This window comes from Notamacropus eugenii, chromosome 1, assembly GCF_028372415.1.
Source record: "Notamacropus eugenii isolate mMacEug1 chromosome 1, mMacEug1.pri_v2, whole genome shotgun sequence".
NCBI lineage: Eukaryota > Metazoa > Chordata > Mammalia > Diprotodontia > Macropodidae > Notamacropus > Notamacropus eugenii.
In genome coordinates, this window is record NC_092872.1 from 19,238,102 (window position 1) to 19,310,190 (window position 72,089).

At 36.7% G+C, this 72,089-nt stretch overlaps 1 protein-coding gene across 4 annotated transcripts; it reads right to left on the bottom strand.

The window, feature by feature from the left end:
• Positions 1–36,921: 36,921 nt before the first annotated feature.
• Positions 36,922–40,405, bottom strand: LOC140534280 (E3 ubiquitin-protein ligase Topors-like). Of its 4 annotated transcripts, none has more exons than XM_072655131.1 (2): positions 40,337–40,405; positions 36,922–39,435 (listed from the first exon to the last, which is right to left on the bottom strand). In XM_072655131.1, exon 2 carries the CDS (start codon positions 39,353–39,355, stop codon positions 37,013–37,015), a length of 2,343 nt encoding a protein of 780 aa, XP_072511232.1. In that variant the 5' UTR covers positions 39,356–39,435; positions 40,337–40,405; the 3' UTR covers positions 36,922–37,012. The 4 variants fall into 4 exon arrangements, with proteins under 4 accessions (XP_072511232.1, XP_072511222.1, XP_072511243.1 ...); XM_072655121.1 differs by having other exon boundaries at positions 40,299–40,396; XM_072655142.1 differs by having other exon boundaries at positions 36,922–39,438; positions 40,299–40,390.
• Between the last annotated feature and the right edge of the window lie 31,684 nt (positions 40,406–72,089).

Genomic DNA, 72,089 nt, shown 5'->3' on the forward strand with positions numbered 1-72,089 from the left:
GGAATCAGAAAGACTTGTCTTCTTGTGTTCAAATCTTGCCTCCAATACTTACTAACTGTGCAACCCTGGGCAAATCACTTAGCCCTGTTTGCCTCAGTTTCCTCATTTGTAAAATGAGCTGGAGAACAAAATGGAAAAACCACTCCAGAATCTTTGACAAGAAAACTCTAAATGAGATCATGAAAAATCATATACAATTGACAAAACAACTTAACAAAAACAGCAAAATACCTATGTCTATTTTCAGAACAATGGCTTTCTATCTATGCCTTCCACATCTTAGAGTTGTGGAATTTTACAGTTATCTCTACTGAGTTCCATCTTATTGAGGTCAACTCAGTATTCTAACCTCTCATCTGGCATGTTAGCTATCTCTTACAGCTTTTTGTCATTCACAAATTTGATCCACATACAATATATTCCTTTATGTGAGATTGTTAAAAATTGTTAAATCACATCTACACAAGTTGTCTTTGGGAGCAACACTAGAAACCTTCTGTGCCAACAATATTCAACAAGTAATTGCTACTCTTTGAGTCTGGTCAATAACCTAGTTATTGATCTATCTGAATCCATATTTCCTCACTTTGTCCATAAGAATGACCTAAGATTTTTAAAACTAAAAATCTTAGTTAAAAGCTAGCTAAACTATATCCACAGAATTCCCCTGCCATACTAGCTTAGTAATTCTGTCAAAAAAATGAAAGAAAATTAGTATAGAATGACCTGTTCTTGATGAAGCCATTCTGGTTCTTAGTAATTACCATTTCCTTTTCTAGATGTTTACCAACTATCTGTTCAGAAATTTATTATAGTATTTCAAGGAATCCATGTCAGACTCAGTAGCCTATAGTTTTCAGAACATTTTTTCTTTCTTTTTTCTTTTTTTTTATTTAGGCATTTACTCTTTCTCCAGCCTTATGTTACCTCTCTTATTTTCCTTGATTTTGATGTACACATTTTTTTGTACTTAAAAAAATCTTCACACTCCATTGCCTTTATGATCTGCCTCTTTGGTGCTGTTGTTCAATTTTAGTCATGTCCCCTCTTTGTGAATCCATGTGGTATTTTCTTGACAAAGATACCAGAATGGTTTATCCATTTACTTCTCCAGCTCATTTTACAGATGAAGTACTGGGACAAACAGGTTAAGTAACTTTCCCAGGTCACAACAGCTAGTGAGTGTCTGAGGCCAGATTTGAACTCAGGAAGATGAGTCTTCCTGACTGCAGATCTGGCACTCTAACCACTGTGTCACTTAGCTGCCCCCAACCTGCCCTTTACCTGCTTAAGTTCTACCAAATGGAGCAGAAGAAATAAATTGATGAAGGGTGAATTATGATCCCTCCTGTGTCAAAAGTTGGGATAAAAGTTATATCAATGTTACTGAAAACAGGAAGTTTTAAAAGACAAATTAAAGCCAAAGTCAGAATTTTAATATATTTGACATATTGTGCCTTTTAAACAAGGTAGTGATGAGGTCTGGAAAGGGGATATGAGACCCCCACAAAGATGAGGGTGCCAAGGACAAGTCATCTGGAGAAGAATTCACAACCTCAAGCATTGGTGAAGTCAAGGTAAAGATTTATTACGTTTTCACCAGACAAGAGTTCTTTGGGAACTTGTAACCTTACAGGGGTACAGGGAAATTTTATATAGTATATTCTATAGTATTACTTGTACCAAATATACTAAGTAGGTGTTTTGGGGTGGGATTGGGGAGTGGTTAAGAAGTGGTTAGTTCTTAAAGGAACATGTACTCTGCTGCACAGGTATTTTGCCCAAAATTCATCAGGAAATAGCCCAAGGGGGGCTACCTGGAAGTGTGGTTTTAGGCCTGAAACATCACTAAGTCAACCAATTGTCAGGGTTGACCAGGAAAAATCAGGCTTCTCTCATCAATGTCTTGCTAGACAAGATTAATGTAAGAGAGTATAGGTATGTCCAAGTCTAGGATACAGTTATTGGTCAGTGAGTGGTAAATGTCATTATGACCCAGTGCACAGCCAGTTCAGTACACAGCTGCCTCAAGCTAATGAGTTCTATAGGTGAGGCTGGCTACTATAGCAGGAAGGGAGATAACAGTTGTTGCTAGGGCAGGTTGTGTCCTTGCACTGGGGAAAACTGCCTGAGACAGTATTTTGAGGTTAGGGAGAAATGTGATTTTTAAAGAGAAATGTGATTTTAGAAGTGGGGCCGAAGTGTATGCAACCAAGCACCCCATCAGTAGCATGACATTGCAATTCTCTCTGTTTCTATCTTGTTTTCCTTACTCTTTACATCTGAGTTATGTTACTCTCAAGGGTATTCAGGGAGGACTAGCACCTCTAACGTGAAAGCTGCCAAATCCTTTTCAGGACTACCCATCTACCTTTGGTATCTACCTGTCAACCAACTCTTACATGTGACTCCAAGAAGATGTAGCATGTGTAGCGACCACACCCCAGTAAAACTGTCTTAGCAGAAAGGTTACACCAATTGCAGAACAACCAACAGGCTTTAAATCCTACAGGGAATTAGTGGGTTGTCCACCCCAAACATTTGAAGACTTCTCCACACAGAATGGGAGGATGAGAGCCATTTATTTCAGCATCCATGAAATTAGCTGAAGCAGACACTGTGGAGCACTCAAAGTTTAGTCAGACATGGAAGATGCCAAGATCATCCAATGAATACCTGGCAATCACCAGGCATCTTAACTTTTATCTTGCCACTTGACTTTGATGATTCTGGAGGAGAGAGTGAGACTGACAACTCTGCAACTCTGCCTCACTTAAATCCAATTCACATGTAAGTCAAGACATCACTTCAATAAGACATTGATTGTATTCAAAAATGAAATATGGACAATGAGCTGAGTGCAGTCAGGTGGTCATCGTAGTAGCAACATTGTATGATGATCAAATTTGATAGACTGAGCTCTTCTCAGAAATACAACAATCTATGACGATTCCAAAAGACTCATGATGGAAAATGCCATCCACATCCAGAGAAAGAACTATGGAGTCTGAATGGAGATCAAAGCATACTATTTTCTCTTTACTGTTTGCTTTTTTCTTTCTCATGATTTTTCCCTTTTGTTCTGATACTTTTTTCACAACCTAACTAAAGTAGAGATATGTTTAACAGTATTGCACATGTATACTATAGTCTGTATTGGATTGTTTTCCATCTTGGGGAGAAGGTGGGGGAGAAGAGAGAAAAGGAGAAAATAACTGGAACTCAAAATTGTATAAGAGTGAATTTTGAAAACTATCTTTAATACAATTAGAAAAAAATACCATTTTGTGGAAAAAACTGAATAAAGCTATCCCTCTCTGTCTTCTACCGGTTCTACTGATAATAATTTCTTCCCTTTTTATCATATTTTAGTTGATCCTCTTTGCAGCACCTAAGGCTTTCAGGTTCTGAGTGTGAACATCCCCCACTCCAAATTCCCCTTTGTTTCCACATGGGCTGACATGGCACAAAGAGCCTAACCTCACCTAATATAAAGAAAAGGAGAAATAATTTAGCTTCTATTCCTCATCCAATTTCTCCCTGACTAGAATATTAGAAAGATTAATGAGATCAAGGGTTTAAAAACCTTTTAAGTTCTCTGCATTCCACAGGCCCTCATAGATCCTTTTATCTAACTCTGAACTAATCTTAAGGTTTCCTTCTGGGAAGAATATTCTGTCCTAGACTATTTTCAATTCCCTGTCCTCACAACTTTTGCACATCTCCTTATGAAGCAGCAGAGAATGCTGGAGAGATTGTGGAACAAATGGGCACAAAACAGGAGATTTGTCTAAAAGCAGCAAATGGCAACAGATGAAAAGGAAAAAAGCTTAAAAGCTTTGAGGAAATAAAGCAATTTAAAAGGCAGGCACAAAGAACACCATCCTCCTCCACCACCATTCTGAGATCAGATCTTGATGTGACCTTTAAAAAGTTGCTCAGTCCCTGTCTTCTGCAATTCCCTACTTATTTTATAAATGAGATGATTCTCTAGAAGCAGCTGGGGTAGTTAGGTGTCTCAGTATATAGAGTCAAGAAGACTTGAATTCAAATCTGTCCTCAGACATTCACAAGCTGTATGACCCTGAACAAGCCATCTAACCTGTGTTTGCCTACATCCACTGGAAAAAAGGAATTTTCAAACCAATCCAATATCTTTGCCAAGAAAATCTCATACTGGCTCACAAAGAGTCAGACACAAATGAACAACAAGCTGGGGGCAGAGAGAGGGCAGATAAAGGAGATGAAAATTAATTGAAGCTTTTGGAAGATATTGGCACCTATAATTCCCAAACGCAGGCAGCATGAGTCTTCCTTCCACAAAGAGTTTACACCTTGTAGAGGAAATTGTGTCTATAGCAAAAAATGGTGGGTATCAGAGAGACAACTCCTCCAGGGTTTGTGCTCGAATCTCTGTTGCCTTGTTTAAACATTCCCTTCATTATCTAGGTTTGTGCCAAGATAGGACCAAGGATTTACTGGTCCTGGTGCCAGGGCATGATTAGAGACAGACAAGGTCTTTTCTGGGGTTAATGAAAGGAGTTCATTAGGGCTCTAGGGCTCAAATTACAATCAGTTCAACAAGTAGGTTATACACTTAAGTGGAAGAGAGATGTTAGGAACACAAAGATAAACATCTCTCCATCCATTCATCCATCCATCCATCTGTCTGTCTATATGTTTATCAATCTTCTCTTTTTCATCTGTCTGTCTCTCAGTTTCTCTATCCATTGATTGATTCCCTGCCCTTGAGAACTTTACGGTAGGTTTTGCAAAGTCTACAGAAATAAATAAAATGTATTTGAGTAATATGTACACACATATATGTATATATACATTAACGTAAGTTATTTTAATTTAATAATTTGTTAATTTAATTATTTGAAAACTTATTAATCATTTATACTTTTGATTAGTTATATAATGCTGATAATCTATGACCCTTATATTATTATATTTTTAAATTATATAAAGCATACATATTACTTATATAATGTTTATATATTACATAAATTATGAATTGTTTAAGTTATGTTTATATAGCACTCTAAGGTTTGCAAAATACTTTACAAATATCATCTACTTTTATACTCCGGGTAAGTCTCCGAGGTCAGTACTGTTATAATTTCCATTTTAAAGATGAGGATACAGAGACAGAGGTTAAATGACTTGCCCAGTTAGCAAGTATCAGAGACTAGATTTGAACTTATTTCTCTTGACTCTAGGTCTAGTGTTTTCAAGAGGGAAGGAGTGCTAATAAATCAAAGGAAGAGGAGAGGTCTGCATGAGATGGCACTTGAACTGTGCTTTAGTGAAATGCAGAAATTCAATAAGGTGGGTGTGAAGAGATGTATGTTTGGGATATGAAGAATTTCTTATTCAAAGGGTGGAGTTGAAAGGTCTAATGGCATGGATGGGAAAACTAGCAGGGTAGGCTGGCAGAGTTGGGAGTACAGAAATAGAAATGGTGTGAACTGGGAAAGATTCCTGAGAACTAGATTGGTTCTAGTTCTGGTGTCAGCCTGAGTTTATATATTTTTGAGAGAATAAGGAGCCAGTCAATATTTTGAAGGAGGGGTGCTAATCAGTTCTGCTTTAGGCATATGAATTGGGCAGCTGTGAGGAAGATCATTTGGAGAGAGGAAATTCTGAAAGGAAGTCGACCAATCAGTAGCATATTCTAAGTGTGAGGTGATGAAAATCTGGAATGAATCCAAGATATGTTCAGGCTCATATGGCATCACAGTAAGAAGGGGGCCCAGAACCCACCTAAATATGTTCATCTCATTTGATCTTCACAACACCCCTGTGAGGGAGATGCTATTATCATCCCCATTTTACAGTTGAGAAAACAGGCTGACAAAGATTAAGTAATTTTCCAAGAGACATATATCTAGTGTCTGAATCTGAATTTGAACTCAGGTCTTCCTGACCCTATCTATCTGCTCTATCTATCCCATCTATCCACTGCTTCATCCTGCTGCTCCAGAAAGAAAGCCAGGAAATATAGTGTCAATAGGCATCAAAACTAAAAGTTATCACTGTCCTTTGACCTGTTCTCTATACTTTTCTGCTGTTGGTTTCCTCTCTGGTACAAGATTTAGTGTAAGCCCTTGACTAATGTGTAATGCTATGTTGTCCTTTGTGAGCCTGAAACTTGAGTCCCTACTAACAGAGAAGCATAGAGAATTGACTTTTTGGGTGCCCTCAGGTTAGTTATCATGATGTAGTTACAGGGAAAGACATATTTTGAGATATTTTGCCATTGGCTCTCCTTATTGAGGGGTACAGATTGGACTTTGAGATAAAAGGCATCTCTCAACCTGACATTTGCAGAAGTAGTTCAGTACCAACCCTCTCTCTCATGCTCCAGCTTGCCAGAGGGGATGGACCTTGAGTGAGTTCCTTGCATAGTACAGAGCCTAAGAAAGAGTGAACTGCGTTTTCAGTAGTTCTATGAAGTGGTTCATGTTTTAATGCTGTAAGCATAGGTATGAAAAGAGAGTTTTAAAAGATGATGGGTTACTGAAGTATGCTTTAAATATTTGTTAAAACATATTTATCAGTCTTCTGAATGTAGAGATAGAGTTTGAAATGGAGACAGAGATATTTAAGTAATTCTATTGTAGTGGAGGAAATAAGTAACTTCCATATATTAGATCTACATTGTACATTGAGTAGATTCCTAAAATAGATCCTAATTATCCCTATTGAGGAGTCACTCAACATGAGTCAGTCCAGAACTTGCAAGTTTGTTTTTTTCCCCCGAGAAAGCTCTGAGTGGTGGCATAATAAGCCAGAGTATGAGAAGAATTTGATCTCCTTACTTTATGATTAGGCTCTCACAGGACAGAACCCAGTCTCTGTGAGCCTAGAACTGATGCCTCACAGTAGGAGATGGTGCATCTACACCCTGTGCATAGGATGTTACATAAAATGTTTAATAGTCAACAATACATATTCCATGTGTTTCCTTCTCTAGTGAAGAGACTTGAGATGGAAGGTGAGCCTCCCCGATGTGGAGAAGACATGCAGCCCCTAGACCTGCTCCTTCATAACCTTACACTCTACATCTCTGAAGCACTTCCTTGCCTTTGCCCCTTCTCCTTTTCTGAGTTCCCAGAGTTATAGGTAACTTCATGGGGGATCCTGTTAGAAAGTTTATTAAATTAACTGGACATCTACTTATAAGAACATGCTCCCCCCTGCGATGTAGTAGAGTAGCCCCACAAACCCTGATCTCTCTCACTGCAGAGAAAAGTCCTTCAGGAACCTTTTCTTGTGCTGCTAGAATGGAAAACTATAACTCAGAGAGAAAACTGTTATAAAATATTGATATGGTTGGAGTCAAATGACATAAATGGGAACATCATAAATGGAAAACTACTTGTAACTGTCATTCACACTCCTTGCATGGTGATGCATGACAGTGGATTTGAGAAGCACATGACAAGGTACTAAGCATATGCCAAGCAATGCAGCTAAATAGCCTGCTAAATTTCCTCTGCAAAATAGCAACTGTTTTGCAGCTTAATTACAGTGGGGAAAAAGACATAGGCTTTATATGCTTGTTGTGCTTCTCCAGTAAACAATGCTTTTGGCTAGAGAACCTCAAAAGGAGCTCTTATCGAATGGTGAACTTTATAGCATTTTATATGACGATAGGCTAAAAAAACAAACAAACAAAAATTATGTTACTACCCCCAAAACAGATTCAATAATTCTGGCCTTTTGCTGTAACCAAGTATTTTACAGTTTACAGTTCTTTTCCATTTCTTGCAATGATTTAATTATTGAATACTTAGCTATTTTTGATTTATGCCCTGTTTCCTAAGAGAAATTGACTGAATAAAACTTCCAAATACAACATGAGTAGATCATTAGAGGCACCAGCAGTGGAGAGGTGAATGAAAGGAAATTTGTTTTTCCCAACCTGGTGCTAGAAAGCAGATATTCTAGACTACTAGTCTTCTTTGCCTTTCTTCTTAAAAGAACATCTTCTAGATTCTTTCTTTTTCCAGCTATAAAACAACCTTACCCTAGCTATGCCACTCCTTAAAACATCCAAGACAAATTTTAGCCCTTTAATTGACTCAAAAAGAGCTATATTTCCTTGTTTGGGGAGTTTCCTCCTGCCATGAAGATTGTGACGCAGAAATCCTGCCCACTCAGTGAGATGCTTGCCCACATTCATGAAAAAGTTCTCTTCATGGGGACCCCTGAATATACTAATAATGGCTTTCCCCACTTTCATTCAACATCACAAGTGTACCAGTGGATAACAAGAAGCTGTCCACCTATCATCTCTCTTTCTTGTCACATAATCAGTCCACCATCTTTTTTTTTGCTAACATATATTTCCTTGATGAGATTCATTTTCCAATATGCTGAACATCTCCCTTCTTTTCTCCTGCCATCATGAGAGCATCAGAAGAAATCTCTAGGTGTCCAAAATTATGTCTTACTCTTTCAAGATTGCCAACCTATCTTCTTTTTCTATAAAACAATTCCAAGATGTTTTTCTTTATTCTTATTATTCTTTGGAGTTCCTCAATGGTCAAATATTGCAGCTGGGTCAAACTCCCTACATATTTCTCCCTTGCCCTCTGTCATGTTCATCTTTCAGTTTTTTGGAGCAGTAGTTTTCTTTTCCAAATGGTAACACCAGTAAGATGTTAGTCTTGGAAAGGAGGACCTTGGCTTTCATGGGAAATATGAAAGCTTCAATGTTAATAAAAGAGCTCTGAAATTTCTTAAACGCCATCCAACCCCATGTTGTTGAAATTCATTCCCAGCTCACTGTAGATCAAGACTGTCCTATTTTAGATACCAACTTTTGCAGGCAACTTCATCAGTGTTGCAAGTCGGGGGTTTGTGGAGGGGGACAGCAACCCTGCTTCCAATGCAGATGGAGTGTTAATAAAGTCATCCTTTGAGGTTGAAAAGAGGGAGCAAGGGAATGGTTGTGAAATGCACAGTCTGTGACCAAGTATTGTGGAGGATGGAGATCAGGAATGTGACTTCAGCTATGGAGTGCTGCAATTGCTTTCATGCTATATATAGCATGAAACATGCAGGCAAAATAAAGAGAGCAAGAAAGAAAAGGGAAAAACAATTTTTATCTTTTACTTTAATACTAGTGTTTTGTCACTTTTCATTTTTCTTAAACTCATGGAACCAAAAAAAGCATTCTATAACATAATTTAATAAAAAAAAAAAAAAGATGGTTGCACATGAAACCTCAAATTCACTATGTACAACTTGCTATTCATTTTAAATACACAACAAAGTTGTCATGTAAATTTCCTTTTATTCCCTTTTTTCTTCCTTCTGCACCTTCTTTCAGAGATGGTTAACATTAGACACAAATAAGTAAACATATGTAAAATTATTCTACACATACTTCTAAGTTCTTTCTCTAGGTGCATATGGTGTCTTACTTCATATGACCTTTATATTTAATTTGGGTTTTTATAATAGTTAAAATGACTTATTCACTCAGAGTCATTCGTGAAACAATATCACTGTTACTATATACAATGTTCTTTTTATTCTACTCATTTTAGTCTTCATTATTTAATGTAATTCTTTCTATATTTTTCTAAGATCACCAAGTTCATCATTTCTTATAGCACATTTATTTTATTAATTGTTCTTAGAAAGGTTCCTATAAACTGCAACAGATTGCCAAAGGAATCCACCATACAAACTAGAAATGGTAGAGGAACTGATGAAAATCACAGAAAGAAGAGTGAAGAACAGGGAAGTAGGACTGGGAAAGACAGATAATGGCTGGACAACAGGATCCTCCTGTTATCTCTCTCTGTATGTAGCATCGTCCCTGCAATGCCCAGAGGTTTTGTATAACTTTGACAATCTGAAAGAACAGAGAAAACATAACCATAGACTAGAGGAGGGATACAAAATAATTGGCCTATAGGGAAAAAAGAAATTAGAGGTAAGATATGTTTATAGCAAGGACACCATAAGGTAAAAAAAGTAGAGTGACATTAATAAAAAATTATTGAAGTAGAAAAATTAATAAATATTAAAAGCAAAGCTTAAACAATGCATAAATTCTTAGCAAATGAAACTGAGTCAAAAATCTTCTAAAAAAGGTGAAGGTATTACAATAAATTCTTTAGGGTCCTCTGAAATAACAAGAAGCCCAAAACTGGAATGCAAAAATGCAGAGATAAGGGAATTATTTGAACAAAATGAAAAAGCATAATGAAAGAATTCATAAGGACATCAAGAATGAGAACATATTACTTGAAGATAAGATGCAATAAGATAATCTAAGAATTTTGTGTGTTCCTAAAATATATATTTTGAAATGGGAAGCATAGAAACCTTGAAAAATGACCATAAATGTTAAAAATAAACAGCAAAGTAGGATGGAGAAAATCCAAAGAATGAGGACATAAAGATGAGCCCAATTTTAACTCTTTTAGAGACATCATAGTTAAATTGAAGAATGACAGCATCAAAGGGGGAAAAGATACAAGTAATGAGGGGAAAAAATCACATTCCAAGCATAAATAATCAGAATAATAAAGGATTACTCTTTTTCCCATGAGGAACCAAAGGAAAAAATGACATATTTTCACAAAGAAAGAAGCTAGTATCTTGAAAGTTGAGCCTAAATATCAGATAAAATAATTCAATGGTCATCAAAAGGGAAGATAATGAGTCATTCCCTTAAAAGAATGCAAAGATTTTTAAGGTATTCAACATGCAAGATGATGAAGAGCAGAAAGATGAACAATTTCAGATGATAATGAAGCATTAAGAAATTAAATGTTTATTTTCCTGTAGTCAAGACTAGAAAAGACTGTATTTGCAAAATAAAGAGAGCTACAGTTCCAAAAACAACCTGATTGCTAAAGATATAATGGGGGAGGAGAAAAGGGAAATGGGAGATAGGATGAGTTTTGAAAGGCAAAATAATTTCATTCCCTCATTTGCAGATGAATGGTATAGGTGGTGGGAAAGTACAGGGGAGATACTTTCTGGCAAGGAAAAGAGAGAATGACGTGGGGAAAACCAGGAAATAGACTGATGAAGATCGAGGAAGAGAAGGAAAGGCAAAGGTTTTTCCCCTTGCCATTGGGATGATGGGAAACTAAGGATAGAATCTGAAGGAAACATACCAAAGGGGTGAGTAGAAATTAGATCCCACCAGCAAAAAAAAAAAAAAAGAAACACCCATGAAGGTGAAATAGTAGGGATAACACAGCATTACCTTCCAGGTTACCAGATGAAATGAACTGAAAGACACAAGCTCTTCCAGCAAGAAAAAGAATGTGAAGGGGCAGATGACAATTCTAACCTGAGTAAAGAGGTTGGTGGCGAGGTGGGAGAGGTGGAGGGGTGGGATGGAGGATTGGGGGCGGGGGGGAGGAGGGAATAAGAGGAGAGGAGGAATTCTGAAGGAAAGTACCAGAGAAGGAAAGGGAAAAAAAAGTACCTACTGAATATTTGGAGGTAAGTATGAAGGGCTGTGAGAGTTGGGTCACCCTTCATGGATAAGGGGTTGTTGAGATAAAGGTATCTTAGCTGTTGTCAAGAATTTTCAAGACTGTGATTTGTTTGGAAAGAGAGATTAAAGATTGCTTTTAAATTGTTTTGCTCTTGGGCCAGAACTAGGAGCAGTGGTTACAAGTCACAAAGAAGTGAATTTGGGCTTCAAATAAGCAATTGTATTCTGCGAAATATTTAGCAATCAGCTCTCTGGGATGAAAATAACAAAATTTTAAAATGAATCTACATTATTAACATTTTCTTTATCATTTTCTCAAAACTAGACAATTTTAAAAAATCATAAATCAAACCATGATTTGTAGCATCTGCTAATTTTCAAGGTGTAAATAAACTGAAAACTTAACAGTCACTTCTCTGGTGTCAGCAGCTGATTCAAGCAGAATAGCTGTAAAGAAAAACAACAACTTTCTAATAATTAGAGCTGTCTAAAATTGCACTGCCTTTGGAAGTGGCAGATTCTCTCTTGATAAAGGTCACTAACCAGCGTATGTGATAGTGAGATTTCTTCTGTATTGAACTAGGTGACTGGGGTGTTTTCCAATTCTGAAATCATATGAGTCTGTGATTCTCCTCCCAGTGAAGATGCAGTATCTTTGGATTGACAGTATAATGATGTGGACCCTTTGACCCATATCTTAACATGGATCTCTTAATAATCTAAGGCAGAGAATTTTGTGGAGTACCACAGTTTTCATTTTTAATCCTGACATAAACAATAGAAGTCTACTGTCTTTCTAGGATGCACATCCCTTACAGGAAAGAAAATCCCCCATGACTTCTTACTATAGCCTTCTTTTTGAGATGAAAGGTGACAGACTACTCACCTTGATGTCAGGAAACCCTAGGTTCAAATCTCATCTCAGAAACTTAATAGCTGGGTAAACTAAACAAGTGACAACATTTATTACTCAGTTTCCTCATACGTAAAATAAGAGGATTGGACTTGAGGGTCACTAAGATCCCTTTTAGCACTAAATTTATGATCCAGTGAATTGTCTTACATAATGACCATTACTCCCGTCTTCAGAATTAAATGGAGATAAATAATAACACCAGACAGAACCTAGGAAATGGCTAGGAAAAGCTGAATGAAGTCTTAGGCAAAAAAACCTGAAAATTTCATGGTTGCTTTTTCGTCACTACTGTCACTTGAACATAGGAAATCAGAAAAAATAAGCAGAATTGGGAAATAAATGAACAGCTAGCTACAATTATGTTGCCTTAGAAGACAGTATAAAATTGTGGAACATAGCTTAAAATATAGCAATGATAGGTTCTTGTCTGGGCAGAAAATATACTTAACAGTAAAGAAAATACTTACTTGGAGTCCTGTGAAATTGATAGAGTTTTAAAGTCTAAAGAGAGTGGAAAGAGGAGGAGAGGTGAAGACTGTCCATCCAGATCTGCTAAACCTAAAACAATACAGAATAGCAGGTGCAAATTGGGGTGAAAAGTAGCATAAACAGCAATTCACAAGAAATTATAAGCAGAGGGAAATATATAAACAAATGCATAAAATATGACTAATAAATAGGTTGCACTAATGTTTCTAATGTACTTAACTGGACCCGTGATCCTATGATTTTAGAGTTCCTTGCCAGTAATAATCTATGCATTCCCTACTTTAACTGTGCCACTTTTCTCCATGTTTTCCCCAAAGAAGACTCCCCAACATGCTAGAGATCATCCTTTGTTTCTCCAGCTAGTGCAAAATGTACAAGTGGGAGACTTTGGTTGCCTAGCCATCTTCCCTCTTGTCAATCACTCTTCTCAAGTGATTAGCCCATCTTTTCCTGTCCTATCATTCCTCGATGATTTCCTTTAGATTTTTTTTCAGACATCCCCATTGGTTATATATTGTAGCTTGCTCACACCTACAATATTCCTCTCTAGTGTTCTCTGTGTGATATATCTCTATCTCTTTGGAACCAGTTGTATACCACACCTTACTGACATATAACATAAGCAAGCAAGTTTAGCTTCATGTCACCTTAATTTTGAGAAATAAGACTCATTACTGGTTATGGCTATGGAAGACAATATAGTCATCAAAAAGAACAAAATGTATAAAGTATTGGGGGTTTATTTTATGTTAAGAAGCATGTAAGTAAAAAGAAATTCAGGAACCAGCAGGGAGTAATAATAAGAGAGAGAGCACTTTGTGGAAGTCATCTGAATAAGACTCAACAGAGGGAGAAGCAGACATATTGCCGTCATGAAAATATACTAAAGTCCACAGGGAGAGAGGAAGAATTACATGGGGGATTTGGGAAACATCACAAGTCTGGCATGAAGACATGATTTAGTAGAGATGAGGGATTTCAGTTCTCTGGACATCTGCTGAAGTTTTCTCTCTGCCCAAAGAACTATTATTAATAAATGCATGACATGTCTTATATGTAGTATTTAATAAAAATCTGTTGAATGAGTAAATAATTGGATACTTTGAAAAGTAAAGAAAACCAAAAAGGAAACTGATATTCTCGATCTCATTTTAACTGTAGGGAGACAGAAAGTTAGGTTTTTCAGTGGCCAAAATGTTGCACCAAAATAGCAGACTGTGCTGGTTACAGATGTACATTAGAATGTAGGCTAAGTAAGTAGAGAATTGCTTCCCTCTTTCACTCATCTTTGGTTCTGTCTTAGATTAGATTAGGAATCAACTGAGAAAATATTGGGAATTTAAACTTGAAATCAGATATGTAACCAGACTTTGGTTAGCTGAGTAAGCTGGTTCATAGACCCTTGCTATGATTAAAGAACTGTCAGGTTGTGCTTCTCTGGGAATTTCTTTTCTCATCGTTACACTCTAGAATATCGATCCTGAGATATATAGGAGATGGTCCTGCATAAATGAAACCAAGAAGTTATCAATAGTGAGAATTCCTCAAGTGACCAGTTGACTGGCAGAAACAATAGGGAGTAGATCTGCCTAGTAGAGAAAGTAAGAGATAAGGAACAGCACCTGGGCAGTAGACATGATGAAGGTAAAGGACCATTAGAGAGAAGTTCTCAACAAGCAGAGAGAGCTAACAGAAGTGTGCTGTAGTCATCCTGAACAGGCCTAGGAGAGGCTTAGTCACAGAATGGGTGTTGGCTCAGACAAACTGTGCCCTGAGAAAGACTTTAGCTTAAACAAAGGCCCAAATCTCCCACTGCATGTAGGGTCATCTCCAGTTATTCTGATCTACGTCTTGCTACTGAACCCAGATGCCTCTGGTGGAGGAAGTGCAATCTGGTGATTTTGTACAGCCCTGCCTCACTTAAATCCAATTCACCTGCAAATCAAGACATCACTTTCCTGATGCCGTGGATCATCTCAAGAAGAAAGGACAAACAACAAGCAATGTCAAGGAAAGAAAATAGTTACATTTTCAAAATTTCCAAAGTTAGCAAACTCTAGAAATCAGGGCTTGATTCATTGTTTTTCCAACTGATTCCACAATAAAGTGATGGAGAAAATGTCAATAAAGCAAATTAAACTTAAAGGTGTGTCTTATGTGCATTTTTCCCCTCAGAGAGGCAGTTGTTAAACATTTGCCATCGTATCTCTGGGTGGCATCACCAGAAGAGTCCATTAGAACATTTGGGATGGAGCTATCTCTAGATTTACACAATTCACATTCCTTTGTACTACTGCAATTCTGCTTTGCTCATGGAGTAGAGTATCTTGTTTAATGCAGGCACTCCATCCTGGGTGGTCCTGTGCCAGCATCTCCTATGTCTCACAGTCAATACTAAATTTATTCAGAGAAACCTTGAGAGTATCCTTGTATTGTACCTTCTGACCACCATGTGAGCACTTGCCTTGTGCAAGTTGTCCATGAAATAGTCTGTTAGGTAAATATGTACTTGAAATTTGGGTAACATGGACAGCCCATTGGAGTTGCATTCTCTGCAATAGAATTTGAATGCTTGGCATTGTAGCTTGAGAAAGGACTCCAGTGTGCAATTGCTTATCTTGCCAGGTGATCTTCAGAATTTTCCTAAGACAATTCAAATGGAAGCAGATCAGTGTTATGGCATGACACTTGTGTGCTGTCCAGGATTCACAGGCATATACCAGTGAAGTCAGGACAGCAGCTCTGTTGATCTTTTGTTTCATATGCATTATAATATTACTTTCTCACATTTTACTTCAGAGCTTCCAAAACACTGAGCTTTCTCTGGCAATGCATGCGTCATCCTCATCATCTATATGGACATCCCTGGAAAGTATACTGCCATAGTAAGTGAATGTACCCACAACACTCAAAATTTCTCCATTTATATATAGAGAGGGTATGGTTCTGCCTGGTAGAGGACCTGTATTTTCTTATTGATTGCCAGGCTAAAATTAGCACAAACAGCAAAGAACTGATCCATACTTTTCTGCATCTCAGCCTCAGAGGCTTCAGTGAGTACACAAACATCAGTGAATATAAAGTGGCAAACCAGCTTTCCTTCCACTTTAGTCTTGGCTTGTAGTCTTTTGAGGTTAGTTTAACTATCAGTGAAGTAACTGACCATGATGTCATTTTCATCCTCATTAGAAGTTGAGTTAGAGTAGGATTGACTATAACCTGAGGCATATGGTCAATGGCTTCAGCACCGGTTGATGAAAATCTCATGAGAACGCTACAGAAGTGTTCAGTCCATCTCTCCAGCATCGTGCTCTTACCATTAATCAGTGTGACTCCATCAGCACTGAGTAGCTTAGATGCACCAGAGATCTTTGGCTCATGAATAGCCTTTAAGACATCACGGAAACATTTTGGATTGTTGCTGCTGACATAAAATTAAATCCCATCAGCCTCCTTACTGATCCAAGAATCCTGCATCTCTCTAAGCTTCTCTTATACTTTTCTGTTGATGGAGTTAAATATTGCTTTCTTAAAGACAGATAAGTGACTTTGCTAGTAAATGCTGTGGGACTGTCATTTCTCATTTAGCAGCTTTTGAATTCTCTCATCATTTTCATCAAACATTCCTGATGTTTGCCAGTATTCTCATCCAAGTGAGCAAATGTGGTGCTACCCACCTAGTCTATGAAAAGTGCCTACTCCTTTTCTACTCACAGTTAGTGTGTGTTGACTCAATTTTCCTTCCAGGTCAGCAATGAACTGCTCATGCATGGAGAAACACTCTTATCTGTTTATGATGAGTCTTCTGACAGTTTCTTTCCTTAGGTCCATCACTTTTTTTGACTGCATATGTTTAGCCTGGAGATGATGAGTCTGAAGAGCACTTTGTACCACACATCTCATTTATCACACTCCTATCCTGTCTATCTCTTCTTATAATGACATAATCTATTAAAATGTCAGTGCTTGCTGGGAGGGTGCATCCACAATGTTTTATTGCATTTAGATAAATGGAAGACAGTGTTGTGATGAGAAGGCTGTGAGATATACAAGTCTTCAGTAGTAAGAGATCGTTGCTCTTGCCTGTTTCAGCTCTGTTCCTTCCAACAACTCCCTGCCATGCCTGAGAATCTCTGCCAATAATGGCATTAAAGCCACCCAGAATTACAAACTTTTCTTCTTTTATTCCAATGGTGATGAGGTCTTCATAGGTCTTCATGAATTTTTTTTTTTTACCTCATCAGGTTTCGTCATGGTGGAAATATATGCACTGATGATGGTGGCATGACACTTCCTACAAGTGGCAGTCACATTGTTATGAGCCTTCATTCACTCCTTTTGGTAAATATAAAGTCTCTTAACTTGATTAGATCAAATTATGAAACCTACATCAGCTTCACAGAATTTCTCGTCACAGTGACCACTTCTGAAAAACGTGTATCCAATTCTGACTTCCACAAGCTGGCTTCTATTTGTCAATCTTGTTTCACTCACGATTACTATTTGGATGTGGTACCTGCAGAATTATGATTATTATTATTGCAACAAGAGATGTACAATTTGTTGCTGTTGGTTGTCCTTTTTTTCTAAGAGGACCGATGACATCATGGGGTGATATCTTGACTTGTGCATGAACTGGATTTAAGTGAGACAGAGCTGCACAAAGCCATCAGCTTTACTCTCTCTCCCAGGATTATCAAAGTCCAGTTACAGGACAAAAGTCAACATGACTGGTGATGTCCTGGGATACAGTGCATCACCTTGGCATCTTTGATATGCAACTTAATGTGCAATTAAAATAGGAAACCGGCTACAGTGAAGTTTTGAAGGGCTATATATGTTAAACTAAGTAGTTAATATTTCATCTTAGAGGTGACAGGGAACCACAGAAAGATCGTGAGCTGAGGGAGACATAAGCACTCCTGAGACATGGCAGTTGTATGGGAAGATGGACTGAAGGGAGAAAAGATGACAAACTATCTGCCTTTAGAAGAGGCAGTGTGGTATAACAGATAGAGAGATGGACACTGAATCAAGTAGCTCCAAGTTCAAATCTGAATTATATGATCCTGGAGAAGCCATTGAAACCTCCCAGTACTTCAGCCTCCCCATTGGCAGAATGAAGGACTTGAACTGGATGACCTCATAGTCCTTCTTTATTCATGCTCCTATACTTATATTTCTATGTACTTTTCTGATCCTATTTCCCCATTTCTAAAATGGGGATGAAAAATACCTATTGTACTTATTCCATAGAACTCTTATGAAGATCTTATGAAGATCAAATGATTTCATATATATATATATATATATATATATATATGCATGTGCATGTGCATGTGTGTACTGTGTTTTGTAAACTTTAAATCACTTGTCAAAAATTAAGATTATGAGCAACATAACATAATAACATATCAACAGTCCAGGCAAGAGGTGATAAAGATCTGAATTAATTTGGTTTCTATGGGAATGAAGAGGACAGATGTAAGTGCTGTTGTGGAGGTAGAATGGGTAAGCAAAGTAGGATTGTTTGCTGTTTTGGTCCATACCAAGAAGTATAATGCCTCTGAAAAGTGTGATTAAGGAGAATCTTTGCCACCCAATTTTTGGACCAGGGAAGATTTGTAGGAAAGTTGTACAAATTTTGTTAATGAGACACTGGTTTTCAAAGGATGTGCTGCCTTCTGGCTCTGAAAAATGTATGAAGACTCTGAGGTACAGTTTTACTTTGGAAGAAGGTTTGCATGCCTGATTGGACTCTGGGAAGCCACTAAGCAGTTCTCTGGCTGGAAAAGCCCAGATGTTGGTGCTGCCTTCTCTGGTAACTATGGTCAGACAGTTGGACCTTTCTGTTGAATTGTGATGCATGTATTGATTATGGTTAGACAGAGAAAGCCATGTCTGTTGATTTTTGAGTTCTCTGTATTTTCTGTGAAGTTCAGGGTGCTGACTTTTCCCCCTGAACTAGCTGAATCATACATGATTAAAGTGATTGTTAACCCCTCAAAAGTTGTCTTTCCTTTTTGAGAAGCAGATCAAAGAACTTGTGATAGCAGGCCCCCATCTTTATTTGGGAGTACTTACTGATACATGAAATTGGCAACTTCAACATCCCTAAATCTTCCTTTCCAATTGCACAGTTTCCCTCCTCCAGAGCAACATGACCCCAATTACTTTTAATTATTTTCTGTTGGGGAGTTTTAAGTATGTTGACTTAGTTAAAGTTGGTTTGAAGTAATGAGGGAAAAAGTGCCTCTTATCTGCTTATTATAACACAGGACTGTGATAAATATGTCTCCGTAGCCACTTGAAAGAGCTTCCTGAGGGTTTTTTGCCTGATAATTTCATTCTAGTGGAATATAAGCAGGCACTCATGCTGGGCTGGCTTAGGCCTGTGGCCATCAGGAGGCCAGAGGCTAAGGAGTATAGCAACACCTCAGCTATTAGCTTCCTGAATAACATTTTCATGGGCGACAGTTTTATTGAACTGTGGGAGAGAAGGAGGAGTTTGAAGACTCACTTTGATATAGTCTTTCAGTAGTACATTTAAAGATAAAATTTAAAACGCAAACAAATTTCTTTTGAGTTTTATTGAGACTGGCCAGTTGTACTTATTTGTACGTGAAGTGTTTTACTGGCAAAGTTCTAGAAAGATACAAAGCCAGTCCGGCCACACTGTAATGTGGTTTACACTTCCCATGAACTCTCTCCAATAAACACTTCATTTAAATTTAATAAAGCAGTTAATAAAACCATAAAGGTTAATTACTAGCTCAGAAAAAAAAAATATGACTTCACTTTGGTAAGCATATGAGAAATGAATGGACTTGCTTTTTCAGTTAACCCCAGAAGATACAGGCAATAAAAACAGATTACAATTGTAACATGTTAACTCTCAAAAGACAGAATGGTCTGAACTATGTGATCTATCACTAATCCATTTGACATGGTTCCAGGCAGCACTAATCAAGATTAAATCGCTTGGTCATCAATGTGGGTGTGATCTATCATTCGAAATGAGATGGCTGCAATTTTTCATTGAGGTGGGAACATAAACACCTCATTGCAAGATGACAATTTGGGTAAAGGAAATTGAGCAGGTCAATTAATCTACGTTTAATCCTGACAAAATAAATGAGTCCTAACTTTACTTGATGATTCTGTCAGAAGCTAATCTTTATCTGTATTCTTATCTCAAAGTTCCTGTCTAATATTATAATTCAACTTTTCTCAAAAATCATGGAATTCCAGCATTGTAAGGCACCTCAGAAGTCATCTAGTTCAATCTATAAGTGAATAAAAAGACCCTCTCCAAGGGGATCTCTGACAAGTGATCATCCATCCTCCTTCTGAGAACCTCTAAAGAAGCCATGACCTCCAGAGGCAATCTGTTATACGTTTGCATAATTTTGTTAGGAAATTTTATATTGAGTATAAAACTCTCCTACTCCAATCTCTGCTTATTGCTCCTAATTATTCCCTCCACATACAAGCAGATCAAATCTTCTATTTCACATAACAATCTTTCAAATAATTGATGCTCAACTTATCTCTTCTCTGGACTAAATATCACTAGTTATTTCAATTGACCCAGGAGCCTCTTCACCACTCTAAATACCCCTCCTTCGGCCATGATACAGCTTAATGATACTTCCTAATATGTGGTACTGAGAAAATAATGAAGTTAAATGCGAAGTTCTGATTCTGTTTGTGGAACAAAACAGAAGAACCTACATTCTTTGTCCCTCTTAAAAATGGACTTCAAATATAAAGGGTCTGTTTATTTCATCCATTTCCATGTTAACTCCCTAAAATCAAAGAAAATTGTTCTGGGTTTCTCATATGAGCCATCCTTATGCTGACTAATGTGGAAGAAATGTGTTTGATACCTTCTAATTTGTCAAGTGGTCTTTTACATTTACCCTGAAAGCAAAAGTAATACTGCATGAGAGACCAGGTCCAGTTATCATTTATCATTCTCTGATCAGATTGGCATTTCAGACTACAAGGAGGTTACTGGTGAATTCATTTAATGTGAATCAATTAGGTTCCTGCTACCTGATCACCCTGGGAGAAGTGATTAAATCTGTGAGCAGCCACTACCTCCATCCCTATTAAACTTCTTGAGAAAAAAAAAAGTTTCTTGAGAGCAGGGACTTTGTCCTTTCTTTCTAATTGAAGTGCTTAGTACCATGCTTGTCACATAGTGGATGCTTAATAAATCTGTATTGACTGACTTGAGTAGATCTGAGAAAGAGTGGATCTGCAGAGGTACCACGAAGGTAATGCATCCCCTAATTTCAATCTTGAATAGCCAGTGGTAGATGTAGCTGCCTCTCTATATCTGTTTCTTCCTTTTTTTTCAAGACTATTTTAAAGACCACATGCATAGGTTATCTTTTAAAACATTTGCAACAGTTCTGAAGAAATGCCTTGTAAATGATTGCTGTAGCTTGGACACAAAGTAAGGAAATCCATGAAAAGGATTTAGCCCCCTGCTGTTTTTGTTTGACCATATTAGCAGTTTAACTATCACTGAAAGGTCTCAGCAGATAAAATCAATTGATCAACAAATATAGAATCACAGAATGGCAGAGCTGGCAGGAACCTTAGAAGTCATCTATTTTAATTCCCTCCTAGGGTCCTCGATTTAGAGCTGAAGGGATCTATACAAGCCATCAGATCAAACTTCCTCAATTTGCAGATGAACTGGGACAGAATGAGGCCAAAGGCCTTGTCTAAGGCCACACAGGAAATAAGTGGAAGATTAAGGATGTAAACCCAGGTCCTCTGACACCAAATTCAGCACACTTTGTCACAATACAATGCTATCTTATTTGTTCAGATGACAACAGTGAGATGCAAAAAATGGAAAGGGCATGTTAAAGATTATCTTGCTGTTTAACAAGTATTTTGGAGTAGAAATAGAGAGGGCAGAGGAACAGTTAGGTGGTGTAGTGGATAGAGCACCAGTGCAAGAGCCAGGAGGACCTGAGTTCAAATCTCACCTCAGACACTTGATGCTCAATAGCTGTGTGACCTTGGGGAAGTCACTTAACCCCAATTCCTCAGCCTGGGTCATCTCCAGTCATCCTGATGAATATCACTGGATGCAGATGTCTGTGGAGGAAAAGTGAGGCTGGTGACCTGCACAACCCTCTCTCACTCAAAACAAAGTCAAGTTCAAGTCATGTTACCATTTCTCTGATGGTATAGTCTTCTTCAGCAATGAAAGATGAACATATAGACAGGGCAGAAGATATATTAAGAAGAAAGAATTGCTATGATTTGGTACTTAATTGAAGGTATACCACAATAGAGTTGGTTGTAGATTTCTTAACCTGTATGACAGACTTAACCAGGGAGGAAGGGAAGGAAGGGAAGGAAGGAAGGAAGGAAGGAAAGAAGGAAGGAAGGAAGGAAGGAAGGAAGGAAGGAAGGAAGGAAGGAAGGAAGGAAGGAAGGAAGGAAGGAAGGAAGGAAGGAAGGAAGGATTTACCTTCAGTGAGGTTACATTCTCATGGGGGAGACCACACACCAAATAGAACCAAACAGAAAGTGATAGAGTAAAGACACCTGATGGAAAGACATGCTTTTAAAGTCTGGAAAGTCAAGATCTCAGAATCTTCTCACTCCGGAGTGGTAGGATGTAGGAGAATTAGTTCCTAGACAGCAAGTGTCACATGTCTTGCTTATTAAGAGAAGCTCAAAAAGTACAATTCAGGTTATCAAATATTTACTAAGCCCCTTATTCTTGCAATTCAGTTTGTGATGCATAGAATAAATAGAAATAATAGCTGATATTTATAAAACATTTTCATGTTTATATTATAAAGTACTCCACATATATTATCTCACTTTGTGTTTCCAATAGTCCAAAGAGGTAGATACAAGAGACATTATTATCTTTATTTTACTGATCAAGAAATCGGGGCTCATGATAATAAGCTGACTAGTCTATAGGTCTTTTGTCTCTGAATGGTCTTCGGGAATTAATTAGAATGTGCAAGATATAAGGACACAGCACGGCCTGGTCATAAGAGGGCTAGACTTGGGTCAAAGAGACCTTCTTCCATTTACATTTCATCTCATTTATGCACAATGACCTCTTTGGTTCAAAGGAGATTATAAAATGTATGCTATCTACTAAGATATCATGAAGATAATAAGAATATGTGTGTAAAATATTTTGCAAACCAAAAAGCACCATATAAATGTCAGCCATTTATTAATACTCATTAATAAAAGGTAGGTAGTTGGTGGAATACTTTGGAAGACCAAGATCCAAGTCTTTCCTCTGGTCCATGCTACCAGGGTGACCATTGTCTAACCCCCTTAAACTCTCTGTGCTTTAAGCAATTAGACTCTAAATTACTAATGAGTTGACTATCGATGTTGGTTGAGTAAATTTCTACACTGATAGTTCCATATAGCAATTAAATCAGAGGTTTAGAAGGGTAGAGGTGGCCAGGATGTAATACAAATTCCGACCATCTAAGAATACCCCACTTTGTGTTACTTCACTGATTCTTACCTGCTTATTTTGTATTTAAGCTGGGCCACAGGGAGTTTGTCAATTACCCAAGGTGCCTCAGAGTCTCAAGGTCATGACTGAAAAGACAGTTTGGGCTTCCTGGCTCCCTGTCTGCAGCTCCATTCATCACATCATTCTTATAGGGAAAAATATGTGTACCGAAGCATATATTGAAAATCAGTCACCTGCTTGCTCCCAGCTGGCACAGATGAGCCCCATCTGTATTGAAAGGGCAATTCAGGGTGAATATGTAAATGAGAAATTGTTTTTCTCTCCCTTTAAATAGAAATTACTTCTCAATATATTATCTTTTATAGTTAGTTATATTAACATCCTAGCTTAGAAATTCATAGCACAATCAGTCAATAGAGGAGGAACTAAGTTAACAATTAAGAGCAGGGGAGACGTCTGTGTTAGGTTTGAAAAAAACAAAATTCCTTAAAGATGGAGCATGATCTGTTAATTCCAAGAATACCTGAATCACATTGCTCTCAAATACAGCAAATGTCTTTGGAACTTCAAAGGATCATAAAATTAAAAATGCCCTTAGAGGTCACATAATTCAATTACTATTGGGCAGAATGCAATAATACTTCTGAGCTCCAGAAAAGAAGATGCAGTATTGTCCTTGAAAGATGTTGTACTGAGGAGTAGTTCAAGAGGAGAAAAGCACTGACGATGGAATGGGGATGAAGAAAGATGAGAAAGAAAGACAATGTGCCACTTGAGACTGAAGGAAAGGTAGGAATTCGGTAAAGAAAATATGCATAAAGAAAAGCAGAAGACAAGAAAGGTAAGCATGAAATTAGAGGAAGAGCATGTCCTTATTTATGTATGGGTATAGCTGATCAAGGACTGGACTTGTGGTCAGAAAGACCAGAGTTCAAATTCTACCTCAGATACTTACTGGCTATGTGACCCTGGGTAATTCACATAAATTCTATCTACCTCTGTATTATCTGTAAAATGAAGATAATAATAGCAACTATATACCATGGAGACTCTGAGGATAAAATGAGATAATATCTCGTCAGATAGAAAGAATAATTTGCTCAGATTTCCACATAGAATATTAACAGATTCAAAAATCATTTGTGCAAGACTATGAGTTATAAGGAGATGATGGTTCCAATGGACTTCTCTCTGATAACACTAGATAACTCTAACATTATAGATAATACTATGGTACTATAGAATTATGTTCAGTTACAGCCACCATTTTTAAGCCAGACATTGATGAGCTGGAAGGCAGCCACAATGGTAAAGGACCTCATTTCATATTAGGACACTTTAAAGAATTTGGGATCGTTTTGCCTGGAAAAGAGAAGGCTGGGGGAAGTGGGATGGATAAGAAATGACAACTGTCTTCAAGTATATGAAAATCTATCTATTTTTGAAAGAGGGATCATCAGACTTGTCCTCTTGAACCAGAGGACAGAACTAAGAATGGATGATAATTTTTTTAAAAATGGTAGATTTAACTTTGATAATGGAGTGGGGGGCTTTCTAACAATTAAAGTTATTTGGTGAAATCACCTTCCCTTTATTGGAGATCTTTAAAAAGATGTCAGATTAAAACTTGTTTGGTATGTCACATCAGGGATTCTTGTTCAGGTATGCATTGGACTACATAATTGCTGCAGTCACTTTTAATTTTGAAATTATGTTATTGTGTGAATGATAAGAGCCACGAGTTATTAGGAAAATTTATATTAGGAGAAATTATAATGCATCAGACATTGAAATTAATACTTAGGCTAATCATGTCCTTTCTCAGGGGGCACAACACTTAAATTCTTGGTAACAGATTGCTCCTTTATATGGATTTGATCTTGACCTCTCATAATAGTACCTATATTTGTATTTCCTTACTTTTGACTGGAGGTCAATTATCTGCCTGAGAATGAGAGCTACACAGAGAGAAATGACCAAATTCTAGCTTTGCTACTCATTACCTGGGTGACCTTGGGCAAGCACTTAACCTTGATTGCAGTTCACCTCCTTTCTCTCTTTTCTTCATTCATTTCTTTGTTCTTCCCTTCCTCCCAGCACTAAACCTCAGTTATACCCTCTCTTTCTTAACCTAACCTAATCAAAAATTTCATTTTTTAACCTCTCATCTTTAAAATAATTAATTCAATGGGGAAGGGGCTGTTCTTCTACTCAAAATAATATTGTTTTTAAGGGCAAAATTGATCTTATATTCTAGGAATAGGAGGAATTTATTATTATTTGTTATTTAGAGAAATAGCTTCAATCAAGACATATGAACAAGAAAATCCAATGGGTGTACATGTTTAACCTTTTTTTCTGTCAAAATTGTGACTTTTGAAAGTAATGAAACTATTTCAAAGGGAAAATGAGATAGCACACTCAAGAGGGTCTTGCACCATTACCAAGAAATTGCTTCAATTGCCCTCTAGTCAATTGAACGATGTTTGATCTCCCTTACCTGGAATATTCTACCTTTTAGAATGATAGCATTGAAGAAGATAGATGAGTTTCCAGGGTATGCGTGCTGCTATTCTTTGCAATTTTCATTTGGAAGCTCTCCCTGTAGGAACCATGGTCGTCCAAATTTATTACTGTTGAGAAATTTAAGGGGAATCTCTATGGGGAATGGAAACAACTGATGGGAGGACATGCTTTTACATTTTTCATTTAAGAGAAAGTTTCTCATATCTTTACATCATAGTTTGTTATATCAGATAGAACAATATTCTAGCTTGTCCACTGGTCCTGTAAGAATCTGAGGGGATGATCAATCATAGAACTAGATGCCAAGATAGAATAAAATGAAAAGAAACAAAAACATTCTCTTGGTTTTGGTTGTGTCCAACAGAAGTTAGCACATATATGCCAGGGGAATAATTATAGTTTGTAAAGACAAAAAGATTTATGTAAGACAGACATCATTGCTCCTGAAGTCAAAATGATTACTTAGATATCTTAATTATATTTTATTTCAACCAAAAGATATTTAATTCACACAGACACACACACACACATTTATATTTATCAAGGTCTCTTCTTTCTTTCCAGTAGTTTGAATTTTCTTTTGCTTAAAAAAAATAAATAGGTGGGCAGAGCCAATATGGTGGAGTAGAAAGATGTACAGCTCTTCCCCCACAGCCCATAAAGTACCTGTAAAGAATGACTCTCAACAATTTCTAGAGTAGCAGAAGCCAGAGAACAATGAGGTGGAGGAGATTTCCAGGCCAGGGTGACCTGGAAGGCTGACAGGAAAGGTCTGTCACATTGGACACAGAGCAGAGTGCAGTCCAGCGTTGGCCACGTGGCATGGGGAAGAGCAGGACTGTAGCAGTTCTCGGGGGCGGAATCAACTGCAGCGGACTTGGAATATGATATTACAGAAGTAAAAGAAACTAGGATTAAAATGAAGAATCATCTACCCGGCAAAACTGAGTATAATACTTCAGGGAAAAAGTGGTTATTCAACGATAGAGAGGATTTTCAAGCATTGTTTATGAAAAGGCCAGAGCTGAAAAGAAAATTTGACTTCAAACACAAGAATCAAGAGAAGCATGAAAAGGTAAACAGGAAAGAGAAATCATAAGGTACTTACTAAAGTTGAATTGTTTACATTCCTACACGGAAAGATAATATTTGTAACTCTTGAAATTTTCTCAATATCTGGGGAGTTGGTGGGATTATATGCACACACACACACTCACATGTATACATATATATATGTGTATATATATGTATGTATATATATATACATAGAGAGAGACAGAGAGACAGAGACAGAGAGAGACAGACAGAGAGAAACAGACAGAGAGAGACAGAGAGCACAGGGTGAGTTGAATAGGAAGGGATTATATCTAAAAAAGTAAAATTAAGGGGTAAGAAAGGAATATATTGGGAGGAGAAAGGGAGAAATGGAATGGGACAAATTACCTCTCATAAAAGAGGCAAGAAAAAGCTTTTTCAATGGAGGGGAAAAGGAGGGAGGTGAAAGGGAAAAAGTGAAGCTTACTCTCATAGCATTTGGCTCAAGGAGGGAATAACATGCACACTCAATTTGGTATGAAAACCTATCTTACACTACAGGAAAGTAGGGGAGAAGGGGATAAGCAGGGTTGGGGGATGATGGAAGGGAGGGCAAATGGGAGGAGGGAGCAATTAGAAGTAAACACTTTTGGGGAGGGACAAGGTCAAAAAAGAGAATAGAATTAATGGGTAAGATAAGATGGAGGGAAATGTAGTTAGTCTTATACAACATGACTATTATGGAAGTCATTTGCAAAACTACACCTATATAGCCTATATTGAATTACTTGCCTTCTCAGTGGGGATGGGTGGGGAGGGAAGAAGGAAGAGAAGTTGGAACTCAAAGTTTTAGGAACAAATGTTGAGAATTGTTTTTGCATACAACTGGGAAATAAGAAATACAGGTAATGGGGAATAGAAATTTATCTTACCGTACAGGATAAAAGAGAAGATGGGGATAAGGGAAGGGAGAAGTGTTAGAAGGGAAGACAGATTGGTGAAAGGGGTAATCAGAATATTCAAAGTTTTGAAGTGGGAGAAGTAAAGAGAAGGGGAGAAAATTTGGAACTCAAAATTTTGTGGAAATGAACATTGAAAATTTAAAATAAATAGACAAATGATTTTTTTTTTTAAAAAGAAAGAATAACATTAACACTGGTATTCCAGGCTTGAGCTATTCAAATATTTACTTTGGTAAAGCCAAAAAAAAAGTTAGCATATGGTGAAAGATCTTAGAATACTCCATTTATATGCCAGTTTGAAAGACAAATTTCTGGCTCTCTTTGAATTTGGTTTAATTTTGCTTTTCAATTTTGTAATTTCCAACAGCACCTAAAAAGGGTATGGTTTTTGGTTTTTACTGGATAAGCTAACTCAAAATATAACTTCACAGGAGAGTACTAGTTTCCACTTTTCATAAAGAACATCTCTTTCTTCAACTGGTACTGACTCAATTTTCGGTTTAATCAGATCAAGAATTCCTAAATGCTCAGAAATATTTTCAACACGAAATATTTCTTTAAAGTTGTTCAAGCCCACAGACTGAAAGGAACAGACATAGGAGTCTGTCATATACAGTAACACCAACGTTGTTTGAGGAATAACTGTGAATGACTAAGATATTCTGAGTGATATGTGCATTAAAATCAAATACAAAGGATCTATTAAGGAAGATATTATTTACCTCTAGAGAAAGAACTGATATATAGAAGTGTGCATTATATGATGTGTGTGTGTGTGTGTATGTGTGTGTGTGTTAAATGTTGGCCTTTTTTAATGCGGGTTTGGGAAGGAGGGAAAGAGGGAGCTCAAAACCCAAAAGGTAACCAAAAAATATATATATTTTTTAAAATTTTCTAGGCTAATATAACATAGAGTTTATTAGTTTTGTGGGAGTTTATGTTGTTGTTGTTTTAAATTTTCCTTTATTCATTTATTTTACTTTTCAACATTCACTTCCACAAGATTCTGAGTTCCAGGTTTTCTCCCCATCTCTCTCCTGCCCTCACCCCATGATGGTATGCGTTCTGATTACCCTTTCCCCAATCTGCCCTCCTTTCTATCACCCCTATCCCTGCTTCCCCTATCCCCTTCCCTTTCTATTTTCCTGTAGGGTAAGATAGATTTCTATACCCCATTGCCTGCGTATCTTATTTCCCAGTTGTGTGTAAAAACAATTTTTAACATTCTTCTTAAAAAAAAAAAAAACTTCAAGTTCCAAATTCTCCTCCTCAATCTCCCTCACTGAGAGGGAAAGCAATTTGATATAGGTTGTACATGTGTAGTGTTGCAAAACACTTCATAATAGTAATTTTGTGAAAGACTATTTCCCTCTGTCCTATCTCACCCCTCCGTTATTTTTATTCTCTCCTTTGACCCTGTCCCCTCTCAAAAGTGTTTGCTTCTGATTACAGCTAAGCCCAATCTGTTCTCCCTCCTATTACTCCCACTCTCTTATCCCTTTTCCCCCTACTTTCCTGTAGGGTAGGAAAGATTTCTATGAACAATTGAATGTGTATGTTATTCCCTCCTCAAGCCGAATCTGATGAGACTAAGCTTCACTCATTCCCTCTCATCTCTTCCCTCTTCCCTTCCACTGGAAAAGCTTTTTCTTCCCTCTTTTATGTGAGATAATTTACCCCATTCCATCTTTCCCTTTCTCTATCTCCTAGTACATTCCTCTCTCACCCCTTAATTTAATTTTTAACATATAATCCCTTCATATCCAACTCACCCTGTGCCATAATATATATATGTGTGTGTGTATGTATGTGTATGCATATATATGTGTGTGTGTATATTGTGTGTATGTATATGTATGTATGTGTGTATACATGTATAATATGTATATGTGTGTGTGTATATAAAATATATATATATATTTTCCCTCCAACTACTCTAATAATAAAAAAAGTTCTCATGAGTTAAAAATATCATCTTTTCATGTAAGAGTGTAAGCAGTTCAATGTTAATGAATCCCTTATGTTTGCTCTTTACTGCTTATCTTTTCAAGCTTCTCTTGAGTCTTGTATTTGAAAGCCAATTTTTCTATTTAGCTTCAGATTCTCAAGAATTCATTAAATTCTTCTATATCATTGGATATCAATTATTTCCTCTGAAGGATTACACTCCATTTTGCAGAGTAGGTGATTCTTCGTTTTAAACTTAGCTCCTTTGAACTCTGGACTGTCATATTCCAAGTTCTCTGATCCTTTAATATAGAAGTTGCTAAATCCTGTGTTATCCTGATTATGTTTCCACAAATCTTGAAATATTTTTTTTTCTGGCTACTTGCAATATTTTCTCCTTGACCTGGAAACTCTGGAATTTTTGGCTATAATATTTCTGCGAGTTTTCTTATTGGGATCTCTTTCAGGTCTAGATAGATGAATTCTTTCAATTTCCATTTTACCCTCTGGCTCTAGAATATCGAGGCAGTTTTCCTTAATAATTTCTTTTTTATTAATTAATTTATTTAACTTTTAACATTCATTTTCACAAAATTTGGGGTTCCAATTTTCTCCCCATTTGTCCCCTCACCTCACCACAAAACACCGAGCATTCTAATTGCCCCTATCACCAATCTGCCCTCTCTTCTCTCATCCTTCCCTTCCCTTTTCCCCATCTCTTCTTTTGTCCTGTAGGGACAGATAACTTTCTATACCCCATTACCTGCATTTCTTATTTCCTAGTAGCAAGAACAATACTCGACAGTTGTTCCTAAAACTTTGAGTTACAACTTCTCTTCATCCCTCCCTCTCCACCCACTCCCTTTGGGAAGCAAGCAATTCAATATAGGCCATAACTCTGTAGTGTGGCAAATGACTTCCATAATAGTCATGTTGTGTAAGACTAACTATATTTCCCTCCATCCTATCCTGCTCCCCATTGCTCCTGTTCTCTCTTTGGATCCTGTCCCTCCCCAAGAGTGTTGACCTCAAATTTCTCACTCCTCCCACTGCCCTCCCCTCCATCATGTCCCCCACCCCTCCTATCCCCTCCTCCCCCACTTACCTGTATTGTAAGATAGGTTTTCATACCAAAATGAGTGTGCATTTTATTCCTTCCTTTAGTCGAATGTGATAAGAGCAAGTTTCATGTTTTTCTCTCACCTCCCCTCTTTTTCCTTCCACTGAAAAGTCTTTTGCTTGCATCTTTTATGAGAGATAATTTGCCCCATTCCATTTTTCCCTTTCTCCTCCCAGTATATTTCTCTCTCACTGCTTAATTTCATTTTTTAAAAAATATGATCCCATTCTATTCAACTCACTCTGTGCTCTCTATTTGTGTGTGTGTGTGTGTGTGTGTATGTGTGTAATCCCACCAACTACCCAGATACTGAAAAGTTTCAAGAGTTACAAATATTGTCTTTCCATGTAGGAATGTAAACAGGTCAACTTTAGTAAGTCCCTTATGACTTCTCTTTGCTCTTTACCTTTTCATGTTTCTCTTCATTCTTGTGTTTGAAGATAAAATTTTCTTTTCAACTCTGGCCTTTTCATCAAGGATGCTTGAAAGTCCTCTATTTCATTGAAAGACCATTTTTTCCCCTGAAGTATTATACTCTGTTTTACTGGGTAGGTAATTCTTGGTTTTGGTCCTGGTTCCTTTGACTTCTGGAATATCCTATTCCATGCCCTTAGTTCCCTTAATGTAGAAGCTGCTAGATCTTGTGTTATGCTGATTGTATTTCCACAGTACCTGAATTGTTTCTTTCTAGCCACTTGCAATATTTTCTCCTTGAACAGAGAACTCTGGAATTTGGCCACAATGTTCCTAGGAGTTTCTCTTTTTGGATCTCTTTCAGGAGGAGACTGGTGGATTTTTTCAATATTTATTTTGCCCTCTGGTTCTAGAATATCAGGGCAGTCTTCTTTGATTATTTCATGAAAGATGATGTCTAGGCTCTTTTTTTTGATCATGGCTTTCAGGTAGTCCCATAATTTTTAAATTGTCTCTCCTGGATCTATTTTCCAGGTCAGTTTTTTTTCCAATGAGATATTTCATATTATCTTCCATTTTTTCATTCTTTTGGTTTTGTCTTGTGATTTCTTGGTTTCTCATAAAGTCATTAGTCTCCATCTGTTCCATTCTAATTTTTAAAGAACTATTTTCTTCATTGAGCTTTTGGGCCTCCTTTTCCATTTGGCTAATCCTGCTTTTTAAAGCATTCTTCTCATTGTTTTTCTGAACCTTTTTTGCCAATTGAGTTAGCCTATTTTTCAGGGTGTTATTTTCTTCAGCACTTTTTTGAGCCTCCTTTAGCAAGGTGTTGAGCTGCTTTTCATGCTTTTCTTGCATCTCTCTCATTTCTCTTCCCAGTTTTTCCTCCACCTCTCTAATTTGATTTTCAAAATCCTTTTTGAACTCTTCCATGGCCTGAGCCCATTCAATATTTATTTTGGATGTTGAGGATACAGAAGCCTTGACTTTTATGTCCTTCCCTGATGGTAAGTATTGTTCTTCCTCCTCTGAAAGGATGGAAGGAGATATCTGTTCACCAAGAAAGTAGCCTTCTATGGTCTTATTTTTTTTCCCTTCTTTGGACATTTTCCCAACCAGTTTCTTGACTTTTGGGTCCTTCTTAAAGAGTAGGGTATACTCTGGGAATCTGTGAGATCTCAGTTCCTCCAAGGTGGCACAATCAAGCGTGTACTAGTCTGGATGCAGAGAGGGATTTCTGAGCCCAGAATCTTAGCAGATACCTCTCCACAGCCACTTGGCCTCCAGTTCCCAAGTCAGCACTGGGGGTTGATTTTCAGATAACCTGGATGGGCAGGGCCACCATTCAGTGTGAGACAAACACCAGCTTGTCCAGGGCCTCCACTCAGAGCTGAGGTAAGACTCAGTTCTTCAATGATCCCAGGGGTTTTTACACTCCAACAATGGAGCTTCCCTCCGGGCTACTGTGTAGGCTCTGTGGGTGCTGCCTGCTGCCGGAGCTATGGGAAGGCACTTCTCCCTTCCTGGCTTGCTGATAAAACCCTGTCACTGACCTTTGGCACCTGTGGGCCAAGGGATCTGAGGATCTGCTCAGATCTGCTGCTACTGGAGATTCTGCCCTCAAGGTGTCCTTCTCCCAGAGTCTTGTCATGCCTTGCTGCTGCTCTGTGAAGGCTGGACTGAGCTCCTCGCTCGGCTCTGTGTCCAGCGTACCCAACGTTTCCATGTGCCTTTCAGGTCACTGTGGGTTGGAAATTTCCTCCACTCTGTTGTTCTCCACTTCTGCTGCTCCAAAATTTGTTGAGAGTCCCTCTGTACAGGTATTTTATGGACTGTGGGGAGGACCCTGCGTAAGTGTGTCTTTCTAATCAGCCACCTTGCTTAATAATTTCTTGAAGGATAAAGAGTAGGCTCTTTTTTTGATCATGTCTTTCAGGTGGTCCAATAATTTTTGAATTATCTCTCCTGAATCTATTTTCCAGTTCAGTTGTTCTACAATGAGATATTTCATAGTCTTCTATTTTTTTTTTCATTTTTTGGGTTTTGTTTTATAATTTCTTGATTTCTTATAATGACATTAACTTCCATTTGTTCCATTCTATTTTTTCAGGAATATTTTCTTCAGTGAGATTTTGGACCTCCTTTTTCATTTGATCAGTTCTGCTTTTTAAGGCATTCTTCTTCCCATTGGCTTTTTGGACCACTTTTACCATTTGACCTATTCTGTTTCTAAAGGTGTTATTTTCTTTCATATTTTTTGAGTCTCCTTTAACAAGCATTTGACTCATTTTTTCATGAATGTCTTGCATTACTTTTATTTCTCTTCCCAATTTTTCCTCTACTTCTCCTACTTGATTTTTATAGTCCTTTTGGAGCTCTTCCATGACCTGCAAATAATTCATATTTTCATTGGAGGTTTTGGATGTAGCAGCTTTGACTTTGTTATTTTCTTCTCAGTGTATATTTTGATATTCCTTATCAACAAAGTGAGATTCTGTATTCTCAGGGTGTTTGTTTGTTTGTTTGTTTGTTTGTTTTTTTGCTGTTTGCTCATTTTCCCAGTAAATTACTTGACTTTTTTTAACTCTTTGTACAGGTAGGCCTCCACTTCCAGTGTAGAAGGCATACTGACCCTATGTTCAGGCATTTTGTGCAGCTATTTTTAGAGATACTTCTAGGGACCTGTAAGTCTTCAGTTCTTCTAAGGTGGGATTTAAGGAGAAGTGTTCCCCTCTGCTGGCCTGTGCTCTGGTCAGTGAGTGACTACAAGCACTCCTTTTCTGCCCTGGAACTGTGAGAAGGTTTCCCTTTCCACTGCTGCCGCAAACTCTGCTCTGCACCTCACCCTAGGACTGCCACCTAGGATTGCAAGCCAGATTCAAGTATGGGCAAAGCAACAGAATCCTCCCTCAATGCCAGCAAAGTGATCCTTTTCATCTTTTTCTGGTCATTTCTGCAATCCCCTTACCATCTGTGAGCTGAGAGTTTTGGAAGCAGCAACTGCAGCCACTACCCCCAGGCTGCACTGGAGCTAGAGTTGGTCTGTGCTACTCTCTCATCCAAGTTGGACAGAGCTCTCTCATTGATCTTCTAGATTGTCTTTTGCATTTTTAGGTTGAAAAGTCTGCCAATAATTCTGTCCACTGAGGCATGCTCCAGTTTTGCTGGGGCCCAGTCTATACTGGCACAGCCTCTGCTGGACTGAATTCCTCTCCCAGCCTGGTGCAACCGACCTTTCCTATTGACCAATCAGGTTGTCTTGGGCTGGAAATTTGTTTCACTCTGTGTTTTTGTAGGTTCTGCTGCTCTAGAATTTGTTTAGAGTCATTTTTTACACATATTTGGAGGGGTTTGCAGGAGAACTCAAGCAATCCCTGCTTTTACTCCACCATCCTGGCTCCTCCTCCTATGTTTTGTTTTAAAGTAGAATTTTTAACAAGATTGCTTTCACAAACAGGAACCTGGCCCACCAACTTCTAAATTTTAAGACTCACTGGCTTTTGTCTCAATATTGAGATAGGTTACGGAACTAAACTGAATTCCAACTCATATAATACAACACAGCAAAATTCTAACTGAACTATTCTAGAAGGAGTTAATTAATTAGCAAATCTGTCAGTGCACTGAGAAATGTATTGAATTTCTAGAGAATTTCTGTTGGAACTCATGTTGAGAGGACTGACATTCAGCATACCAGAGTCATCATGTTATGCCTGGGTATATTTGGGAAAGCACAATTCGACCTATAATACAGAAAATTGAATTGAATCATGAAATATTATATAAGAAACTCCTCTGATCTACAGCTTCTTATGCTTAGCATTGAAGTCAGAGGACCTTCCTAAAAAATCTCATAGAAACTTTTATTAAAATTAAATATAATGAAAATGAAAGGTTGATAACCTACAAACATAATTCTTCACTTTTGCTTTTAACTGAAGGAATCTTTAATTAGTTCAAAGTAATTTTTTTGAATGAGAAATATTGAAAAATGTTATTTCTGTAGTATCTTTAAATTTTAAATAATTTTAAATAAATTCAATATATTAAAAAAAATAATTAAAAATAATTCTTTGCAAATGCCTAAAGACCACTGGGCCTTGGCTTATTCCTAGGTTACATTAGGTATTGCTATTGTTTGCATGAAAACACCTAGTTTATTTTTATTTTGATCTTGTGATTCCATGGCTTTTAGTGGTGGTTGTTGTTTTCCATCCTGCAGGCAAAGTCAAGCCTTCTGAGGGAGTATACCAAATATCTTCTTATAGTCAGTTTTTGGAGTAGTGAACTTTGAGAAAGAAAAGCTCTTTCAGCAGCCCAATTTTTAAAATAACAAATTGTCTAGTGCGGGATCACAGCTTAAACCAGGACAGTTGACAATTTATCCTAATCTTACCTGGGATTGCTTAGCAGTCATCTGAAAGCAAGAATGGAGGACAAGATGGAGATAGAGTTGAGGGTATCAAGAACTCTGAAAAGCCCAAGCATACGAAGGAAAAGTTTCAACAGGGCTGGTGTTGTCACACCACAGATGGCCATGATCACCCCTCTTGGGGCACATTTGATAAATCAGAAGTCATCATTTTATATCTCTTTCAGAGAAAATAAAACTACTGGCCTGTGCCTCTCCTTAGAAATGTCTGTGCAGTTTATTTTTCTGGGCCCTTAACCACATCCTTAGCAGTAACAGGATGATTGAGAAGGCACATCCTCTCTGAGAGCTAAAAGATCATTTAGTGTTGAAATGCTGCATTTAAAGGGAGTTTGATAAATGATGCACCTTGGCTTAGTGGGTCTAGTTGTTTCCTTAGAATTAAGGTTCAAATCTCATCTGTGTCAATTATTAGAAGTAATGTCACTGAAACTTTCTGAATTTGGTAACATGGAGATGCGATGATTTGTGAAAAATGAAATTATATACCTATACAAGCATTTTTTAAAAAAATTAAAGTTCTCTATGTCTCATCAATCAAAATAATAATGATTATGATGAGACCCCTCCCAAAAAATAGAAGTACTTCTAAATATAACAAAAAAACCATTAATGCTCAGGATTAAATATACCCTTAACAGTAAGCCTTATCTTCTACCTCCCTCATAGGATCTATATATCTCACTAGCTTCTGAGAAAAATCACTTTATAAACTTTAAAATAATATATAAATGTGAATTAATATTCCCGTGATCACCATCCTTTTGGTTTTTATTTCCCCCTCCTTCCCTTGGGGTTCAGATAGTCCTAGCACAAAATTCTGTCTTGCTATTATCCTCACCATCATCGTCACCACTACCACTACCACAATAAGACACTTCTCATACCTTATGACATAGATGACAATGATTCCTATTATATCAGGCCATGTAATTACAGTTCTTATTTTAATGAGGATATGTAATGCTTCTTGTTATATTTCCTCTGGCTTTCTGTTTGGCCAGTAAATATTCTTATTAATCAAGGTAAAAAGCTCAGTCAGTATATATTGTTTAATTCTCTAAGAATACTTTAACCGATTAAAGAGTTCAATATATCTCACATTTTAAGGATCATTTTAAAAGAAAACACGCTATGCATATTTTATTGTTAATTAAATAACATAAGCTTAATTACAATGATAAAATGATGTAGTAAGTTCCTTCAGTCATTCTTACTCTGTTGGTTTATATGTTCTCTTTCTAAGGAATGTTTGTTCTCATAGGTTTTGCTACCAAAATAATCTCTACCTTCACCTTTCTGATCACACTTTTCCTGTCTCTTCATAATATGGCTCATGCTATCTTTGGAAGCTTGGGATATAGGGCTAACAAGTTGTTTAGAGAACCCCAATCTGTAGCAGGATATAGACTGCTGGATTTGATGCATCTTAACTGGAGGAGGAAATGACTTAAGCAATGCTTCATTAGTTTTTTTCTCTGAGAGTTGACATTTGAATCTTCTTTTCTTACCCATCTTTTCATGGTATGATGATATGCTTTCTACACACAATATCCCTGTCCTCCTCCTGCACTGACAGTTTGGTCTGTGATGCTCAGGATGGAGACAGATGTTGGGACTTTTAACTCTAAAAGCTTTTTCTCTGATGCAAAGATGCTGGGATCTTCCCCTAGTACTAATTAATTGTCTTGAACTAGCTAGAATAACTCTCCTTAAAGGTTGGTAATTATTTTCCCCTTTATTGCCTTCCTGTGCTTCATAGGATGTAGTCAATAAAGGTTCACTTGGGAAAGTTCCTCTCAAGCCCCTATTGCTGTGATCTCTGCTTCTTGGCCTTCTCTTTTTAGGGTGATAGGACAAACGTGGTTTGTCCTCAGTGCTTTTTGGTAGCCTTTGTTTAAGACAATTATTGTAGTCCCTGATCTGTGAACTTTTCAGCCTTCTGTAGGGGTGTGAACTTAGTTCTCCATCTTGGCAGCATGGCTGACACTTCAACTTCTCCTTCTTGAAGTCCTCTTCTTTCTGGCCTTCTTGAATAGGTCTTCTATGAGAATGGACATTTTCTGAATAGCCACTCCAAGTCTGGTCTTTTTTTGTGGATGAGTTTCCAAACAAGGGCTGTTGTGTTTCTTCCATCATGGGTGGACTTCTTCGAATGATCTTATCAAATGAATCTAGATTTTTGTTTTTTTCTAGTTTTTTCTCCTGGGTCTTCTTGGGTTGACACAGGGTCAACAGTTGTTTTTCTCTTGGGCTAGAATTTGAGGTGGTTGAAATATCAGATGAAGAGTAATTAGTTCTATTGTCTCCTAAACATTTCTCCTGTTCAAGTTGCTGCTTTTCCCCTTCTGTATTTCCTTCAGAAGTGTATCTCTTACTGTCAGATGATGGTTCCAGCAATCCTGTAGTATCCACACGCATTGATTTAAGATAAGCAATGTGGGTGCAACTCTGAGATGAAATCACACCTTTGCAATCTCCTGACTCTGACATAGTTTGGGTCCTAATATGATGTTTATTTCTGGTTCTACTAGGCTCTTCTAAATTTCCTTCAGGTGATATAGAAGATGAATCAGATGTCATGTTATGCTTTGAGCTTGAATGAGTCAATACTTCTTTATTCCACAAGTCATGAATGTTTTCGGCCATCTCTGCATAATTTGCCAGTGCTGGTAAAGCCCATTTGTCATTAGTAGGTGAGATAGTGAATAGATTTCCTCTTCCACTTGAAGGAGAAGGGCACTCATAAATGGCTCGCTGGTCATACATTTTCATGCTAAAAGGTGATTGAGCAAAGCTGATGAGCTCATGTAAGAAGTGTTCAGTGTACTGCAAGAGATAAGGTTCCAAGATTTCAGAAAAGGTCTGGCTGTCTAGATCATGTTCTGTCATATTTTGGAGGATGATAGTGAGAATATTTTTTGCTGTGTATCCAAAGTCACCATAAATAGCTATCAGCTCACGTTTCAGCCATGGGATTAATCGCTGTAGACAGTTTGGGTTTCTCAGGAAGTAATCTGCTGAAATGTGCCTATGGAATCCACCACCCCGGACATATAATACCTGAAGACCAGAAAAATAAAGAGCTCTTCTGAATTTAATAACTATCTGTTCCTTAAAGTAGCCTGAAGATACTTCATGGGGATGATCTTGCTTGTTCCCAGCAAACTTTTTCAGTAGTTCTTGGACAGCTTGATATCTCGGAGGACTGGCCTGACTAGAGGCATCATCAGACAATGCACTATCCTCAGAGCCAGGCTGACAGCTTGGAAAAGAATCCACATAACTGTTATTCTCCTCAGGCACTACTGGCATGTCATTCCCTGAAAGATACAGTTCTTGCTTTTTGGTGTCACTCCCAAATCTAGAAGATTGGAAGAAAGAATGACAACTTTGTCCACAGAGAGGACGTCTGGCTTTTCTTGCAAATCTTTCATGAGGACAGTCACTAATGAACCTATGTGAATAGGGATTCAGATCAGCCCTATTCTGAGTTTCATTTAAGTAGATGGGACATTGACAGATAGGTAAAGGTTCTAACGGCATTGTCCTTCAAAAACTCCTGCATCCAGTCCTCTGTAAGAATGACTGATCAGAGGCTTCTTCTCAGTTGTCAAGGCCAGAATCTACTGAAAACAACCAACAGAAATTTAAGTAATACCTAATGTATATGTTCCCTGGGTACATTTGAAGGAAATTAAAAAAAAATTACCAAATTTGAAGCGATCAACTAAGCTCTAAAACTTTGTTATAGAATCTTTGAGCCTACTACATCCTAAAATTAACAAGCATCGGTGAGTATCTTTTTATGAAAACACATCCCTAGACTGAGTTGTATTTCTTTAGTTTCATAGATTCTTGCATACTTAGCACTGGAATAGACCTTTAAAGATTATCCAGATCTATACTCCTAACTGACTTCTGTATTCTGTCTTCAACATTCTGTGACTGTTAGCTTGCTTTTGCTTGATGGCTACTAATGACCAAAACAAGCAAGCAAACAAACAAACAAACAAAAAACTATTTCACAGAAGATGTTAGAAAGGTTTCCCTGGTTTGTACTGAAACAAAATCTGACTCCCTATAACTTCAATCCATTAATCCTTTTTGCTATGGAGCTGCACAGAATAAATAGTTACTCCTCCATTTAAAAACCCTTCAGATACTGAGCTATCATCTCCCTTCTCAGCACTGTCTTCAATAAGCCAAATATCTCTGTTTCCTTCAACATTTCCTCTTATAACATTGTCTCCAATTCTGATAGCATATTGAATGTTTGGATAAAACATTTTTGAAATCACATTTAATCTGCAAATCATTCCCATTAAAAGACATATTAGTAAAATAGATCCTGAATCTTTAATTTTTTCCCAACCTTCCCTGCCTCCATTTCTAGGACATATTTAATTATTATCATTTGTTAGAATCTTGTTCCTTCTTAGCCTTCTATCACAGAGCAAAGGGATAAAGTAAATATTTTATAATTTACCAGGATCCTGAAAGCATATAAGCTGATATAAGTCTAACCTGCTGAAGCAGTTAGGTTGTGTTAGTTTCTGCCATTCGTGTCTTCCATAGCGATGGAATCTAGAACATGTCATATTCTGGAGTTTTCTCTCTAAGAAGAGAAACTTCATTCTTGACATATTGCCCTCCATCTTAACATGCATCACTAAAGTGCTCAGCTTTAAAATGGAAAAGTCCAAAATTAAATGATCCTTTTGGATGGCCGATGCCATCTGATTACATTTTTAAAAATCTGTCACTGTTACCAGATGTATCTAGATCTACATGGCATTTTAGTTATGGATAATGGAATATATTATAGAAAGCTGTTGTTTTTGTTATTATTGTTGAGTCATTTTAGTCATGTATGACTGCCCATGACTCCATTTGGGATTTTCTTGGCAAAGATACTAGAGTGGCTTGCCATTTCCTTCTCTAACATGTTTTATAGATAAGCAACTGAGGTAAACAAGGTTAAGTGATTTGCCCAGGGTCACACAGCTGCTAAGCATCTGTCTAGCTGCCTACCACTAAAGAAAGTATAAAAGATTATTTGAGATCTAGAAAGATAAGGCAGTCATAGCATATGTCTTTTCAGTGAATGTAAAGGAAATGAGAAATTCAAATTGAGATTAGATGAAAACATATTTCAAATCTATAATGAAATGTAAAATTATTATTCCCAATAAGATCTCAGAAATGCTATTAAAGATCCTTCACATTCTAAATCTAGCCTATTTTTCCTATGAAGTAACTAAATGGTTACTAGCAATTATGGCAGCTAGGAAGTTAAATTTCTGATATTTTGAAATGAGCTTGTGTAAAACTCTGATGTTATATGTCATTGATTTATGAGTTAACAAGATAGCTGATGACTCTTCTTTCCCCTCCCCCCATAATCAATCAATTGCCATCTTGTCATCTTTCCTATTTAATATGTTGCACAACTTTTCACTATGAGTAGAGGGTATAGTTGTGGCATTGCCTGGAATACCTTTCTTCCTTAGAATACTTTGGTTTCCTTCACAATTTACTATGGACACCATCTTCTCCATGTAGTCTTTTCTCATCCTTCCAGTTTCTGCCATAATCTCCCTGAAATTTTTTTGTATTTATTTTGTACATATTTAAATATGCATATGTTGTCTTCCTCAACTAGAAATTAAATCCCTTGAGGGCTGAGATTTTTTCTTTTTGTATCCAAAAAGATGCCTGGCACTAGCAGAGGCTTAATAATTGCTTGTTTATCGATAGTTTGATAGTGCAGGGTCCCCATCCATCATCTGTTGCCTAGATTACTACACTGACTTCTCAATTAGTCTCTTCCCATTCTAAATGTTTGTTGTTGTTCTTCTCCAAGAAGCTGCAAATTAATATTTCTAAAGCACAAGTCTCACCATGTCCTACTCTGGATCAGAAATCTTTAATGGCTCCCTGTAATCTCTATTTTAAAATACAAACTTCTTAACCTAGTATTTAAAGCACTCTTTAATCTCACATTCACCAGGATTATTTCTTTTTGAACTTCACACAGTCAATTTTTCTATCAAATTGGGCCATTATAGAAGTTCTTTTTTTTATTGATACTCCATTTCCCACCACTGTGGCTTTGTATAAGTTGTTCCCTATTCTTGGAATATATTCCTCACCCCACCCCACCTCTGCCTTTCAGAATTCCTAGGGATTTTTTGGCTTTTTGAAGAAAAATTCTATTTTATTTTATTTTCAATGCCATCCCACTCTCTCCTCCCAATTATTGAGCATATGAGAAAAGTAAAGCCCATTACAAATATGTATAGTCATACCAAAAAAAAGAATCTGATGTTAGCCATGTCCAAAAAAATTGCAAAATAAGAAAACAAATAAAACCACAACAAATCTTAATTTATACTTTGATTTCATCATTTCTCTCCAGATGGATAGTGTGTTTCCTCATAAATATGTTGGAATTGTGATGTCATTGTATTGATCAGAATTCCTAAGTATTTCAAAGTTGACTATCTTTACAATATTTCTATTATTGAATATTTTTTGTCCTGTCTGTTTTCACTTTTTTTGCACCAATTTATACAAATCTTCACAACATTTTTGGAAACCATACCCATCATCATTTCTTATGGCACAATAGTATTCTGTTGCTTTCATATACTGTAACTTATTTAGTCAATATCCAATTGATGGGTATCTCCTCAGCTTCTAATTATTTGCACCACATGATTATATACAGGCACTATCCATTTTTCTTTGATTTCCTTAGGGTATAGAACTGGTAGTGGTATTTCTGGGTCAAAGAGTATGCATCATTTAATACCTTTATGGATATAGTTTAAGTTAATTTCCAAAATGCTTGAACCATTTCAGAGCTCCATGTACAATGCATTAGCATACCTATTTTTCCACAACCCCTCCAGAATTTTCATTGTACTTTTTTTGTCAGATTAGCCAATCTGATGGGGTTGAGTTTATTGATTGTTTCATTTTTTTAAAGTTCACTCTCTAGAGACCTCAAAATAAACCATCACATTGTCTAACATATATATGTGTGTGTGTGTGTGTGTGTGTGTGTGTGTGCATATACATATATATGAAATTTCTGTTTTCTTATTCATATTCCTTTAATTTTGTTTTATTATTATTATTATGACCATAGTTAGCATATCTACAACAAGACTAAACAGCAATGATGGTAATACATATTCACGTTTCACTCAATCTTATTGAAAAGGCTAGGGGGGTGGAGCCCAGATGGCAGACTAAAAGCAGGGACCTGCTTGAGCTCTTCCCCCAAACTCCTGCAAACATTTGTAAAAAATGGCTCTAAACAAATTCTGCACAAAATGTGCAGAATCCACAAAGTAATGGAGTGAGGTATATCCCTAGCCAAGGACAACCTGGAAGGTCAACAGGAAGTGTCTTTCCCATTGGGCTAGGAGTAGAGCAGAGCTCAGACGATTGTCGGTTGCACCAGCATGGATTGGCTGGAGCAAGCCTCAGGGAACTGAATTGTTGGCAGCTGTGACAGTGTCCAGACTTTCAAATGACCAATGCTAAAGACAGCATAGAAAGCCAATGGGAAAACTTTGTGGGACCTGAGGGGAGGAGGGGTGGGATCCTGCTGAGGTCTAGCCCCAGTCCTAGGGTAGAGGAGGAGGCAACTCAAGCAGAGGTGGTATCAGCAGCAGCTTCCAGCTCTGGTTCCAGAGACAGTGAGGTATCCAGTAGCTGATACAAAAACAATGAAGCCTGGGGCAGTATATCCACCCCCACCACCACAGGAAGCAGAGTCTTACCTTGACAAAGAGTTAGAAAGTTAAGGATTTGACTAGGAAGATGAGCAAACAGAGGCAGGAAAAGTCAAACTATAGAATCTTACTTTGGTGACAAAGAAGATCAAAACATACAACCAGAAGACAACAATTCAAAGATCCTATATTCAAAGCCTCTAAGAAAAATGTGAAGCAGGAGCTCAAAAAGACTTTTGAAAATCAAGTAAGAGAAGCAGAGGAAAAATTGGGAAGACAAATGAGAATGATGCAAGAAAATTATGAAAAATGGGTCAACAGCTTGCTAAAGGAGATTCAAAAAAAATACTGAAGGCAATAACACTTCAAAAAACAGACTAAACCAAATGTTAAAAGAGGAGGAAAAAGCCAATGAGGGAAAGAATGCCTTAAAAAGCAAGAATGGCCAAATGGAAAAGGAGGTCCAAAAGCTCATTGAAGGAAATAATTCCTTGAAAGTTAGAATGGAGCAAATGGAAGCAAATGACTTTAAGAGAAATCAAGAAATTATAAAACAGAACCAAAAGAATGAAAAAAAGATAAAAGACAATGTGAAATATCTCACTGGAAAAATGACTAACTTAGGAAATAAATCCAGGAGAGATAATTTTTAAATTTTTGAACTACCTGAAAGCTATGATCAAAAAATACATCATCTTTCAAGAAATTATTGAGAGAAACTGCCCTGATATTCTAGAATCAAAATATAAAGTAGACATGGAAAGAATTCACCAATCACCTCCTGAAAGAGATCCCAGAAGGAAAACTCCTAGAAATATTGTAACCAAATTCCTGAATTCCCAGAGCAAGGAGAAAATATTGCAGGAATCCAGAAAAAAACAATTCATGTATTGTGGAAATGCAATCAGGGTAATGCAAGATCTAGCAGTTTCTACATTAAGGCATCAAAGGGCTTGTAATATGATATTCAGGAGGTCAGAGGAGCTAGGATTAAAAACAAGAATCACCTACTCAGCAAAACTGAGTATCATGCCCCAGGGAAAAAATTGAATTTCAATGAATTAGAGAACTTTCAAGCATTCTTGAGGAAAAAATCAGATCTGAATAGAAAATTTGGATTTCAGATACAAAAATCAAGAGATTCATGAAAAAGTAAACAGGAAAGAGAAGTCGGCTGAACTGTTTATATTCCTACATGGAAAGACGATATCTGCAATGCATTTGACCTTCCTTAGTATTAGGTTTGTTGGAGGAAATATATATACATATACACACATACATACATGCATACATAAAGAGAGATAGAGAGAGAGAGAGAGAGAGAGAGAGAGAGAGAGAGAGAGAGAGAGAGAGAGAGAGAGAGAGAGGCAGAGAGGGAGGGAGGGAGGGAAGGCATAAGGTAAGTTGAGTATAAAGGGATGATATCTAAAAAAAATTTTCAGGGTGACAGAGGAATATATTGGGAGCAGGAGAAAGGGAGAAATAGAATGGAATAAATTATCTCACATAAAGAGACAAGAAAAAGGTTTCACAATGGAGGAGAAGAGGGGGGAGGTGAGAGAGGACTAGTGAATATTACTCTCATCAGATTTGGCTTAAGAATTTAATAGCATGCACATTCAGTTGGGTATCTTACCCTACAGGAAAGTAAGAAGGAAGGGGAAAAGGGTGGGAAAAAGATAATAGAAGGGAGGACAGATTAGGGAAGGGGGTAGTCAGATGCAAACACTTTTGATAAGGGTAAATGTTGAAAATAGAATTAAGGTGGCACAGGATAGGATGGAGGGGATATAGTTAGTCTTTCACAAAGTGACAATTATGAAAGTGTTTTACATAACTACGCATGTATAATCTATATTGAATTAATTGTCTTCTCAGGAGGGAAGAAGGAAGAAAGTTTCAAACTCAAAGTTTGAAAAACAAATGATAAAATTGTTTTTACATGCAACTGAGAAATAAGATATATTGGCAATGGGGTATAGTAATCTATCTTGCCCTACAAGAAAGTTAACAGGAAGGGGATGGGGGGGCATAAAAAGGAGGGAAGACTGGGGAAAGAGGTAATCAAAATACATGCAGTATCAGGGTGCAGGGAGGAGAGAGATGGGGAGAAAATTTGGAACTCAAAATCTTGTATAAATGAATGTTTAAAACCAAAAATAAATTAATTAATTAAAAGATAAAGGAAAAACTTCAAGCTTGTCTCCATTATAGATAATACTGGCTCTTGGTTTTAGATAGATACTAGTTATCATTTTAAGGAAAGCTTAATTTATTCCTGTTTTTAATAAGAATGAGTGTTATATTTTGTCAAAAGTTATTTTTAACCAATTGAAATAATCACATTATTTTGGATGTTTTGTTATTAACATGATCAATTATGTTCATAGCTGCTATGCTGTCTCATTGTTGTCATATTTAATAAAATTATTAATTGTTTCTGTGGTTTATTCTTTTACTCACTCTTTTTAGTATTGTAAATTTCTGATTAATTTGTAATATTTTCTTCAAAGGTCTTTTATTGATGCAATTTAATTGCATTAGGCTTAGAAATGTGTCTGCCTTTCTTCATCTTTGTGAGTATTTTTTCCTAAAAGATGGTCAATTTTTGTGAAGGTGCCATGCACAGATGATAAAGAAGTGTAATTTTTATTCTTATTCAGTTTTCTCCAGATGTCTAGCATATTTAACTTTTCTAAAATTCTATTCATTTTCTTAATTTCTTTCTTATTCATTTTATGGTCTGACATCTAGATCTGAGAGGGACTAAACTGAGGTCCCAAAATTTGTTATATTTTTACTATTTCTTATATCTTTCATTTAAATTCTCCCTTAAGAATTTAGATACTATGCTCCTTGGTGCACACATCTTTAGTTTTGATATTAATTCATTGTCTATAAAAACTTTTAGCAAATATAATTTCCCTGTTTATCCCTTTTCATTAGATACACTTTTGCTTATTGTTGCCCGTGATTCATACTGAAGTTAGTTCTTCATAAGACAAAGTAGATGGTCCTAATACATTAAAATAATTTTAAATGCTTTTATTATTTGTCTGATAAAAAAAACCACTTCATTTGTTGGATTTTATTTTTAGCAACATTCCTAGGAAGAATAATATATTAATATTTTTATTAAATGTAATATATTTAAACTTATCAGACTTAATCAAATCTTCAACTTGAGACTGATATTTTCTAGCATCAATATTTCAATTTTCCAAAGCGTGGATGGTACATTCCATTAATTTTCATACTTTCTGAATGCTAATTTATCTTCACTACAATACAGTGGAAAATAATGAAAATTCCTCAAGAATGTCAATTTTTAAACCAAGGTCTTAAATTAATATTAGCTAATACATTTTCCAAATCGAGGAAGGAAGCATAAAAATGCATATATGATGAGAATATGCTCCCTATATAAGAATAGAATCTCATAAATTACATGGACCCCATCCCAACCCCAGTATCTGAACAATTTTGATAATTATAGTTTCAAGATTTTTACAGTTTGTAGCTCAGTTTGATTTTTGCTAGATTTGTGATAAGAATGCATTTTTCCAGATATATTTTAAATAATTAACTTGTTTTATTTCAGATATGTAATTGTCAAATGATAATAGCAATCAATTATTTCAGTACTGAATGATAATTTTAGAATGTTTTCCTACCAATTTTGTAGTTGCTGCGGAATTCTTTCCCAGCCCAATCAGAATAAAACGCAGTTAAGTTTGTTTCAGATATTCATTATTGAAGTCAGAAGCATTTGAAGTAGACAATGGGTTGAAAATATATTCTTCGTTAGCTACCATCAGTTCTTTTAAAAGGACCAATAACACCTATTGACGGAGTTGATTTAATTGTGTATTGGCAGTGTTTAATAACTGACTCACAAATTTTCAGAACATTTAACAAATGGCTTTCAAGAGTTAGTTCCAGCACACAATTATGCATCTTCCCACTCCACACTTGGCTAATGACGCACCTTTTGAGATCAAATGGGAATGGTCTTTGCAAAAGCACAGAGAGTTTAGATGTCTTACCAAGGGTCATACAACCCGTGTACTTCAAAAGCAGGAATGGACCCTGCATATTCCTGAATACAAAATCAAACTTCTATCCACTATATCATGTTACCTCTTAAATTTTACACATACACACCACGTGTGCACACACACACACATGCATACACAGATTTGTATGTATGTAAATATCATATACTCCAGTGATCTGTGATTTCCTCCACATAAGTACTTTGGCCAACACAAATAGCAACTCTTTTTTTGACTTAGGTTTTGTAAATTTGTTTTGATAAAAAATTCCTACCCCTAAAATCAATCTGATGTTTATTCTCTCCAAATTGAGTGGGACAATCTGTCACTGACTCATCATGGACGTCTTTTTAAGTCAGTAAGACTCCTCTATGCTTTTTTTCAGTAGCAGAGACTTTGAGAATATAGGGTTACCACCATGTCATGGGGTACTGGATAAACAAGCCTTTTAAAATTCTAAAGTACTGTAAACACATAACTGACCCTGCTTCATCTGTTCTAGTCTTTCTCTGCTTGTTAGAACAAAGGAATATATTGACAGAGGGGAATTCAATTAATGAGAACAAACTTATATGAAGATAAAACACTTCAATTACACTGATTGACCATGGCAGGAGATAAGAATTAATATAAAACATGCTAAAATAGTTATAGGCTAATTAGAATTAAAAGGTGACTTGTAGTCATTTATGAGTGATGACAATGATGTCACCCCCCTTATAAATTAACCTTCAGCCCACTCCTAGAATTCAAATAATTGTGTTCTGAACTTAGGCAGTAGGCACTACATGAATGAATTTTTTTTTCCCTATATCTCCAAAATGTTTGTCAAATTCCATTGAATAACTCATGGTAATTTATTTTCTGAGAAAGAGAATGAAACTAAGTTACTATGATTCATGTGGGCATCCAGATGGTAATCTAAATTATTCAAAATATTTCCACCATATAATCAGTATCCAATCTATGGGCAGCTTAATACTTGTTTTTCAACTTTGTTTTTTCCTTTTAAGTCTCAAAACCCTTTGCCAGATAACAAACACTGAGCAGATTTTAGAGGTTTGGGAAAGAACACTAGTATAAAATCATTACTCTCTTCTTTTTTTTTTTCTTGGAAGAGAAGGGATAGAAGTAAAAATCAAGAATAAGCATGGAAATAACTCAATCATCTCTAGCGCTTTATGGCTGACAGATGCGGATATGGAGACCAATGTCTTAGGCTCTCCTTCCTCAGCTGTTCATCTGCATGACCTTGAACAGATCATTTATTCTATATGAATCTCGGTTTCTTCATCTGTAAAATGAGGTATTCTCATCAGAGAGCCTCTAAGATCCTTTCCGGTTCCAAAGTTGTAAGCTATCAAAATAATCTTCAAAAACACACTGATCTAAACATGTCATTCCCCTGATCAAAAAATTCCGTGATTATCTCTAATAAAACAGCAATTCTTCAACCTGCTGTTTAAGTCCTATAGTGTGACTCACACTCATCTTTTAGACTTATTTAGTAACCCTCTCATTGCTTTACCCTGTTATACCAAACAAGATTATAAACTGCTTTGGAGATCCAGGATTTCATGACTCATCTCTGTGGCCTTGCATAGGTTGTCCCCCAAGGCTGGAGTGAAATCTCTTCTTAACTCTACCTCTTAGAATTTTATTTTGCATTTACCTCTAGTATATGTTTGTATATTTACATGTTGTCTCTCCCAAAAGACTGTAACCTTCTTGAGAAAATAGAATCTTTTTCTTGCTATCTGTATCCTTTGTGCCTAGTACAATATTCAGATTCTATTAAGATTTGTGCTTAATAAATATTTGTTTATTAATTTATTGATATTGTGTGCAATGCACTAGACTACTGGCTTAGGATTTTAAAAAATAACCCCTGACATAAGGGATAGGGGTAGACTTCAAAGAGAATACAACACATAAGCTAGCTTTGAAGACAGAGATGAAGAGGAATTGCTTTCTAGTTAAGGGCTCAGCTTGTATACAGTATAAAAGGGGATATGTAATGATGAATTCAGTGAACAGTCAGTTCAGTTTGTAATGGGGTGTGTGTGAAGAGAGGGGTAATGTGACACAAAGTAGGAAATTAGGTTAGAGACAGATTTTGGAACATTGTAAATTCCAAGTTGAAAAATTTTATTATATTTTATTTTATAGGCAATGTAGAACCATTGAATACTTTTGAACAAGTGAGTGACAGGGTCAGACTTGTGCTTTAGAAAGATTAATTTGACATCTATGATAGATTTGAAGGGAAAGAAGGTGGAAACATGGAGACCATTGAGGGGAATGTTATAATATACCAGGTCAGAGGTAATGAGTGCCTGAACTAAGTTGACATGTGAGTGGAGATATAGATATGATCTATGTTGTGGAGGCTTCATGAATTGATTGAAAATGATGAGGAGGGAGCAGTCAAGAGAACAGTCAAAGGTGATTCCAAGGTTGCTATTTATTAATAGATTCCATAGGGAGAGACAACATATATACATATAGGTAAATACAAGATGAGGACAAAATATGTTCATAATAAATATGAGGTAAAAGGTGTTAGCAATTAGGGGCATGAGGATCAAGATGAAAGACAAAAATGGAGGGTGTCCTAGTGACTGAAAGAGACTATCTGGGGGAGAGAGTGGTTGATATTCTGAAAACGAACTTGGAACTGAGCAAAGACCCTTCTTTATCTAAGTTAATAGGGAAGGATGAAAGAATGACAAAAGATATAAACTAAAGAGATGAAGAGGAGGAAAGTTGAGGAAGTTCACACTCAACCTTGACCTTCCCCATGAAGTATGGGGTGAGGTCATCTGAAGAATAAGAATTGGGGATGGAGGTGGAAGATCATTGAGAAGAGTAGAAAATATGTAGAAATAGCGATAAATGCTTATAGACTAATGATAGAGAGATAGAGACAAAGATTGTTATGTATGGTTTCTAATGCTAAGTATCCCAATATTTTTTAATTTTTCTGCAATTTCCCAGTGTTCCAGTTCCATTTTGTGAGAAATGTCAATCTATTTTATTTAAACTGAAAATTCAGGACAGTGCTGTTCTCCACTCCCTATGTAGAGGCATACTTCGTCCTGTAATGGATTGGTACATCTGTACTACTTAGAATAAAATATCTCTTCAGAAATACAAAAAACACAATTTAAAGGAATTCTGAGTGACATCAATTCTTATCTACATTTCAAGTGTATAGGTATGTATGTATACATATACAAGCATGTCTTTATGTACGAGATGATGTGTGTAAATTTCAAAAGACAGAAAGAGAGAGAGAGGAACAGAAAGGAAGAGAGAGAGAAGGAGAGGAGAGAGGGAGAGAGAGACAGATAGACATCTTTGTACTAGAATGGATAGGGCATAGGATGCTGGGCATGGAGGAAGTCCTAAATTCATTTTGACCACAAACATTTCTTAGCTGTGTGACCCTGAGTAAATAATTTAATTTATGTCTCACTGAGTTTCCTCATCCATAAAATAGGAATAGGTTCATATCCCAGGACCAGTATAGGTCCAGTCTATGTTGAGTTCATTCATCAAACATTTATGAAATATGTCTTACTACCTTGGACAACTCACTTGGCCCTTTTGAGCATCAGTTTCCTCCTTTTTAAAATGGAGTTGGACTATATTACTTCTGAACTCGTTTTTAGCTCTAAAGCTATGATTCAAAGATTCATTGATCCTTCCATGAACCAAAAGCTCTTCTTGTTTGTCTCTTTTAGGAGTCATCAGTATCAAAATGCTTCATGGCCCTTTCCTTGGTTTGGTCTCCACTAAATTTAAGGATGCAAGATCCATGTTATGGGAGGTAGTATACAGATGAAAAGACAAAAACAAATGAACAAAAAAGTGCGTTAGGTTCAAGAAATCCTTGATTCTAAAGTCTTGTCTTTGCTTCTACTGCTTGTGTGAGTGAAGCAAGTCTCATCAGTAAAATTCTTCTCATTAGTAAAATCAAGAAGTTGAAAATATGATCTCTAAGCCCCCCTCCAGTGCTAATATCCCTTAACTCTGCTCCTACTGGAATCTCTTGTGGATAAAAATTCGGCCCTTACAAATTTTTCTGTGGGTATGGAGGGCTTAAATTTCCTAAATGGTAGAAAGAAAACTTTAGTTCTTTTTATTCCAAGCCAAGCTGCTTACTCTAGCTTACATGTTGACTGTGGTCATTTAAAATAAATTCATAACAACTCAAGTCTTGAAGAGCTATTTCTGTGTAGAAAAATATGTTCTTGTTCCTTCTGTGTAGAAATGGAGAGACAGATCTGGCACAGAGCCTAGACTATAATTTCTGTAATTACTAAGTCAAGTGATTATAGCCATAATAAAGTCCTTCAGAACCAAATTGTGGCAGTAATTAGTGGTTGTCACACTTGGATAAGGCAGTCTCCTACTCTTGAGAACACATGAAGTTCAGTCTAAATAGGGCTACCCTAGAAATCATGAAATATCTGGGCCTTCACAAGCACTGGGAGCCCTTTAAGCAAAGGGAATCTCTTGCCTGACTATGATGGATGGTCCTAGTTACAGATTATGGCCTTGTCACACTTAAACTAATATCTTTCCCTATTGCCAGGCCCTCTTCATTTCCTGGGGCAGCAGTCATCAATTTACATGAAGGGGCACCTAGAGAAATGCACAGCCCATTTATCAACCTTATTCATAGTGTACAAACAACTCCGTCAAACTGAGTATGAAGTCACATTTCAATTGCCCCTCAACCCTTCAGAACAATAAAGGACTTCAAAGTATGTTTTCTCCAGAAGACATCTCATTAAGGAGAGGTGGAGACAAGATGGTGGAGAAAAGGCAGCAACTTGCCTGAGCTCTCCCCAAACCCCTTTAGACACCTTTAAATAATGCCACAAAACAATCCTTTGAGCAGCAAAACCCATAAAGGGATGAGGTGAAATAGTTTTCTAACCAAAGACAACTTATAAGGTCAACAGGAAATTTCTGTTGCACCTGGGTGAAAGTAGAACACAGTCCAGCACATGTCCCACAAGAAAAGACCCAGCACCAGCAAACCAAGAGCAGATCTTGGGAACCAATGAATCACAGGGGCAGAAGATGCTTCTGGAGGTCTCAGCCTACAAATGCCAAAAGGGTCGAACAAATTCTCAGAAGGAGATTACAAGGGTCCCTTTCCAACACTGAGGCAGGACTCTGTTGCATTGACCATACAGGATTCAGGATGGCAGTCATGGGTGGCTGTCCCAGGGTGAGGAAGACTAGCGCACCAGAGCTTGCTGCTTCAGTGAAGCAGGGACCCTCATCACCCTTCCAGAGCGGAAAACAGTACTTGTGGTCATTCACAGACCTGAGCATAGGCCAGGAGAGCAGTAAACATGCCTTACCTTAGATCATAATATCTTGGAAAAACTGAAAACTTACAGATCCCTTAAAGTATCTCTGAGAATAGCTGCACAAAATCCCTAAAAATTAGGACAGTGGTCCCTCCACCCCAGAAGTGGATCCCTACTTTAACAAAAAGTTCAAAGTAGAGAAATAGTCTGGAAAAATGAGTAAGCCACAGAAAAAAAAATTCTGATGATAGAAATTTACTATAGTGACAAGAAAAATCAAGACACACAGAAGAAGATAACAAAGTCAAAACTGCTCCATCCAAAGCCTCCAAGAAAAATGTGAATTGATCCCAGGCCACAGAAATTCAAAAAGAATTTTGAAGTAGAGGAAAAAATGAGAAGGGAAATGAGAGTGATACAAGAAAATCATGAAAAATGATTCAATAGTTTGGTAAAAGAGTTCCCCCCACCACCACTAAGAGAATACTAAAGAAAATAATATCTTAAGAAAGCAGACTATAGACTTAGTCCTTCACAGCAATGTAAGGACCTAAAACATTACCAAAGGACTCATGATGCAAAATACCATCCACATGCAGAGAAAGAACTATGGAGTCAGAATGCAGAATCAAGCAGAACATTTTCTCCTTTGTTAACTTTTGTTATTCTCATGGTTTCTTCCATTCATTTTAATTCTGCTATGCAACATGACTAATGTGAAAATGTGGTTAATAGGAATGTATGTGTAGAGCCCATATAAGATTGCACACTGTCTTAGAGAGGAAGTAGAGGGGGAGAGGGAGGAAATTTGTAATTATGGAAATGATTGTTGAAAACCGAAAACAAATAATTTAATAAACTTGGGGGAAGAGACCAGTAAAAAATTCTAAATTAAACAATACCAGACTAGGTCAAATGATAAAAGAAGTCCAAAAAGCCAACTAGGAAAAGAATGTCTTAAAAAGTAGAATTAGTCAAATGGAAAAGGAGGTACAAAAGGACAGTGAAGAAAATAATTTCTTAAAAATTATTATTGAGACTTTACGAAAAAACAAGAAACAACAACAAAACAACAAAACCAAAATAGTAAAGAAATAGAAAACAACGTGAAATAGCTCATTGGAAAAACAACTGGTCTGGAAAATAGATACAGGAGAGATCATTTAAAAATTATTGGATTACTTGAAACCACAATTTTAAGAAAGAGCCTAGACATCATCTTTCAAGAAATTGTCAAGGAAAACTGTCTTGTTATTCTAGAACCAGAGGGTAAAATAAAAATTGGAAGAATCCACTGATCACCTCCTTAAAGAGATCCCAAAATGAAAGCTTCCAGGAATACTATAGCCAAATTCAGAGCTCTACGTCTGTAACAGTAAGCATCCCAACATACGCAGGGGGACCTGCTACCACAGGTTCTTAGATCTGCATTCACAAAAGGAAAGCAAAGGATTAACAATAACTTTAATCAAGCACAGGCATCAGAGAAAATCAAAATCAAAGGTCAACAAACATGCTTCCAAAATGTCTGACTATTACATAGATACAAGTCTGACCACTACATACATACACAGTTACCAGAGAGGGAAGCATAAACTTCTAGGTTTTAGCTGGAGGTGAGGGGTTGGGGGTGCTCCTTAATGGCTTCCCAGTGTCTCTCTAGCCAAAGAAACACTTCCAGTTTATAAGCCCCAAAGTAAAGCCTTACCCTCAGAGTATTTATACACTTTTTAGAGCCAGAGGACAAAACTCTCTGACCCAATGCCTCAATAGAAAAAAGCAGAAAAGTAACTGGGACTCTCCTACAAAACAATTCCCCTAATCAAGCTTCCCACAATGGGCAGGCCCATCAATGGTTTGGAATGATCCTCCCCAATCACATTATTCAATCAGAAGCACTTTTAGTAAAATAAAAACAGTGAAAGATCCTATTTTGATTTTCATTACAATGTCAACTTTTGCAAGGAGGCAGAAATAAGCAATTCAAGTATCATGGAATCACAGTCAGGATAACACAAGATTTAGCAGCTTCTAATTTAAAAAATCAGAGGGCTTGAAACATGATACTCCAGAGGGCAAAAGAGCTAGTATTACAACAAAGAAACACATAAACAGAAAAGTGAATATAAGCCTTCAGGGAAAAAATGGATATTTAATGAAATAGAAGACTTTTGAGAATTCTTGATGAAAAGTTCAGAACAGAAAGAAAACTTGACTTTTAAATACAAGACTCAAGAGAAGCATAAAAAGATAAAATCACACGGGATTTGATAAGGATAAGCTATTTATTTTCCTATATGGGAAGATGATACTTGTAACTCATAAAAACTTTTTCATTATCAGGGCAATTAGGAGTATATGTTGACAGATTGCACAGGGATGAGTCAAATATGAAGGGATGATATCTAAAAATATAAAATTAAGGGGTGAGAGAGGAATGCACTGGGAGAAAGGGAAGGGGAGAGGCAGAATAGGGTAAATTATCTCACATAAAAGGGGCAAGAAAAAGCTTTTGCAGAGGAATGGGAGAGAGGGGAGGTGAGGGAGAGTGAGTGAACCTTACTCTCATCAGAAGTGGATGAAAAAGAGAATAACATACATACTCAATTAGGTACAGAAATCTATCTTATCCTACATGAAAGTAGAAGGGGAAGGAAATAAGAAAAAAGGAAGGTGATAAAAGGGATGTCACATTGGGAAAGGTAACAGTGAGAAGCAAAACACTTTTAAAGAAGGACAGGGTGAAAAGAGAAAACAGAATAAGCAGGATGAAGGGAAATAAAGTTAGCTATAGTAACTGAAAAAAAATTTTAAGCAAGTTTTCTCTGATTTATTTCTTTTTTCTCAATTATTTCTCAATCTTATAGAGTATGGAGTCAAATTTAAAAAATCAAGAGGCATTCTCCAATTGATAAAAGATTGAAAGATATGAATAGTTTTCAGATGAAGTAACCAGTTATCTGTACCCGTATTGGAAAAAAAAATGCTCTAACTCACTACTGATTGGAGAAATGCAAATGAAAAGAATTCTAAAGTACTACCTGATATCAGATTGGCTAATAGGACAGAAAAGGAAAATGGTAAATGGTGGAGGGAATGTAGGGAAAATGAGAAATTAATACACTGTTAGTGAAATTATGAACTGATTCAACCATTCTGTAGAGCAATTTTGAACTATGCCCAAAGGGCTATAAAACCATAACACCCTTTGACCTAGCCATACAATTACTAGGTCTGTATCACAAAAGAGATAGAAAAAGGACCTGCATGTACAAAACATGCTGAAAAGGATGATCTCAGAAAAATCTGGACTTCCATAAGCTGATGCAAAGTGAAATATGCCCTGCACAAAGTAACAGCAATCTTTTTGATTGATATATTTGGAGAACCTCATATCGGATGCTAGTCCTGCCACTGTCCAGCTATATGACACTGGACAGTGTTGTTTCATATCTTGGATTGAATCTATAAAATGAGGGAATGTTTTCTTGCTTTACCCACAGAGCTATTTTGAGGAAAGAATTCTGTAAACTTTAAAGTATGAATTATCATCACCATTGTAAGTTTCCTAAAGAAAGCAAACTGTCAGAGAGGGTTAAATTTAACCTTATCATAGATTAGATGGTCTCTAATATTTTTTTAAGGAGCTTCCTCAAAATGCAGTACATGACTGTCACATTTTTGCTTTGAATTTTTTTTGTGTGACTGACATGTTTATTTTCCTGAAGACCCTTCTTCTCAACCTCTGTTGTCCCCACTGTCACTTCCACAGAAAAATCCTCTGTTTTAAAAAGAACAAGGTAAAAGAGTAATTATATTTTTTAAAAAATCAGGGAAAGCAACCAGTTGATTAAAAAGTAACTTTATGCTTTCTCTAGAATGATTCCTGAGGCCTATCACTTCTTTAATCGGAAGGCTATCAAATTCCAAAATACTAATCCTGATCTGAAACTCTTTCTGACAGCAGGAACTCCCACTTGGTGTTACACTATTGAAATTATGTGTCTGAAAGTAAAAGGCATTCTTTGCTCTTGCCAATCATGTTTAATTTACTTGAAAACTTTCCTAAGCCTATTAAATCATCTCATGAATTGAGAAGACCTAGGAAAGCAATCTTTATTCTCATGTCACAATAGCAGACATTCAGAAAATGAGCCAGATTGTGTTGCTGCTGCAGCAACAGGTAATTAAAAAGTTTTAATTTATTTTAAAAAACAAACACCTGCTCTTTGAGAGATGGAATGCATCTAGATTTGGAGTCAAGAGAGTCCCATGTTTGACGTTTACTTCTGACACATATTACAGAAATTTAAATACTGCTGTAAAGTTTGCCAAGTGCTATATAGAAAAGTAGATTTTCTCATTTTACCCTTAACTCATAGTGCTCATGTAAAATAATTATTATGGGTATTATTATTCAAAAGAATAAAACTAGAACTCAGAGAAGTAAGTTTCAGAGTCAGAATGGAACCCATTTTACTCATGTTCTACTTTGCCATATTTGTTATTTTATTGACAAAGGATGACTCTTAAAGTTGAGTAGTTTTTGGGTCCAGGAAATTGTAATTGTAAGGAAAATAACAGACTGAGAATAAACTTTGTCTTTCCCTTATTGTTTTGGCATTTTCCTTCAGTAATGATGCAGAGAGAAATGATTATATAAGAAGATGTACTCCATCGGCAGCACTCATCAGATTTCACCAACATCATTCCTCCCTGTTCTTATATTTCAATAATTTTCATGCTGGTCTATGATTTAGTTTTAGTGAATGGATAGATTACAAGCCATCCAGTCGTTATCTTCTTATTCTTGCAATAAGAGTATGTTGGACTTAGAAAAGACCTTAAAAGTTAGATAGTTGACCCTGTTCATTTCAGAGCATAGCAAGCCAAAGCCTTCAGAAGGTGACTTGCTCAGTGGCACCCAGCTATGTGACAAAGCCAGGAGTAGAATCCATATCTACTATCTCTTAGTCAAGAAGTTATTCTGCTCTACAACATTCTCTTCTTCATAATTTAATTTCTTTACCAAAGAAAGTTAGAAAAACAAGGCCAAATAGCACAGAAAGTTAGAGACTATGAGAATAGATGAGACCATCAATTCATTTCACTTAAGCAAGTAAAGTATTTTGAAAAGGCAGAAAATCATTGAGAGAAAGACAAGTAGAGGACTTCTTTATCATTTTCAGAATAAGGGAAAACTATATATGTGCTGGATTATACCAGAAAGACCAAGTGAGGATTTTAGTTGATCATCTCCCACCACCATCCCTTTGAATAATCATTCTCCCATGTCTCGAATGCACTCACTCCACACCTCCACTTTGGAGAATGGCACTTATTTTAAAATATAGCTTTGCTGCCACTTTTCTCACATTACCTTTTCTGATGCCCCAAGTTGCTGGCCTTCTTTCCATATATATCTGCATGTCCTTATCTGTGTACATATTGTCTATCTCAAATTATATGTAAACTCCTTAAAGGCATGGACCATTAAAAAATTTTGTTCTTGTACTTAGGATGCCATGAATGTAGTAGCACTTAATATTGATTGGTTGGGTTTGAATTTGTTGAAGTTGAATTTATACATTAGAAGAATCATTAGAAACCAGTTGTGATCTTCCTAATTGAAATGAATGTTCCCCAAGTGAACCAGGCATATGAGTTTCCATTGAGATCTTTCTCATATTTTCTTACAAATGCTATGAAATGCTGACCTGGCACTAGAAAACTTTCTGGCTCCTAATTTTCATCCTTTGAGATATATATTTTTAGAGATAATGCAATATGTCATAGGGCAGGTTTTTAGGTTTATCAGCTTCTCGAAGAATGTGACACGAAACCCTGGATTCTTGCAGTTAGACCTCTATATGGAAAGACCCTCTTATCTCCTAGAAGGGAAAGGAAAAGCTTCATGCCTCTTTCCTACTCCATGTCTTCTAGGAATTGCTCTCTGACTTCTGACTCAAACCCTTAGGTAGAAACCTTTTTCTTATTTTATGTAGAATGGGAGGCAATCATCCTGCATGAAAACTTTTGACATCCCTACTTTGAATGTACTCCTTCTAAAAAGGATTCAGAGTCACAGTTACTTAGGATTCAATTTTAAAGATTACTTCTCTAGCTATTGACACTAAAAACTTAAACTGGGCCCTGAAAACTTTTCAGGAAAATAAGCAAATAAATTAAAGCACATATGTCTGTGTACATGCATATATATACATATATAATACATACATGCACACACACACTGGGTAACTTTCTGGCATGAAAACTCACTCCATTGATACAGATTATCAATTTGACTATACTATCGAATCTTAGAAATGTACTCAGCATAATGAATGATTATACAACTTGTACATGGTCATGTAGCTGACATGTCTATATGACGTACTTGAACTTAGGTCTTCTTTGACCTATACATAACTCTCTTTATTCCATTCTGACTCTCATGAATAAATTATGTATATAGGTATATATACAATATATGTGTAATTATATATATACATATATATATGTTTGTCAGAAATTGGACCACAAGGGAGGTTTTATTTTTTGGGTTGGTTTTTTAGTAGTATCATTGCTACCTGACTATAACCTAGACTTCACCCACTTGGTTATTCTAATTAAAGGACCTATATACAAAGAAATGTGTCTATTAAGGGATGCTAGAAGGGGATGAGATTTCCTTTTATGAATTTTGTATCTCAGAGAGTTATGACTCACTATTTTTTGATAATCAAGAAACTGTTAAACATCAAAGTTCTATTCGTGCGAAAGGAGGATAGTCCTAGGGTCCTATTTAGAGTCATTCTGTAGGAATCAGAGCTGTACTAAAATGTCTTCCTCTGTCCCTACCATTCCCAATACTCAAATCAGGTTTTGGTTCATGTAGCCAGTAATGGGGTATATCAGCTTTCACCCAGGGCAGCAAACTAATCCAGTGTGATTATTTTGTGAAAACAGGCACTTTTGAAAATGTCTGAACAGAGCCCTTTTTAAGAGGGAAAGAACAGTAGCAGTTCCCAAAAATAATAATAATGGTAATGATGCCCGCACTCTCATCAAGCTAATTAACAGCTTGAAATGTGGAACATTGAAAGCATCACATTATTATCCCAGTCCAGAGTCTCGGCCATCAACTGTTTATAATGAAGTTGGCATGAGAACAAGCATACATATAACTTCAGGCAAAAGGCTAATTGAGAAAGACACAAATACCACCAGACCAGCTTGAAAATGGCCATTAAAACAAACGTAATTAGACCTTTCATTATCAAAAAAAGTAACTATGTCCATTCAAGAGTGAAGCAATTAAGACATTTTGTTTGTGCTTTGCAATAAATGTCCACTGTTCTCTCTAGTTTGTTTGCATGTACTTACTTTGGTTAAAGTTTTATGGAATCAAAGCATGTCTGAAAGCTTTGAAGGAAGGAAAAAAGCATTTATGAAGTACTCCCTATGTGCTAGTCATTACGAAGCACTTTACAAATATTATCTCATTGGATCCTCACAACAGCCCTGGGACATCAGTGCTATTATTATCCTCCTTTAACAGTTAAGGGCACTAAGGCAGGTAGAGGTTAAATGATTTGTCCAGAGTCATGCAGTGAGTAAGTGTCTGAGGTCATATCTGAATGCAAATGGCTCCAGGTCCAGCTCTCCATCCACTGACCAGAAGGCTCGGTCTGTGTGATGTCATTCAGCATTTGAAAGTGAACAATTTTGTCAATCAACTAGTTTTTGGTTTTCATGGTCCCCAACTAGCCAGTCTGGATTCTTTTTCAGGAGATCCATTTTCAGGAGAAAAGAAGGTTATGTTAGATGCAGGGAGCAATGAGCAGTGACAGGGCATGTGTTTATGGGAGAAGCATATGCAAAGACTCTCTAGTATTTAGATCTGGAAAAAACTTGGAGGATTTACTTTGTATCTTGGGGGTCACGGTTGCTCATTCAAGGATCACTTTTGTTTTCCTCAGAAATATTTTGTGCTATATTCTTTCACAAAAAATGTCAGCATATGTGACTTCATACCCTACATGTATATTCAAAGGTGTTCTAGGTTGAAACTATGAATAGGGAAAAAAAACCTCTGACTTATGGGTTACACTCATATAAAGCACCATCAAGTAGAATCTGCTATTCCATGGACAGTGTCGGGGACTATGGAAGAACTGAAATGGGAAGAGGTAAAAGAAACTCATTTCTTGAGAACTTTGTATGTGTCTTTCCTTTATCTCATCACACTCTACTTTTATCGCAAGCACACAAGCATATTAATATATGTCTTCTCTTCTCTCCTCCATATTCAGAAGCCTATAAATACTCTGAAGGCAGACATTTGTCATTTTTCAGATTCATCTTTTTTGGCTCTCAGGAAAATGCCCTACAAATAGTAGATGCTTAATATACATTTGTTAAAGTGAATTAATTCTTGTTTTCATTGAGAGGTCATTTTGGTTGATGACTGCGGAGCTGGACTACACAGGATTCCTGCCACTGTCATGGAGGTAACAGGACTGTAGCATAAAATAAAATGTGAGTGGTCAGGTGGGCTTTACCTAACTGGAATACCATCCCTTTCCAGTGTGATTAAACAAGCAGTTCAAACCTAGTGTTGATGTTTCAGTTCCAGTTCCTGAAGCTTCACTTAAGAGACTCAGAGTGAAGAAATCTATCACACTCACTTTGGCTGCTATTGCTGACTAAGGTGATACCTCCTAGTTATATCACCATGACTATAGCACAAAGACAACCCTAGTCAATTGTTGTTCTGTATTGATTGGGATAGAGAGGGGCTGGGAATGGAGAATACATATCTTATGTATCCCAAAGAAAGATGTGAGGTGATTCCCTCCCCCCCATAATTCTCTAGTTAAAAGGCAGTACAGGATAATGGTCAGTTAGCTGGCACAGTGAATATGGAATTGGGCTTGGGATCAGGAAGACTCATCTTCCTGTGTTCAAATCTGAACTCAGATACTTACTAGCTATGTGACCCTGGACAAGTCCCTTAACCCTGTTTGCCCCTCAGTTCCTTATCTGTAAAAATGGGCTGGGGAAGGAAATGGCAAACCACTCTCATATCTTTGCCAAGAAACCCCAAATGGTATCATGAAGAGTCAGATATGACTGAAACAACTGAAGAAAAACAAGCAGGAAAATCGATAGTGGGTCAGCCTTGGATTCAGGGAGCTTTGGATTCAAATTTTGCCTCTGACACAGCGTATTCATAGAATTCTCTAGGACTCACTTGTTATGCAGAGTTATAAAACTGCCTTATTGAAGAGAATTTCCATACTGAGACTCGCCCACATGAGTGAGATCACGTCTATTTAAAAATACCTAAAGTAGTATCGCAGTGATTTGTAGAGCAGATTTTATTCAGTATAATTGTTACAGCAATAAATTAGCCCTAGAATGAATTCCTTGCCTGTAATGAATTCAGACACAGCTCAGGACAACACATTATATCTACTTCGCATTTTTCCCCCAAGACTAATCCTAAAGAAACTCTTACAAAATATTCCAGTAGATTATAGAGATGAGAGACCATATTTTTCATTCAACTATGAGCTTCTCTAAAGTTAGGAGTATTTTTTTTTTAATGCCTTGAACTCAGCAATAAGTCTAGCATAGAGTAAGCATTTAACAGATGCTTATGGCCTGACTGAATGGAAAGGTCATCTTGTTTATTTCCTTATTAGACCCACCTGAAGAGTCCCTTTTTTACAGCATTCAGTATTGGTATAGCTTTCTTTACCTGTGCGTCCAGCAGACCTTTTCTCCCACCTCAGTTATTTTGAGGTCTTTCTAAATTTCCAATGAATCAACATATTTCCCTTTTTATATGTATTTCCTCATTTTTTCTTGGTGTGGAAAGCCTTAATATATTTTTTCCTCATCCTAATGTTTTAGTGTATTTCCCAAATTAGTTTTTTACCATTTTCTACCCTTCCCCTGAAGGTAAAGAATTTTTAAGTAATTTGTTCTCTATTGGAAAAGACAGTACCCTTGATTTATGAACAGCTGATGGAAGAAAAAAAATTTTTCTGCTTGGTTCTCCTAACTATGAAAAGTTGTCCCTGAAGTCTTCTCTAATTCTCATCCATATAAAGAAACTCTGATATAAAGCCTCTTGAAATTCCTACTTCCTTTCACTCAACTAAAGTGCCATCTTGCAAGAAAGACCTTTCTTCATCTTGCCAGTTCAATTCATTTCAATTAAGTAACTAGTAATTAAGTGCCTACTATGTGGCAGGCACAGTGTTCTCATACTGCTCAAAATGACTTTGCATGTTAACTTATCTCCAGCGAAGTAGAATTTATACTCTTCATGAACTGGTTGTCCTTTCTTCCTCTCTCCCTCCTTTTTTTCCCCTTCTTTTCTTACTCCTTTCTTCCCTTCCTCCCTCCATCTTTCCTTTTTCTTTCTCCCTCTTTTTACACTCTCTCCTTCTCTCTCTGTCTTTCTCTGTCTCTCTCTCTGTCTCTCTCTCCTTCTCTCTGTCGCTGTCTCTGTCTCTGTCTCTCTCTCTCTGTCTCTCTCTGTCTCTCTCTCTCTCTCTCTCTACCTCTTCCTTTCTCTACCTTTCCCTCCCTCTCATGCATGTATGTGTTTTATATTCTCAGTCAGCCAGTTCAGCCATTTTTCAGACATCCCACTCTTCATATCCTCATTTGGGGTTCTGTTTGCAAAGATACTGAAGTGGTTTGCCATGCCCTTCTTCACCTCATTTGCTGTATGAGAAAACTGAAGCAAACAAATTTAAGTGACTTGCCCAGGGTCACACAGCTAGTAAGTGTTTGGGAGGGAATTTGAACTTATGATGGTGAATCTTCCTCTCCAGACCCAGGATTCCATTCACTGTATCACTTAGTTGCTTCTTTGTATTCTCACTATCTTTCACAATGTCTGGCATGGTGTTTGTTTGTTTACTTTGAATTAGGCTTGTGATTTCATTGTCACAAATAATTCCCAGTGAGGAAACTTCTTCTACCACTGTGGATCAGTACCTGCTCTGCCACCGAGAGTGAGTTTCTGAAGGCACTAAGACTATAATGACATATAATGAGACCTCCCCAAAGCCATAGTCCATGTGTATCAGAGACAGGACTTTAACTCAGGTCTTCTTGAAACTAAAGCTAGATATATATCCAGTAAACCACATTGCCTACATGATACATAAAATAAATACATTTATTTCATAAATACTATTGAGTTGAATCAAATAATTTGATGTCCATTATTTCAGTCATTTGAAGGGCAAAGGTAGTGTTAGAGGAAGAAATGAGTGGCATTATGTAAACAGACTCTAAATCTTCAAACATGCATTGAGAAAGCCTTCTATGGCAAGATTAATATCTGTACAAAATTTAAGGTGCTTATTTTGATACAATTTGGAAGTAAGAAGGTGTATAAGAAACACGAAGTTGACAGAAACTTTTGAAAACCTGAACTTAACATTTTAAAAACTATTGCTTTAAAAAATTAATAAACAAAAACCACACACTTATTAGTTTGAATTGCCTCTTCATTGAAGGAAGAAAAAATAACTGATCATTTGGAGGGAATATGCCTAAACTTTGTAGGGGAAGAATCACGGAGGAAGATGGACTTGATGTAAAGAAAAATTATTTTTTTACTTGCTTTTTTATCCATTTATTTTTAAATAAAAAAGTTCACAGATCAAGACCTGGAGAGGACCCAAGAGAGAACCAAGTTGTGTTTTATTATATGACAGTAAGCTCTTCTTTAGTATGTAAGTCTTTTCAATCCTTCAGAAGCGACCTGATCAGTGAGCTAGCAGTAGAATTATCATGCCCCACCACTCACCAGGTGACAGTGACCAGAGGAGAGAAAAGCAAACTGCACTAAGGTTTACCAGACTCCTTAAACCCATGTAAAGTGGCTCAAGGAATCTTCAGTCTGTATCTCTGCAGGGTCCACTCTACTGATATTTGTATTTATAGGAAAAATGATTAAGGAGACTGCTGGAAGGAACCCTGTGTTCTCTCCATGGCCTTGCACACTTTTCTCAAACTGATCTGATCTAGCATATCAATTTAACTTTAATCATCTAAAGAACTAGTTAATTAATGAGCCACTAGGATATTTAGAAATTTTCGTGGAAGTTTTCTACATGAAGATAATATTCTATGGAGACTTTGTAAATACATGCAGTGCTTTGAAGAATCTGATAATTATCCCGTGTTGACTGCTCACCAGTGGACAGATCATGAACCTAGGTAAACAGAAGAGGCCCAGGAACAGCAGTGCCCAACAGACCACCAACTGTGCCTCCAGTCTGGCCACCACAGCCATTATCCGGGAGCAGTCTTTATGGAAATGAGATGTGACAGCTGAATCAAAGTGCCAAAGTTCTTGCCTCCTTAGTAGCCATAGTTACTGAACAACCAGAAAAGGAGGTTCATGATATTAAAGTCCTTGTAAGTTGTCAAATGCTTCAGTGTCAGAAACTGATATGATTTTAATAATAGAAATGTCACTAAAGAAGAGATGTTGCTATGTGTTACCAATGTGCCCAAAGGTCCACGCATTCTTTCCATCTGACTTGTATCAAAAAACCTTCCATTATAATGTAATATTATCTTATCAAGATGTGAGCTCCTTGACAGTAGGGGCAAGACTGTAAAATTTCTACTTTATAGCAGGGTTAACACAGTTCTTTGCAGATTATAAATGCTTAATGCACACATACACACACTTTTTTGTCATTCCGTTAGAAGACCTAGATATTTGATTAACTACAAATCAGATTGGGATAATAAACACTTTCACTTTTCCGGGAATCAGTTTGTTCTGTAAAATGAATGCTTGCTCCTGATTCTCCTCCTACATGTTGGAAAATTCATCTTCTGTCTACTTTGTTGGATCTTCACTGTGGTCGAACTGGGTATACATGAATGTCCCTCAAGGCTCTGTTCTGGGCCCTCTTCTCTTCCTACTCTATAATATCTATATGAATTATTTCATCATCTTCCATGAATGCAATTAGCATCTCTAAGTAAATGATTCTCAAATCTATTTTTCTGTCTCTACACACACTCTCTCTTCTGGCCACCAGACTCAAATGTCTAACTGTTTCTTAGACATATCAAACTGGATGTCCTATAGGCATTTTAAACTCAACATGTCCCAAACTAAAGCCATTGTCTTCTTTTCCCCAAGATCTCTCCTCTTCCTAACTTTCCTGTTAGGATCAAGGGCACTGCATTCTCCTAGTCACTTGAACTCATATCCCAGGTATCATCTACGACTGTTCACATTTCCCACCTCCTCCCTCTATAACTAATTTGTTGCCATGTCTTGTCAGTTCTCTTTTTGTAAGATCCCTGGCATATGCCCTCTTCTCTTCTCGGACACTGCAACCACTTTGGCCCAGGCCCTTATTTCCTCATGTCTGGACTGGTTGGTCTCCTTACAGCAAACCTCTCCACAGTCTAATCAACTGTCAACCTGAGCTTCCTGAAGGGTACATCTGACCATATCACTCCTATTTAGTTGTTCATTCATTTCAGTAATGCTCAACTCTTTGTGACCCCAGTTGGTGTTTTCTTGGCAAAGATACTAGAGTGGTTTGCCATTTCCCTCTTTTCTAATCATTAAACTCCAGTAACTGCTTGTTGCCTTCAGAATCAAATATAGAATATGCTGTTTTGCTTTTAAACCTTTCAGAACTTGGTCCCTTCCTATCTTTCTTCTTATATCTTATTCCTTTCCATATACTCTATGATCCAATAAATCTGTCTTCCTTGCTGTTCCTCAAAAAAGACACTCCACATGTTTTCACTGGTTTTCTCCCTTTTTTCCCCTTGTCATCTCTGCTTCCTGGCTTCCCTGGCTTTCTTCAAGTTCCAGATAGAATCTCCCCTTTTGCAAGAAATCTTTCCTTGTCCCTCTCAATGCTAGTCTCATCTCTCAGAGATTGCTTCCAATTTATCCTAAATATATATGTTTATATGTAGCTGTTTCTATGTTGTCTCCCCTATGAGTCGTCAACTCTCAGAGAATAGGGACTCCTTATTTTTTTATTTTCTATGTATCTGTTGTACTTAGCACAGTGTCTGGCAGAGAGGAGCTACTTAATAAATCTCTGATGATCGTGATTGAAGGTCTTAGCCTGGATGATGCCAAAGATCACTTCCAGGTATAATTACTGATCTCTAAGTTGATCATGCCAAAGATAATAAAGTCTCATGCTTTGCACTGACACCTTGAAAACATTTTTCTTACTATTTCATGTAAGTGTGTTATAGGGGCTAACAGAACAGAGTAACATAAAATATGATTTCCTTCAAATCTGCAGGTTTCTACATTATTGGCTGGTCATTAGAGTAATCTTCATACACAGAAGTGTCACAGGACTTTAATATACTGATAAAAGTGACAACAGATGATTTTATAACACTTTAAGTTTTCCAAAGCACTTTAAATCTGTTATCCTGGCAGCAACCCTTTGAGGACTGACAGAGAGAAACAAGAGAATATAACAAGCATTGAAAAGATTATGTTAAAATAGGTATAGGAAAGTATTGTTATTGGAGCTACAAATAAATGGTCTAACCATTCTAGAAAACAATTTGGAATGACACTAGGAAAGTCATTAAACTATGTTATACCTCAGGCCAAATACTTTTCTCACTAAAAAAAGATTAAAGACAAAAGGAAAACTGAATACATACAACAGAACATTTTTTTTGTATGTGTGTAAACAAAAACTAAAAGCAAAACTCCTAGAAAACAGAAAACCCAACCTTGTCAATTTATTCTGCAGAGAGATAACAGAATTACATTCACATAGAAACTTTTGTGATATGATAAATGACAGAAATGATGATGTTTATTAGCTGCCTGCCTGAGGATTGGGAGGTGACTTTAGGAACAGGTGAAGAAAAGGGCCTGGAGTCTATGAAGAAATAACATTTTTAAAGTTTGAGGACTTCCTCCAAAGGAAGTACTGCATGAAAATTCAGTTTTAAAAGCTTTACATCTTATAACGCACTTTCTTCACAACAGTGTTATAAGATGAGTAGTAAAAATATCATTACCTGCATTTTACAGATAAGAAAACTGAGTCTTAGAAAGGTAAAGTGATTTGTTCAAGGTCATCTATTAGAATCCACATTAAAACTAAAATCTCTTGACTCTAGGGCCAATGGTCTTTCCTTTACCTGACACTGCCTCTTCTAATAAGCAATTAAAAGATTTAAAAAGGGGGGAGAGGCTATAAATATATGCTCATTTGCCTTCCTGAATGAGATTTTAGTATTAATTACATTCAGTTACTTTCTCCCCTGTAGAAACATAACTATTGATATAATGCTGACATCAAGAAAATCTGAAGTCAATGTCAACTTAAAAGAGCTGATATCAATTACCAAACCTGGCAATACTTGTAAGCTCATCATACAATAATAGAGCTGGTTAATGACATCCATTTTTTGTTGGAAATAACTGAACCAAGGAGCCTGGGGCAAAGCAATTATTTGGAAGTTTTCATTTTTCGAAATTTTAATTACAAAAAGAAACCACATGAACATTATGTCTACATGGTGCTGTGAATTTAATTTAAAAGGATACATGAGTTGCTGGCCTAGAATAACAATCACAAAAGCATCTTGCATAAGAGGAATGAAAAAAATAAATAAAACTGAGTTTTCCTTTATGATCAATGTATACATGTATTTTATAACTTTAAAAAGCTGTATTTAATCCGTATCACATTCATGTAAAGGAATAAAAAACAATTCCATGGAATGAGCCCAGTGAAGCCTAGAAGAGTTGGATTTGAATCAAGCAAAGCTCTTCCATCTATTGTTGGCTTTCTGGACATAGACAAGTTGCTTCATCTCTCTCAGACTTAATTTTCTCATCTATAAATTATATTAATCATGTCTTAAATTCATGTAGCAATTTAATGTTTATGAAGGACTTTACATATTCTATTTGATCTTAATAGTCATTACCAGTTTTAGCACCATTCTGCAGATGAAAGAATTAGAGACATAGATTACATTCCTGCCCTGAATTGAAAAGCTCCTAAGTGTCCAGGGCAGCTCAGTGGCATAGTAGATAGAATGCCATACCTGGAATCAGGAATACCTGTATACAAATGTGACTTCAGAAACTTACTAGCTGTGTGACCTTAGAAAATTTACTTAATCCTATTTGTCCCGGTTTCCTCATATGTAAAATGAGTTGGAATAGGAAATAGTAAATCAGTATCTTTTCCAGCAAAACCCCAAATGTGGACATGAAAGGTTGTATAAGACTGAAAAATTCATGAACGACAGCAAAAACCTTCCTGATGCTAAGTCCATCTCTCTCCTATTATACTACGCTACACGAGAGGGATGGATAAGATCAGTGCTTTCTAATCTGAGGGTCTCAAGGAGTTAATGTAAGACGCTTGTGAATCTTTATGCACATCAGGGATTAATGCAACAAATAAGTGGAGATGTTCTTTAGACATAGCATTTTTTATTATTTTCTGAAATGTATACACAAGCTAATGTGATTAAAAAATACATTTTAAAAAGCTACTGAACACATGGTAACCTTTTGCCATCCTATATTTTCTCAGTCAATGGATATTAGTAGTATAGGTCCTGTTATATGGAGGTCCCAGAAAAATAATGTCAAAAGGGATCCTCATACTTAGAAATTTTGAGAAACACAGAAATAGATCATGGTAGAACGGTAAAAACTCCAAGTTTGGAGTCTGAAAATACGGGCAAAAATCCTGCCTCTGATACAACTTCTGTGACTTTTAGCAAGACATATGACATTCTCACTCAGAATTTTCCACATTTGTAAAAAGAGGGAATTGGAATAGATGGCCTCAGAGATCCCTTAAGCTCTAGATCTATGACTCCATGATCCTACTTGTAGACGTTAGACAAAACACTCCATTTCCTTGGGTCTTAGTATGTTCATGTGTTAAATGAGTGTGTTACACTAAATTGTGAGTGAGGTCTCTTTCAGTTCAGCTCTAAAATATTATCACCCCATGTGATTTCTGTTGTCCCACTTATTTTGAAAATTCTGTGATTCTTCCTGGTTGCTTTCTGGAGACTGATAAGGAGCAATAATCTCTCTCAACTTATTTAGGAAACCTTCACACCATTTCTCCATGCTTTCCTAGTCTTCTCTCATATATCCTAGAAAAGGGTTATATCATCCTCCACTCATTCTCATTTCCAGCTTCCAAGTCTATTGAAAAATTGTCTAACAGCATAAATGTTACATTTAAATGGAATTGGTACATAATGTTTGTCTCAAAATGATGAAATGTCTAGAGTTGAAAGGGACTTCACAGGTCATCTGGACAAAATTGTACTTGAAGAAATATTGAGTGAGGCTTTCTCTTTTGTCTTCTTTCATGAGGATACATAGCTCTTCCCTAGATCCTATACATGGAATGATGAGTCCTCATATAGGAAACAGATTCAGGTCAGTCTTCAGTGTGAAAAAAAATCCTTTACTATAGATATCAAAGACTGTATACAGGTACATGTGATTTACAAGTCAGTTAACATGGACAAATTTTATGGGCATACATTCTAACATGAGGAATAATAGCTCTTTGTTGGTGCCTTCTGTCAAGGCCTACTTGTCCAACACTTTAAGACCAATTCCCTTTAAGTAAAAAAATTGTCCTTTCTAAAAAAATGTTTATCCAACTCTCAGTCATCCCAACCCTTTCTGTCTTCTCATCTATCCCTTTCTTCAAAATAATGTCCCAATCCATACTCTACCCAGCTGAATAGTATTTTTTTTCCAATAAACAAAAAATAATGGCTCTGGATATAATTGAACTCAAGGAATAATGACTTAACACCCTGTTTCACCTTGTCAGTGCTATCCAGCTGCATATAAAGAGAGGCATCATGATACAGCTCCATGAGTCCTAGATGTCAAGTAAGGCATGGGTTTAAACCCTGACTCTAATCAAAGCCATCCATGGTCATAATGAAAAGATGCTCTAAATCACAACTGATTAGAGAAATGCTAATCAAAATAACTCTGAGATACTACCTTATAGCCATCAGATTGGCTAAAATGACAGGGAAGTAAAGTGACAAATGCTGGAAGGGATATGGAAAAAATTGGAACACTAAAGCACTGCTTATGAATTGGTCCAACCACTATGGAGAGTGGAGAAGTTGGAATTCTGACCAAAGGACTTATAAATCTGTGCATACTCTGTCCCATCAATACCACTGCCAAGTTTATGTCACAAAGAGATGAAAGAAAAAAGGAAAGGATGTATACTCACAAAAATGTTTATTGAACTCATTTTTTGGTTGCTAAGAATTGGAAAATGAGGGGTTGCCCAACAATTGGGGAATGGATGAACATGTTGTGGTATATGATTCTGATGAAATATTATTGGGACATAAAAAATGATGAGCTACTATGTCCTGTGGATGCAAAAACACCCCTCACTCTATGGAAGGGGGGGGGGGTCTCAAAAAGATTGCATTTAAATGGGCAAATAAGAAGACAACACAGTTAAAGGAAATTGCAAAGTGCTTTTTGTTTGCTTGTTTGTTTTAGGGAAGGAACCAGGTCAGGGCATGGTGGCTAAATTTGGAGAATGAGTAATGACTTGTTTGGGGCCCTCCTCCTCTTCACTATCCCTTGTTCAAGGCTAAGGTTTGTTTGCTTATGATTGATCATTCTATGCGTTTACACGCATAGAATTGCATTGAATATATCCTATAAGAGATGGTGTGTTGAGTTGTTTTCCCTTTCAAGCAATTTAAAGCAAAGGGAACTTCAAGTGATGCCTACTGTATATATTCTTTTTATGTTTCCATATATTTCTACTTGTGCTCCCAATTATGTATCTTCCCCCATTCTTTTTTTCCATTTCTCCCTAATGTAGTCTTCCCTTTTTTATTGCTTCTTACAGTATTGTCAAAACATAATGAAATTATTTATGTCTTTCATCTCATTTGACTATCTCTATGACTCCCTTACGTCATTAGGATTCTGAAAGAATCTTTTCATCATCCCACCTGAAGTGAAATATAAACAGTACATTGTTATAAATCCTTTTCCAGGGATTCTCTTATATTTATGTTTTCATGTTTCTCTTAACTCCAATATTTGTAT

Coding starts and splice junctions, on each gene's coding strand:
- LOC140534280 (XM_072655131.1), bottom strand. CDS start 39,355: ATGCCGTTAGAACCTTTACCTATCTGTCAATGTCCCATCTACTTAAAT.